At 38.0% G+C, this 72,089-nt stretch overlaps 2 protein-coding genes and 1 non-coding gene across 3 annotated transcripts; 1 reads left to right on the top strand and 2 right to left on the bottom strand.

The window, feature by feature from the left end:
• The first annotated feature begins 19,317 nt into the window (after positions 1-19,317).
• On the top strand, positions 19,318-21,249 carry LOC113328218 (probable glycerol-3-phosphate acyltransferase 3). The gene is made up of 2 exons (XM_026575322.1): positions 19,318-20,052; positions 20,317-21,249. Exons 1-2 carry the CDS (start codon positions 19,318-19,320, stop codon positions 21,247-21,249), a joined length of 1,668 nt encoding a protein of 555 aa, XP_026431107.1.
• A 5,649-nt stretch (positions 21,250-26,898) lies between these two features.
• Positions 26,899-28,086, bottom strand: LOC113295104 (pentatricopeptide repeat-containing protein At2g04860-like). Its single transcript, XM_026543473.1, has 2 exons — positions 27,603-28,086; positions 26,899-27,497 (listed from the first exon to the last, which is right to left on the bottom strand). The coding sequence occupies exons 1-2, from the start codon at positions 28,084-28,086 to the stop codon at positions 26,899-26,901; spliced, it is 1,083 nt and encodes a 360-aa protein (XP_026399258.1).
• Positions 28,087-35,067: 6,981 nt separating this feature from the next.
• LOC113341385 lies at positions 35,068-35,158 on the bottom strand. Its single transcript, XR_003355910.1, has one exon. It is a non-coding gene; the product is annotated as a small nucleolar RNA SNORD96 family (small nucleolar RNA).
• Between the last annotated feature and the right edge of the window lie 36,931 nt (positions 35,159-72,089).

The following is a 72,089-nucleotide window of genomic DNA, read 5'->3' as shown; positions in this document are numbered from 1 at the left end:
CCCATTCTTGCAATGCAGACGTTCTAGTGGAGCTGTTCTTCAAGAATGTAGTGAAGTATTGGGGAATTCCTCAAGATATTGTGAGTGATAGAGACTCACGGTTTACAGGCAGATTTTGGACTGCCTTGTTTGGAATGCTTGGTTCCGAGCTGAAGTTTTCTACTAGAAATCACCCACAAACCGATGGTCAGACGGAGAGGATAAATGCATTGTTAGAAGAGTACTTGCTTCATTATGTGATAGCAGATCAGGAAAATTGGGTGGGGTTGATGGATGCGGCCCAATTTGGTTACAATTTGCACAAGAGTTCAGCTACGGAGCTGAGTCCTTTTGAGTTAGCTACAGGCCATGATAAACACGTATATGCTACATTTTAGACCCATATTTATATTAGTTAAGACTCGATATTTTGGCTAACAATACCATTTTAGTGCTTTTGTAGAAAGTACAAGTGAATTTTGTTCATTTGGAAAATAATGGCTAAATAGAAGCTAAATGGTGCGTGCGACGAAAAGCTCCAGAACTACTCACGGCGCCAGAAGAGAGCTGAATTAATTATGACTGCCCATGTATACTCGCCTGGCACCACTTAGCCATGACATTGCCAGAACAAGAAATAGGAGAACAAACAGTTCCCAATTTCAATCACGTGAGCTGCACCCAGGGCCAATGATAGTGGATGACGTGGTGTCATTTCCACCACATTTCATTTTCAATATTTCAGTAGAAAAGTATACTTCAGTGCACTTTCATTTTGGTTTCGTTTCATCATCTTGGTGAGTACCGAAAGTCAGTGGTTGGTGTGTTCTCATTCATAGCAGTGGAGCATTGCGCGGCCATTCAACAGCAAGAAACAGAAGATGGAGCTGTGCGAGGGGAATGGAGATTTGTATTGCGTCTGTTGAATGCAGACTCTGAGTTACGGTGGCTGTAGCAGCGCTGCTGTGATTCATTTTAACGAGCAAAGATGGAAGAAGCCGGTGCTGGTTTGTTGTGGGGTGAGCGATCGATGAGAAGACAAGAAGCAATGGGGTTTGGAAACAGTACAAGAAGGAGCTTCTCATTATTGCAACAACTACAGACGAAAGGGAATGATGGGATATTGCAGTAGAGAAGGAGTTGGTGCTGCAGCTGGGTCGAGTTGTTTGCCCAAGCTGCACAAAATCTGGTGTTGTAGTCGGAGAGTTGGCCATGGAGATTGTTACAGTTCTTGAGGTGCAGGCATGAAAGAAGAATGGTTTTGTCGTTGATCCAGTGAGACGGCAAAGTGATGTTTTGGTTCGAATGTACAAGATGAGATGGGAGCAACCTGAAGCTAACAGATGCAGGTTCTGTTTTGAAATGATTAGTGGCAGCAGCAAAGCACGATACAAGTCGATGGGGTGTCAGTCGAAAGAAGACTTCAAGCTAATGCTCTATAGAGGTGAACGGAAGATGAGAATTTCTGGTGGTTGTTGACGAGATCGAGTGACTGTTTTCGTGTGACTCAAGAGATGTTGATGCTGACTCGGTATGTTTCTGCCATGGCCGTTGACTAGGGTGGAACATGAACAGATAGAGTTCAGTGATGAGACAAGGAGCTGGGGAGACGAGAATTTCCGGTGATGAAGGATCTGTGTGTTGAGAACCATTGCAGGTGGTGCTCGGAAGTTGGTGCTTGGATGCAAAGCAAGGTCGTTATGTGTACTGTAAATCGGGAAGGAATAGAAATTGATGGTGGTTTATTGTCCGGAAAACCAGCTTACTTGCTGCTGCCGTTAATTTTTTGGATGAACAGAGAGGATTATGAGCTTGTTTTGAGTTGGAATTGAACAAGGAAGAAAGCGCACAAACTGCCTGGAATTCATCTCTGGTTTACTAGTTCTCAAGCTGTGTACAGCAGTGAACATGGGGTTATTTGTATGAGCTGTAGCTTTCGGTGAAGGAAGGTGTTCAAGAAGTTGAGGTCCGTGAGCTGAGTTGGATCTTCTATTGCTAATATATTTGTTTACGTATTTGATATCCCATGCTTGGGTTAAATCCTTTGATGGGCTATGCTTAGAATAGCCAGACGTTATTGGTGAACCTAAATTTAGTTTCGTATGATTTTCTTGCTAATGCAATTTGATGGTGCATGCTTGAGTTTAGTCTTTTGATGTGCCATGCTTAGGGTGTCCCAGTGATATTTGCGACTCTAATACGTATAATAGGTGATGTCAATAGAACAAACAATAAATAATTCATGAATTATGTTTCATTTCAGAAATTAAATAGAGATAGTAGTGGATACCATAGAACCCTGGTTACCGACGCTTCCATTGAATTCGTTTTGTTAGTTTAATTTATTTTTCTGTTATTATTCTTTCAAAAATCCAAAAATATTATTGCTGGTTCATTTTATCACAGATATTGGTTACAGTATTTCCACCGTCCTTGTGGGAACGACTCGTACTTGCCTCTGTCTACTAGTTAGACACCGTGCGATTGCGGTTTATTATATAGGGTTATTCCAGAATCCCATCAATTTTTGGCGCCGCTTCCGGGGAGCGGTTGTGGAATATTGTAATTGGTATTTTGTACATATTTCTTATTTTCTATATATAGCTTTTTTTTTTCTTTTAGTTCCTTTTACGCAGTATTTGATTTTTTCTCAGGTACCTTAGTCTGAAGAGCGGCGATTGGAGTCAACAACAGGCCTAAAGTAAGTACTTGATATTCTCACAAAGCTTTTGCAAGGTGAGTTATTTGGAAAATTTTACTTTGTATAATGGTTTCCAGTGAGTTGACTTCTTTTATAGCTTTTTGGAATCTTACCAAAAGAGTTGAGACAGGGGAGTCATTTGATATTTCACCTGAGGAGTATGCATATGCACCTTCTCATTATCAAGAACCTGCCGAGTGTGTAAATAATGATTGGAATTATTCTCATAGGTATGATCATTCCGGACCTTGTGAAGGTTATGATCATTACCAACCTTACAATGGTTATGAGCCACAATTTGTTGATTCCAATTATTATTCACACATTTCGCCGTCACAGTATGAGAGAGATGATCAATCTTATCGTGACCCATCTACATCACAACTATCTTTGTTAGAACGCCTCAATATTCAAATTGCTGAACAGACCAAAGCTAATGAGTTGTTTTTTGCTGAACAGAGTAAAACCCAAGCTTATATTGCTCAACTTTCTGAACAAACTGATTTATCGATTGCTAAACTAATGCAGTCGGTAAAGGATCGTGGTCTTACTGAGGATACAAGTTCTAATTTTTCTAATACTCTTGATATTTATGATGAAACCGCTTTAACTAATGAATCGATGTGTATGGAGAATGATAATGAACTTGATAGTTGTGATCATAGGAATAGAGACATTGTCATACCAAGTGAAGGTGGGGTATTTAATCCAACTCCTGATCGTGTTAATGATCACTTGCCTATTCAAAAGGATGAGTTTAGGATTGAGGACACCATTCTTTTAGACGGTGTGCCATATCAGTGTTATAACAATGATGCTTATGAAGAATGTTTTAATTCTGAGGAAATTGTAGTTAAGTCTAACGACTTAGAGACATTACACTCTATCTATAAGGTTACTTCTAATCATCTATATTGTAATATTCCTATTGATTCCCAGGTTGATGATGTTTATGATGATGATTTAGTACAAGTTTGCAAACCTAGTGGAGAAGTTAATATACCTAGAATTGTTAGCACAACTATTCGGAAGATTCCTAATTTTGGATTAGAATTACGTGTTTCTCCGGTTTTACTAGATTATTTTGCATCTCGTAACTTCTCTTTTTCTGTGCATGTCTCCCAAATGGTTTCAGTTCCCACCCACAGTGAACCACTTGAGTCGGTAATTCTTGTTACTGACGATTTATCCTTTGCAAAAACAAGGTATGTGGGAAGCTCTTTCCTTTTGATAATCTCTATATCTTTATGTTGCTACAACGAAGATCTGAGATTATTACTGGTTGTATATATTGTTTTTTGGGTTGATCCGCAACTATTTAGGTTGTTGATATATAGGAAAATCCTTTATGTATATTCCAGTAGGTAATTCTATTTTCTTATTTTATTTTTATTTGGTTATTTTCGCATATTATGAATTTCCCATCTTAAATTTATGTTGGATGACTCAATTACATTGAGGACAATGTAATGTTTAAGTGTGGGGGAGTAGTTAACTTTTTACTTTTCTTTTTCAGGAATTTCCTTGCAATTTATGACCAGCTGTTGAGCGGGTCTATTATAGGTTTGCAGGTATATTTTGACCAGCTGTGTAGCGGGTCTTTTTTTTTTTTGCATGTTATGACCAGCTGTGTAGCGGGTCAAAAAAAATAGATGATCAGCTGTGTAGCGGGTCTAAAAAAAAATAATCATTGTTAGGGTTATGACCAGCTGTGTAGCGGGTCTCTTTCTCTTTATCTTATTGTATGACCAGCTGTGTAGCGGGCCTAAAAAAAATTATGGCCAGTTGTGGAGCAGGTCTATTGTTTGTTTTGTTCGAGGACTAGCAAAATATAAGTGTGGGGGTGTTGATAAACACGTATGTGCTACATTTTATACCCATATTTATATTAATTAAGACTCGATATTTTGGCTAACAATACCATTTTAATGCTTTTGTAGAAAGTACAACAAAATTTGGTTCATTTGGAAAATAATGGCTAAATAGAAGCTGAATGGTGCTTGCGACCAAAAGCTCCAGAACTACTCACGGCACCAGAAGAGCTGAATTAATTATGACTGCCCATGTATACTCGCCTGGCACCACTTAGCCATGACATTGCCAGAACAAGAAATAGGAGAACAAACAGTTCCCAATTTCAATCACGTGAGCTGCACCAAGGGCCAAGGATAGTGGATGACGTGGTGTCATTTCCACCACATTTCAATTTCAATATTTCAGTAGAAAAGTATACTTCAGTGCACTTTCATTTTGGTTTCGTTTCATCATCTTGGTGAGTACCGAAAGTCAGTGGTTGGTGTGTTCTCATTCATAGCAGTGGAGCATTGCGCAGCCATTCAACAGCAAGAAACAGAAGATGGAGCTGTGCGAGGGGAATGGAGATTTGTATTGCGTCTGTTGAATGCAGACTCTGAGTTACGGTGGCTGTAGCAGCGCTGCTGTGATTCATTTTAACGAGCAAAGATGGAAGAATCCGGTGCTGGTTTGTTGTGGGGTGAGCGATCTATGAGAAGACAAGAAGCAATGGGGTTTTGCAACAGTACAAGAAGGAGCTTCTCATTATTGCAACAACTACAGACAAAAGGGAATGATGGGATATTGCAGTAGAGAAGGAGTTGGTGCTGCAGCTGGGTCGAGTTGTTTGCCCAAGCTGCACAAAATCTGGTGTTGTAGTCGGAGAGTTGGTCATGGAGATTGTTACAGTTCTTGAGGTGCAGGCATGAAAGAAGAATGGTTTTGTCGTTGATCCAGTGAGACGGCAAAGTGCTGTTTTGGTTCGAATATACAAGAGGAGATGGGAGCAACCTGAAGCTAACAGATGCAGGTTCTGTTTTGAAATGATTAGTGGCAGCAGCAAAGCACGATACAAGTCGATGGGGTGTCAGTCGAAAGAAGACTTCAAGCTAATGCTCTATAGAGGTGAACGGAAGATGAGAATTTCTGGTGGTTGTTGACGAGATCGAGTGACTGTTTTCGTGTGACTCAAGAGATGTTGATGCTGACTCGGTATGTTTCTGCCATGGCCGTTGACTAGGGTGGAACATGAACAGATAGAGTTCAGTGATGAGACAAGGAGCTGGGGAGACGAGAATTTCCGGTGATGAAGGAACTGTGTGTTGAGAACCATTGCAGGTGGTGCTCAGAAGTTGGTGCTTGGATGCAAAGCAAGGTCGTTATGTGTACTGTAAATCGGGAAGGAATAGAAATTGCTGGTGGTTTATTGTCCGGAAAACCAGCTTACTTGCTGCTGCCGTTAATTGTTTGGATGGACAGAGAGGATTATGAGCTTGTTTTGAGTTGGAATTGAACAAGGAAGAAAGCGCACAAACTGCCTGGAATTCATCTTTGGTTTACTAGTTCTCGAGCTGTGTACAGCAGCGAACATGGGGTGATTTGTATGGGCTGTAGCTTTCGGTGTAGGAAGGTGTTCAAGAAGTTGTGGTCCGTGAGCTGAGTTGGATCTTCTATGGGAGTAGCCGGTGACTGAAGGTGGTGACTGAACTTAGAATATCACGGAAGAGAGTTACGGAAAGTGGTGCTGGATATTAGCAGTGATTGGACTGGGCGTGGCGCTTTGCTAGGTCTTAGTCGGGCTTCTTCGCAGCAGCTTTATAAGCGAAGAGAGACGGAAGGAAAAGGAGGGACGTCGGCCGCTGTAGCCGAATACAGAGAATAAGGTTTTCATTTCTGGTTTTGGTGGCGGTCGATTGGAAGGATTGAGCAAGACGGCAGAGCATAGCAAAGAGAAGAGAAGACGAGGACGATCCTTTGGGTTTAATCTCTATTTTGTCTTATTTGTTTTAATGGATTTTGAGAAATTCATTTCCATGTATTGCTAGATTTCATAACTAGGATTTTTATGATTTGAAACTAAATGGGTATTAGGCTACTTTAAATTGAATAATAAAGCAAAAGACCATTATGATTTGAATAGATTACTTCCATGATTTTATTTATTGATTTAACGATGATATGAGTTGTTGCTTCACCGATTAGAATAACCTATGTGCTTCATTTATAGGATTACTAATATATTTGTCTACGTATTTGATATCCCATGCTTGGGTTAAATCCTTTGATGGGTTATGCTTAGAATAGCCAGGCGTTATTGGTGAACCTAAATTTAGTTTCGTATGATTTTCTCGCTAACGCAATTTGATGGTGCATACTTGGGTTTAGTCATTTGATGTGCCATGCTTAGGGTGTCCCAGTGATATTTGCGACTCTAATACGTATAATAGGTGATGTCAATAGAACGAACAATAAATAATTCATGAATTATGTTTCATTTCAGGAATTAAATAGAGATAGTAGTGGATACCATAGAACCCTGGTTACCGACGCTTCCATTGAATTCGTTTTGTTAGTTTAATTTATTTTTCTGTTATTATTCTTTCAAAAATCCAAAAATATTATTGCTGGTTCATTTTATCACAGATATTGGTTAGAGTATTTCCACCGCTCCTTGTGGGAACGACTCGTACTTGCCTCTGTCTACTAGTTAGACACCGTACGATTGCGGTTTATTATATAGGGTTCTTCCAGAATCCCATCAGGCCAGCAGCCATTAACCCCTCATGAGGTGCCAAAGGCTAAGAAGCAAGGTTCCTGCCCAGCAGCTTATCGTTATGCAAGGTCAAAAACGGAGATGACTGAGCAAGCGCGCGATAGTTTGGCTAAAGTGCAAAGACGAATGAAGAAGTATGCTGATTTGCATCGCAGAGATGTAGAGTTTGAGGTGGGAGATATGGTGTTGTTAAAGCTAACGCCCCAAATTTGGAAGAAGATTTCTAGCAAGACAGTGCATAGAGGCCTAATTCCAAGATATGATGGTCCCTTTGAAGTGGTGAAAAGAATTGGTAAGGTGGCTTACAGACTGAAGTTGCCAGAAAGGTTGAAAGTGCACCCCTCTTTTCATGTCAGCTTTTTAAAGAAGTATCATCCTGATTTGCTGGAAACTTCAGACGACAAGCGAAGCCTGCACCGCCAGTGATCAGATCACAATTCGAGAAGCAAGTTGAGGCTATACTTTCTGATCAAGTGATGGGGCAAAGCAAGAAGAATAGGACGACTTACTATCTAGTTAAGTGGCAAGGGTTGCCATACTTCGAAGCTTCTTGGGAGAAGGATACTACATTGTGGCAATTTGAAGAACAAATTCAGGCCTACCTGCAGCATAAGGAATCGACGATGGCGTCGAGTTCAGCTGGTGTGGGAGGTCTATAACGGTGTTGTCAAGTGGGCATAATGATGGTGCATCACCAGTGGCTTGACCAAAGTGTCATAGATGCAAGTACTCCGCCGTAATGGTGCAATGTGAAGCTATAATATCACAACGAAGCCATAATAACGGTGTTCAGTACAAGAGCATGTCTGAGTTGCAGCAAGAGAAAGGCATGTGCCAAACAGGGTTTGGACATGGCCAAGGATGCGAGATTATCATCAAGAGATTCCAAATGAGTTTGGCATGTTACCTGTATGCAAGGGCGTACATGCATGCAGGAAAGACTTGCATTAGCAGACTTGCATCATTGGCAGAATGGTGCACAACCGTGATGGCGCAATATTTGGCTGGCAGATGTGTTATCATGCAACGAGGCAAGATGACATGTGCAGGGCACATGGCCTCGACGGTTTAGAGTTGGTTACACGAGAGTGGGTTTACTTTATGCTTTCTAACTGACAGGAAGGTCCCGTTTGGTTAGTAAAACGGTTTGACAAAGGTTGGCATAGTTAGCTAACTGCCACATGTAAAGTAAATCTGTAATTTCTTGCAGTTGGTTGTAAATAGCTTTTGTAAGGCTATAAAATCCTGATCTTGTGAAGGGATTGGGTAATCCGGAGCAATAAGAGTTTGTAACCCTAAGTGTGCAATAAATAAAAGGCTAAGGCATGATTTAGAGAAAAGTTATGTTGGTGCATATTTCCCTTTGGTTTTGGCTTATTGTTTGTGCATCAAGCAGAGTGTGTGCATTGGATTGAAGGCTTCAAAGGTTTTTGAGCAGAACCTCTGTTTAGTATGGGATAAATAGAGATTTAGTCAAGAAGTTGAAGTATTGGCTAAGTGCGAGTTGGCTGAAAATTGTGCTCTGGAGAACGGTTTTCCATTGTCGAATTGGATGTTGCATTTGAGTGTTGCAGACCTGTGACAATTCGGGTATCAGAGCCCTGGTTAAGGGTCTCTCTTCTTACGTTGAGATTAAAGTCTGATTGAGTTCGCTGATTTCCTAAAGTTTGCTGAGAATTTCATTTGAAGTGAAGGTTCCACACTTAGAGTGTAAGGCATGGGGAACCCAAGTAGAAGATCACAACAGAAGTTTACATCAAGGCTATGTGAACAATATATTCAACCACCTTCGAGTAATAATCATGCACGAAGGAAGTCCTCAGAACAACTTGATGAGGGTGAAACAAGTTGTTTTACATATCAGAACTGCACTAAGGGTACCGGAGACGCTGCAAGTGTTGATGAGAAACAGCATGATGCTGGGAAGGCTCAGCATGATGTTGGCAGGGGCCAACATTGCAACATCAGTTGTTTTCCAGAGAGCAAAGCACACACAGAGAAGAAGATGTCTTCTGGACTGATGTGCGTTGATGTGAAGATCAACAAAAATTGGGTATTAGCGATGGCTGATACCGGTGCTACGAAGTCCTTTATTCATCCAGACGTTTTCATGGCATTGAACTTAACAGTTACTAGCGCGGCTAGAACCATCAAAACTGTTAATGCGGAACCACAAGCCAGTCGAGGGAGAGTTCACAATGCAGATGTGCAAGTTGGAGAATGGAAAGGAAAACTAGGTTTTCTAGTAATGGTCATGGATGATTTTGACCTGGTTTTGGGCATGGATTTCTTTTGCGCGGCGAAGACGTCGCCATTACCTCATAGAAATAGGATATTGATACAGCACCCTCAATACCCATGTTTTGTCTCTATGGTGAGACAAAGTGAACCAGACAAGACACTTAAGCCATGTTTGTATGCGGTTCAGGTGAACGATGGTATGCGCCAAGGCTTGGATACTTTCTTATGCGTGTTTGTTGAGATCAAACCAGGAAAGGTAGTGGAAGTAGAGGATGGAATAGCTGAGGTCTTAGAAGAGTTTGCAGACACAATGCCTGCAGAACTGCCTAAGACGCTACCACCGAAGAGTAGGATCGATCATATGATAGAGTTGGTGCCAGGGGCAAGGCCGCCTGCACAAGCACCATATCGTATGTCATTGTTAGAACTTGAGGAGATGCGTAAGCAGATTTCTGAACTGCTTGAGGCAGGATACATACAACCGTCTAAAGCTCCATTTGGTGCTCCGGTTATGTTCCAAAAGAAGCAAGATGGCTCGCTTCGTATGTGTGTTGATTATAGGGCTTTAAACAAGTTAACTGTGAAGAACAAGTACCCAATTCCTCTAGTGGCAGACTTGTTTGATCGGTTGGCCAAAGCTAAATTCTTCACCAAATTGGATTTGCGCTCAGGTTATTACCAAGTGCGCATAGCAGAAGGTGATGAACCAAAGACTGCAATGGTAACAAAGTATGGCTCATTTGAATACCGGGTTATGCCATTCGGCTTGACGAATGCTCCAACAACATTTTGCAACCTGATGAATGATGTGTTTGCCGAGTACACTGATCGTTTTGTGGTAGTATACTTGGATGATATAGTCATATACAGTGAGACTTTGGAAGAGCATGTCATGCATCTTCGCAAAGTGTTTGCAAATCTTAGAGAAGCAAGTTTGTATGTGAAGAAGGAAAAGTGTGAGATTTCCCAGACCACAATTACTTTCCTTGGCCATATGATATCGCAAGGGTGCGTGCATATGGACCAGAAAAAGGTAGGGGCCATTTTGGATTGGTCATAACCTAAGAAGCTTGGAGATCTTCGTTATTTCTTGGGTTTAGCTAACTATTACCGCCGATTCATATTTGGCTATTCAAAGAAAGTGGCCCCTTTGACAGATTTGTTGAGGAAGGACAAATCATGGGCATGGACTGACGAGTGTCAGCGGTCATTCGATGTATTGAAGGAAGCGGTCTCGACAGAACCTGTTCTTCGCTTGCCTAGCTTCGATTTACCATTTGAAGTGCACACTGATGCTTTAGACAGGGCTCTAGGGGGATTCTTGGTGCAAGAAGGCCATCCAGTGGCTTACCAGAGTCGTAAGCTTAATGATGCTGAAGGGAGATACACTGTGCACGAGAAAGAGATGTTGGCGGTGATACATTGCCTAAGAACATGGCGCCATTATTTGTTGGGAACTTATTTCATCATAAGGACGGATAATGTGGCCATTACTTTCTTTTCCAGCCAGAAGAAACTTTCGCCAAAACAAGCAAGGTTCCTTGACTTTTTGAGCGAGTTCGAATACCAGTTCGAGCATAAGCCAGGAAGGCTTAATTCTGTGCCAGATGCGTTAAGCAGAAAGGTGGTGGCAGAATACGTGACGACACTGACCACGATTGAGACAGAGTTGTTGTCTCGAATCAAAGAAGAGACGAAGAATGATCAGGCATGTGTGCGCTTGACTAAACAGATCTATGATGGGATCGTTCATCGATATTGGCTAGATGATGGGGTCATTTATGCCAAGGGAGGAAGAATTTATGTACCTAATTCAGGTGGACTGAGAAGGGAACTCTTGCGAGAGACGCATGATTCCATTTGGGCTGGTCATCCAGGCATGGATCGCACACATGCTTTGATAGCTTGTTCCTATTACTGGCCTAAGATGGAAGAAGATGTTGAATTGTATGTGAAGACATGCTTAGTGTGTCAATTGGATAATACAGAAAGGAGAAGTGTGGCAGGATTGCTACAACCTTTGTCGATTCCAGACAAGCCATGGAAATGCTTTCGATGGACTTTATTAACGGGCTTCCAAAGGTGCAAGCCATTAGCTCGATAATGGTCGTCGTTGATCGCTTTTCGAAGTATGCTACATTCATTCCCTGTCCCCATTCTTGCAATGCAGATGTTGCAGCAGAGCTGTTCTTCCAGAATGTAGTGATTATTGGGGAATTCCTCAAGATATTGTGAGTGATAGAAACTCACGGTTTACAGGCAGATTTTGGACTGCCTTTTGTTTGGAATGTTTGGTTCCGAACTAAAGTTTTCTACTGGCAATCACCCCCAAACCGATGGTCAGACGGAGAGGATAAATGCATTGTTAGAAGAGTACTTGCGTCATTATGTGACAGCAGGTCAGGAAAATTGGGTGGCGTTGATGGATACAGCCCAATTTTGTTACAATTTGCACAAGAGTTCAGCTACAGAGCTGAGTCTTTTCGAGTTAGCTACAGGCCAGCAGCCATTAACCCCTCATGAGCTGCCAAAGGCTAAGAAGCAAGGTTCCTGCCCAGCAGCTTATCGTTATGCAAGGTCAAAAACGGAGATGACTAAGAAAGAGCGTGATAGTTTGGCTAAAGCGCAAAGACGAATGAAGAAGTATGATGATTTGCATCACAGAGATGTAGAGTTTGAGGTGGGAGATATGGTGTTGTTAAAGCTAACTCCCCAAATTTGGAAGAAGATTTCTAGCAAGACAGTGCATAGAGGACTAATTCCAAGATATGATGGTCCCTTTGAAGTGATGAAAAGAATTGGTAAGGTGGCTTACAGACTGAAGTTGTCGGAAAGGTTGAAAGTGCACCCCTATTTTCATGTCAGCTTTCTAAAGAAGTATCATCCTGATTTGCTGGACACTTCGAGACGACAAGCGAAGCGTGCACCACCAGTGATCAGATCACAATTCGAGAAGCAAGTTGAGGTTATACTTGCTAATCAAGTGATGGGGCAAATCAAGAAGAATAGGAGGACTTACTATCTAGTTAAGTGGCAAGGGTTGCCAGACTTCAAAGCTTCTTGGGAGAAGGATACTACATTGTGGAAATTTGAAGAACAAATTCAGGCCTACCTGCAGCATAAGGAATCGACGAGGGCGTCGAGTTCAGCTGTTGTGGGAGGTCTATAACGGTGCTGTCAAGTGGCCAAGTAATGATGCATAATAATGGTAAATCACCAGTGGCTTGGACAAAGTGTCAGAGATGCAAGTATTCCGTCGTAATGGTGCAATGTGAAGCTATAATAGAGCAACGAGGCCATAATAGCGGTACTCAGTACAAGTGCATGTCTGAGTTGCAGCAAGAGAAATGCATGTGCCAAATAGGGTTTGGACATGTCCAAGGATGCGAGATTAGCATCAAGAGATGCCAAATGAGTTTGGCATGTTACCTGTATGTAGGGGCGTATAGGCATGCAATCAAGACTTTCATTAGCACACTTGCATCATTGTCATAATGGTGCACAGCCGTGATGGCGCAATATTTGGCTGGAAGATGCGTCATCATGCAACGAGGCAAGATGACATGTGCAGGGCACATGGCCTCGACGGTTTAGAGTTGGTTACACGAGAGTGGGTTTATTTTATGCTTTCTAACTGATAGGAAGGTATCGTTTGTCTAGTAAAACGGTTTGGCAAAGGTTGGCATAGTTAGCTAACTGTCACATGTAAAGTAAATCTGTAACTGCTTGCAGTTGGTTGTAAATAGCTTTTGTAAGGCTATAAAATCCTGATCTTGTGAAGGGATTGGGTAATCCGGAACAAGAAGAGTTTGTAACCCTAAGTGTGCAATAAATAAAAGGCTAAGGCCTGATTTAGAGAAAAGTTTTGTTGGTGCATATTCCCCTTTGGTTTTGGCTTATTGTTTGTGCATCAAGAGGAGTGTGTGCATTGGATTGAAGGCTTGAAAGGTTTGTGAGCAGAACCTCTGTTTAGTATGGGATAAATGGAGGTTTAGTCAAGAAGTTGAAGTATTGGCTAAGTGCGAGTTGGCTGAAAATTGTGCTGTGGAGAATGGTTTGCCATTGTCGAATTGGCTGTTGCATTTGAGTGCTGCAGACCTGTGACAGGTCACACCTCCAAATGCCAGGTCGCGCACCATGACATTGTCGCAGAAAATTGCTGAGGCATTTGGAGGTGTGACAGTGCGGGTATCAGAGCTGTGTTTGGTACACAATTCAAGTGTATTTGTTGGATAATACACTAGCAATTCTTTCTCTCTTAAGCAAATTTCCGTAAGCAAGTAAGTGGCGTGTTATTTTCAGAGTATTGCATTAGAAATGAGTTCTAATGGCATGATGATCGAAGAAGAACTACCGGGTACGTTCGATCATCTTGAGGAATATGGTGATCTTGGTGATATGACCATTGATTTCGGTGCAGATGGCATTAATATCCCTCTTATTTATGAAGATAAAGGAAGGCTAGATATACTTGAAGGAAGAACATCAGATTGGTTTAAAGAAATTGACGGAAGGGTAGGTGCAGTCGAGGACAAGGTGTCTGATGCAACCTTGTTGAATTGCGAAGCCAATGCTGAAGTGACTGAATTGAAGGTGCAATTCAGTGACATAAAGACCATACTAACAAGCCATGCGAAGCAAATGTCAGAGGAAGTGGCAGGCATTCGTGGGTTAATCAATAACGTCATGATTGCAGGGGAAAACGTGCATGGAGAAAGCTCAAGTCGAGACTCCGAGCCAAGAATTTACGCAGGTTCCAGAAATGCTAGAGAAATTGAGAATTTCTTGTATGACGTTGAGGCATACTTTGAGGCGAATGGAACTAGGAAAGAGCAAAAAGTAACTCTCGCAGGCAATTACCTTGGTGGTGATGCAAAGGTTTGGTGGAGAACTATGCTGCAAGAAGATGAAGTTGCTGGTTATGCCAATCCTATGTCATGGAATGACATGAAAGATGGACTGAGATGTCAGTTCTGGCCGAGCAATGGTGCTTGGCATGCAAGAGAAAGTTTACGTAGGCTACAAATGACGGGTACACCACAGGCCTATGCTGAAACTTCTTTGCATTGGTGCAAGAGACGCGTGGTATGAGTGAAGAAGATCAGATGTTCCAATTTCTGGCTGGCGCAAGTTCAAGTGTGATTGCTGAACTTAAGAAGCGCAAAGTGCAGAGTATCCAGATGGCTATGCAGAAGGTAAGAGAGCTTGCCAATAGCACAACGACTGAAGATGTGCAAAGCTGCGAAGGAAAAGCCAAAGGGAAGGAAAAATATGTTGGAAATAAGCGTAAGCATGAACCTAAGAAAGAGGAACTACTCCCTTCAGCCCGGAAGTATAGGGGATGTTTCATTTGCAAAGGTTTGCATTTCGCTAGAAGCTGTCCACTCAAGGCGCAACTCAAGGCATCAGTTGGGGATGATTATGGGGATCATTCCAGCAAGACTCGTGAAGGACGGAGTGAAGGTTCAAGGAAGATACCTCGTAGCGAGATTGTCGCTCACTTCGACAAAAGAAACTAAGCTAAAAATAAGTAAGTGTTGTTGTCTCCAATTGCAGCACTTTGATGCCAAAACAGGAGTGTTTTTGGCCTTGTTTTACGTAGATTGAGTTGTTAGTTGTTGCAAACTTTGTGTGTAAGAGTTTGGTTGTACAAACTTTTATTTGAGTCCTCAAGTTTGTATATACTTTGCTTTGGTGTAAGCAAATTGCTTTGTTAATGAATTTTTAGCTTTCCAAAAGTGATCAAGTGGATCAATCATGTAATGGTACATGGTATTGTCATGTAAGAGCAGTAATGAATGAAGGTGTTTTCGTTTATAAAGTTTTACCTCTTTATTTACGATGTAAAGATAGTTCATTGGGGAGATACTGCAAGTAGCATACTAAGCCTAACCTATGCAATGACAAGACAAGTTGAAAGCTAATGAGAAAAGCATAGGACAGGGGTCCTAGTTGATGTAGAAATGATGTTGCTGTTTGGGAGATTGCAAAATAGCACGACAGCAGATGGGCGGCGACAGTGCAAGCAATACAACAAGTTAGAAATCATTTTTTCAACAAGCATGAGTTGAGTTGAACTCATGGCCTTAGAGAAAGATACACACTTTCCAGGCGAGTAGCAATGCAGTTCAAAGAAGTATTTGAAGACATATTGGCTTTGAAGGAATGGCATATGGACAGCTAAAGGGTTAGCTAATGATATGTCCAAGAGATAGTTAGTCACAATTTTAAATGGGCTGTGCGACTCAATAATTTTGCCGCATGAAAGTTGAGCAAAAAAAACTTGTCATTCGAGTACGAGTGTGCAACATGACATAAGTATAAAGAGTTTATACTTGATGACCACATTCAGAGAAATGAGTTCTTGAATGAAGTTTGCATAATCAGAGTTTGGCAAGGCATGAAGTATGGAATATGGGTGTCTTATGAAATGACAACCCATATTTACTTTGTGACGTGCTTGATCAGGATCGCGGAGAACAACAGTTCAAGGGAGGGTTGTCAGCAAAATTGATTGAAAACGAAGCCAAGTCGTTTATAAGTCCTTATCATGTTGAGTATGATAAAAGGCGAAGTCGGAAGACGATGGCAATGATCATATTGATCAAGGTGGGAAAGAATCATCCGGTACGTACACTTAGGCGCAAATGATTCAAGGAGAAATTCAAGCTAAAGCATGGAAGTCTAAAGAAGAATTTCATGTTTGCATTTGGGTATTGATGCATGATTTGAGTAGCAGCATAAGCGTAGTGCACGACGCCGAGTAGTGGCTCAAATATATGAGATCACTGGCAAAGCAGTAAAGCTAAGTGATGGCATGTGGTACTAGGCATAAAAGTTTAGGCAAGAAGAAAGGCAAAATAAGTTTGCTGAAATTCTGAGAGTGGCTCAAAAGTGTACAAGGCCGAAGAACAAGTATATCGGGTATACTTGGTTGCGTTCAACGAGGACGTTGAACGGATTAGGTGGGGGAGTTCTATGAAGGTATTGCAAGTGATGCATAATGATTGTGCGTTACAGGGTTGCGGTATTGCAAGTGATGCATAATGATTGTGCGTTACAGAGTTGCAGGCCAAGTCAGTACTCCACCGTAATGGCGCAATGAGAAGATATAATAGCGCAACGCAAGCCATAATAGCGGTATTACGGTATAGATTGGCAAGTGTCGAGAATGGCATAAACCCACAGGGCCAATGTAGTGCAAGTGCAACACTACATTGTAAATATATTTGGCTAATGAATGAAGCTTATTGGCCGATACAATGAAGCTTCATTGAGGAAAGGCAAGACGAGGCCAAAGTAACAGATGGAACATGCAATGTTGGCATAGATGCATATCCATGGAATTGAGTTGTCCCAAACTCAAGGATGATGCAAGAAGAGTGGAATAGACTAAGAGTTAGTCTATGCATTAGTTCAAGGCAGGGCCAAAGTCTGAACAATGCAGACAAGTTGGCAATGCAAGAGTTGCATTGTTGTTGTCAAGCTAATTGGCATAGTGAAGCATAAATGGCGCATGAGTAACTAGAGTGAGCTTAAGGAGTTGGCCCCGATGTTTGAAGCTTAAGAATTGTTCGTGCATGAGTTTAGAATGATAAGCATGCAGGGCCAAGAGGGCTGGACGTTGGCGCGAGGCAGAATTCAGTATGCCAAAATAAGTGGTGCAATATGGCTCAAGTGACGGTTGCAAGTCAGTTACGAGTTTCACAAGCATGCCAATGATGCGTGATGAAGAGGAGCGGTTATAAAGAAGTTTATAAGCGTGGGAGAAGAGTTCTAACTGCTGGAGAACAGGTGTTGGACGATTGGAAAGAGTTAAAGGAGAACTGGTCAGTTGGCACAGTTCTTGGCGGTTACAGAACTGCTTTATGGGACAGATGGCTGTCCCATGCGTGTGCAAACGGTTGTGCACGGTTTGGCCAAGTAAAACTGCTGTATAAATAGTCCTAAGGTTGGGAAAATTCGGCAGGCTTGCATAGAGACCATATGTGAGAGTGAGGTTGCATATGTGAGTGAATAGGAGAGTTTTTGTAAGACTAAGGCTTAGTTCAAAGGTGAACAGGTCTGTGTAAGTCCCCAAGTGGGCAAGTTTTTTATTTCTTCCCTTTGATGCAATAAAATGAAGTGATTGTGTCATGTTCTAAGTGTTCTTGGTTGGTTGATTGTTGTTGGTAAAGTATGGCAAAGATTGAATGTATTATGGGGTGCATTTGATGAGTTTAAGTGAAGAGAAAGAAGGCTAAAGACTTCCGCTGATAAACCTGAAGAGTTAGCTGTTTATATTGGTGCAAACTTATAAGGCTGAAGTGCAATTGGATGAAGCTATTCACAGAACCATTTGTACGGCCGGGTTACACTATCGCAGAAAATTGTTGAGGCATTTGGAGGTGTGACAATGACACAAACTTGGCCTACATCGTCAGAGTCATCATCCACTTGGTCACAAACTTGGCCTACATCGTCCCATCATTATAAAATATTATTTCTATAAACTCAAAGGGTAGGAACAGAATTTATGCCAAACTGATTGTACATCCTAAGAAATTCATGTCAAAAATTTATGCTCAACTGATTGCTACAATCCCATACAAATTTATAAAGCTAATGTTAATCTATATTAATTTACTATTCCCTAACATGTATACAAGTTAATAGGAGCCTGTTTGAAAAGACTGTCATATCCATACATTTCTGTTTCCATTTGTTTGTTGAGGTTTCAGGAAACAAGATTCATTTTTGTAAGCAAACCAGAAACTTGGTCCGAAATCCCGGTCAATCAATTTATAATGCAACAAGTCCCCGCAGCAAAAACAGTTGAGATGGGAGTTAATACAATGCGGGCCGAAGTCACCCTCCATGGCAACTATCAAAGCCAATCCCTAATTGGTCGTTCAATCCCAACCCCAGCCAGCCTCCAGAACGACTAGCATATTGGCCAACTATCATCCAACTTTTCTCTGACTGTCATTTAAAGTGACACTTAAATACCCTTACATTTATTCATTAAATACTCAAACACCACTCTCATTGTGATCAACACTGCAAAGTTGGAATGAATTTCCAACAATTTAGAATTCATGAAAAGCTTTAAGTTTGGGCGTGGGAGAGAGAAGAGATGAGAGGTAGGCATCCTCTTCAAAGAAACCGAACATTTATTTGTTTTTTCTATAAAGTCAAAAGCCCAACTATCTTGAAAGTCAACCACCTTACACGCGTTGTTTATTGACAACAAGTTCCCACAATCAAACTCCCCAGTCCCCATGCTACCAAATGAAAGAAAAAACTCCCCACCATAAACGTGTGGATAAAGAAACCTCATCTTACAGGTCAAGTGATTTGAAACAGGATAATTATGTGCCAGTGCCACGCCAAAATTTGAAATGCGGTTCCAAAGCAAGCAAAAATAAGGAATATAGGTCTGCCCTCCAAATAAGGGAATTGAAGAAGAAGAAGATCCCAACCACTAGGACCACTACACTCCTTAACTAGTAAAGATTTTCTTATGCCAGAACTAGGCCATGCTCTCATTTTTCATTCATCAAGTAAAAGGAGTGGAGCAAAAGAATACTAGTATTACAAGTAGTAAATGCCACAAAACATTTAGTGAGATGATGATGGGACAAGTAAGGCAATTTCCAAGTAGAGTGCAACACATACTGCATAGTGGCATTTTTATAAATTTACCAAGCTTTATAGGCATTTGTTTGTCCCAACTTCTATAAAGCCCCCTTGATCCTTTCTCACATTCACTGCAACAACTACACCAGGCTTCCTTACTTCAAGTATTAACAACACAAAAAGAAGAAGAAGAAGAAGAAGAAGAAACAAAATGGCTGGTAAATCTTTGCCTTTCGAATCCCTTTTATCATTTTTTTCAAGAATACTTCTAAGAAGGTTAAGAAAATCACCACATCTTCATAGAAAGGTGAGTATTAACACTACACAAGCAAAGTTAAGGAAATATCCTTCACTAAGTCAAAGATCTGTTGATCAAGTTGTATCCAAGAACCAAACTTTGATCTTTGATATGGAAGGATCACTATTGAAATCTTCATCAATGTTTCCTTACTTCATGTTAGTAGCATTTGAAGCTAGTGGTATATTCAGGGCACTGCTTTTGTTACTAATGTACCCTATCATGTGTTTAGTTGATGAAGAAATGAGTCTATCAATCATGGTTATGGTTTGTTTCTTTGGTATTAAAGAAAAAAGCTTCAGAGCTGGTAGAGCTGTTTTACCCAAGTTTTTCTTAGAAGATGTTGGACTTGAAGGGTTTGGTGTTTTAATGAGAGGAGGTAAAAAAGTGGGTGTTAGTGATTTCCCAAGAGTAATGGTGGAAAGTTTTCTTAAAGAGTATTTGGAGATCGATGTTGTTGTTGGCAGAGAGTTGAAAACTTTCTATGGGTATTATCTTGGTTTAATGCAAGATAAGAAGAAATCCAGTGGTCTTGTTTTTGATGAAATCTTTGGTACTCATGAAGATAGATTGATGATGGGCAACAATGTTATTGGCATTGGAAGTTTCAATAAACCTATGGATCATCACTTGTTCTCTCATTGCAAGGTATACATTCATAATCATCCCCTAGCTAGCACTCTGCATTTTCTTTCTTTTCAATTCTAACTACAAAGTCTAAAAAGTTATTTTTCAACATGTGGGTATGTTCTTCTTAGTGTTTATAGGGTTCAATTTCAGGTCACTCTCTGGATTGATACTATCTTTACTATTTTTAAGTGATTGGTACTTAAATGTTAGTATTAGGTGCTGATTTCTCTCCCATTTTAAATGCTCTTACCTACAATGTGAATTGTTGTTGGTTTGAATCAGGATATCTACTATGTGAGTGAAGCAGACAAGAGGAGCTGGCAATATCTGACAAGGGATAAATACCCAAAGCCTCTTATTTTCCATGATGGTAGATTGGTTCTCAAACCTACCCCACTTAATTCCTTAGCTGTATTCATGTGGGATCCATTTGGTTTCTTCCTTGCTATAATCAGAGGCATCATTGGTGTTGCATTACCCTATAGGGTTGGAGGTCCTCTTTTAGCCCTTCTTGGTTTGAGACTTAACTTATCAAGACCAAATTCAATGCCATCTTCAACCACCAACAACAATCAAAATGGTCAACAGCAGAAGAAGAAAAAAGGTGTTCTTTATGTGTGCAACCATAGAACTTTACTAGACCCACTTTACTTATCAGCAGCATTATGTACACCCATAACTGCTATTACATACAGCTTAAGTAGACTATCTGAAATTTTGTCACCCATCAAGACAGTGAGATTTACGAGAGACAGGGTTAAAGATGCAAATATGATGGAAAAATTATTAAGTCAAGGTGATCTCATTGTTTGCCCTGAAGGTACTACATGCAGAGAGCCATATCTACTTAGATTCAGTCCTCTATTTGCTGAAATGAGTGATCAAATTGTACCTGTTGCTATGGATGCTCATGTTAGTATGTTCTATGGAACTACTGCTGGTGGTCTGAAATGTTTAGACCCACTTTTCTTCTTGATGAACCCGCATCCATATTACACTGTCCGGTTACTCGACACAGTTGCCGGTGCATCATCGCCGTTATCACTGTCGACCTGCAAGAATCAAAATGCTGAACATGAAGCATCAAAATTTAAAATAGCTAACCATGTTCAGGAGGAACTTGGTAAAGCATTAGGGTTCGAATGTACTAAACTTACTAGAAAAGATAAGTACTTGATATTGGCAGGGAATGAAGGAATAGTCAAACATCAATGACATTGGATTCTGGATGGTGGTGATAATTTTCAGTACATATAAACAATCAACATGATCATCTTCTTGACTGGAAGGACCCATCGTTTTTAGCCGCCGGATTCGTTTCCTAATTTGGGGCTTCCAATTTTACAGTCACTGACTATTATGTGTTCCCCATGTTGATATACAGAGTCTCAACTCTCAACATATAAATGTAATAGGAGTATTATCTTTTTTGGCTCCATGCATACGATCACTTGCTATTACTGGATTCAATTGCTTGTGTACTCTATCCATATTACTGTTGATTTATCTAATGGCTTGTTGTCCATTTTGTGAACGAACCTACATTGTATGCCTAACCAAGTTTGCGCAGTTGCATCTTTCTTATAGACACAGAAAAGAAAACTGAGAGTAGCCTAGTTAACAGACAATTAGCGGGAAAACTGAGAGTAACACAATTTTAACAATCTACGTACGTTGTTAAAAATTTGCTTTGACACACTTCAATCAACTAAAGGGAAACTAACTGAAAAAAATTGAAGGCCTTAATCCTTAATTAATAGTGAACGCCTTAAACCCCACATACCTGTATGGAGGCATCATGAAGAGGCTGAATTACCGGCAAAACCACCACCTATGTCACTAACTGAACACGTTCATTGTTTTCCTTCATGTGAACAGCAAGCACCTACAAAACGATAGGATTCAAGTCATATTAACTAGCTTAGATTTCACTGTACTATTCAGCTTCGGTCACCCAGTAGTTTTCAGTTCTTGATCTGCTTTATTAACTTCCTTTGGGAAGAGAAAAATAACACCTTTTGCTAAACCTTATTGGTTTAGACCTTTTACCACCACATCTAGTTCATAATCAAATCAATACCCAAAACGATGCTACCAATCTAAACGAATTCCACTTATCCCATTGAACAAAATGGTCAAGTTTAGAGATTTATGATTGTAGTTTATCAGTGGGTAGATCTTACTTTGATGTATACAGAGTTAAAGACGTGAACTATTTCTTCTATAATGTGGCTGCAAATAGAGTCACCTGAGATCCTGAACTTCTTAATGTCTTCTATGATCTGAATCAGTATTTTTTTCACCGAACTGTCTGCTGCTGTTAGTTGTGTAATTTGTAAACAATAAGAATCTCGAGAAAAACGCAAATAAATGCAACATATGATAAAAGCAAATGTACCTCCCAAAGAGTATCCTTGCCATTCTCCACATTTCCAAATACAAAATCTGTCAGTTTTTAAACAAATAGAAAAGGGGTTGCAAAAGCAATTGCTGATCCTGTTGAAATATATTCCCCATATATAAGATATCAAGGTAACCGTACATGAAGAGAAGATACCGAGGTATCCGTGCAATGTCCATGAAGAGAAGATATTAGAAGATAATTACAGATTACAAGATCAAAATTATTAAATGTAATCTTTATATTTTCCTAAATATTTACCTAGTCAAGATATTTTAGTTAAGGTATTATCTTCTTAGGTTTAGTCATATTACACTATAAATAAGAGCGTGAATGTAAATGTAAAGTTATCCCAGAATTATCAAACTCTGGAGATCAATCAAATTCGCCCTTCGGGGTTCTATCAGTGGACGTAGGCGTTAGTGCCGAACCACTTTAAACATTGTCTTCTTTGATTTCTGTTTTCTGATCTATGAACCCTCGATACCCATAATTTATTATGGTATCAGAGCGGGGAGATCCGCTCGAATCGATTCCGCTACAAAATTAAAATCTTCGTTTTTCACATCTAAGCATCTCTTTTGTTTTGAGTTTGATGTTTACATGGTGCTTGATATTCTTTCTATTTGTGGTGTTACAAACTATTCAACCACACATTAATATTGGCTCTCATCTATAACCGTGACTAATGGGAATCCGTTAAGTCAAATGAGTTATTTTTGGTATTTTTGGTTGTTACTGGTTGTCAAACCATTTTTTTTTTAATCTTTTGTTACTGGTTGTTATCAACCACGACTCCATCAATCTATCATGCTCTTGTCCCATATTTTTTTTGGGGATATATTAAGGGTTGATTCATTAACTCACGATCCATTTATCATGGGTTTCTTTAAAATCTTTCGAAATCAGTTTTCAGTCACGAAAACTCATCTAATGTATCTACATTTTGATCATTATCCAAGATCCTCAAGATATTACAATTCGCTGCTTGCTCTGATTTTATGAGCCAATATTCCTTAAATAAAAGATGTATGTATCACGTCTCAACTCTTTCCATATTTTCTGAGAAATATTCATCCGATTCCGAAATATCATTCCATTTTCGAGAATATCTCATTTCTTGTAAAAATATTCACCAATATCGTTTGGGATATATTTATCACAATTTAGAATCCATTAATCACTATATGGATCTAACACCAAGATCGAAATCGCTATCGTCTGGTCGATGATATAATATATCTCTTTTAGATCTTTATCCAAGATCTTATTTTAACATCAACAAAATATCTATCAACATTTCTTGCCATTATTCACCGCAAGATTTTCTTTTTATCTCTCAAAAGTAAAAACTCAAAACTAAACTCTCTGCTATTATTTAACATCTGCAGTTATCACTATTAATACTGCTATAATTGGTATTCTCCTACCAAGTGATCAAATATATGTGTTTGCATTGACATTGATCGTCTATACCATCTGAAAGGTCGAGTTTGCTCACGTAAATCGACTTTCCATTCATTACATCTCTATAAATCATCTGATCATCAAAGATGATTTATTATTAATCGCCTATCTAAAGTCTATCATTTGAGAACATCTTGAGTTTCTCAAATGTCCGACTACCTAAAGTCTGTTAAGGTGAAAGCAAAACTCATATCGCTTTCTTCAACATACTCCTTAGTGGTCCTTCACCTTGCTGCATCTTTGGTTTAAGAAAATCTGTCACAAGATTTTTTATGCGTCTCCAATCAAGATCGGTTCATCTTAGCTTCCGAATCTTTCCAAATGGGTTGTTTTACCATTTTGTGTTCACTTTATAGGAGTCTCTTCGAAGTCCATTAATGTTTCTCAACATGGACTCAACATGAATTTCTCGTATGGTTAGTAATTAACAATCAAGTCCATTGGCCAATCAAGTCCATTGGCCAATCAAGCCAATTCTCCGTAAAAGACCTACATATATACTCTGCAGTTATCATTTTGCTTCTTCTGCTATCGCGGCTTTCCTTTATTCAACTATCGTGGTCTGTCATCGAAGATCAAATACCGTGGTCAACAATCAAAGTTCAAGCTACAAGACATTTTATTGAGATGGTTCAAGTAAAACACTTCGAAACATTTCCGTGTTTAACTTGAGGGGGGGTGTTGAAATATATTCCCCATATACAAGATATCAAGGTAATCGTACGTGAAGAGAAGATACCGAGGTATCCGTGCAATGTCCATGAAGAGAAGATATTAGAAGATAATTACAGATTACAAGATCAAAATTATTAAATGTAATCTTTATATTTTCCTAAATATTTACCTAGTCAAGATATTTTAGTTAAGGTATTATCTTCTTAGGTTTAGTCATATTACACTATAAATAAGAGTGTGAATGTAAATGTAAAGTTATCCCAGAATTATCGAGCTCTGGAGATCAATCAAATTCGCCCTTCGGGGTTCTATCAGTGGACGTAGACGTTAGTGCCGAACCACTTTAAACATTGTCTTCTTTGATTTCTGTTTTCCGATCTATGAACCCTCGATACCCATAATTTATTAGATCCCAAAAGCAAAGCAGGGCAATTCTAAACAATGCTCCATGAGGAAAAAGAAAAACACGAAATAAGACCAAACCCATGGGCATAACTCTGGTATCAGTCATCAAAACCAGGTTGCCACGCATAGCCATCACCAATCATTTGCTTGTGAAACAGCCAAAACATATACAGAAACTTACGCAGCATACAGAGAGCTCCTCCAGAAAAAGAAGAGAATAAAATAAGTATCAGATTGACCAAACTGCTCTTTCATGCTGTTCCAGACCCCACAGCCCATACCCTGCTAATGAGTTTTCAAACTTGCATAGTTGTTCTTATGTGAACCTATTAGTTCTCATGGTAATTGAACTTCTCCTGCTTAAAAGCTGCAGAACTGTACATGTAACTAGGATCAGTTGAAGTAGTTGAATTATGATGAAATGGGTGGTCTGACACTCATCATCATCCACTTAAGCCTCTCCGGATGGCAATCGTTTGGTACCAGTTAACAGGTTAGAAAGCTTATAACTGCATGATTATAAGAAAACAGTTATCAAGACCTTAACTTTTTTCACTAGACTAAACTAAATAAGTTTCACGAGACCATGGAATAAAGAACTAACCTGTTGCAATTCAGGTACTGGAAGATATTTGTCAGCTTATTGTCTGAATAAAAAATCAACATCCATGCCTTCAATGAAGGAAGGGAGGCCTCTCAAGTCATATTAACATGCCTTCCAAGTCATATTAACATTCATTTCTCAAGATTATTGATGTATAACTCAAGCAAGTTAAGATTTCCCAACTCTTCAATGCTACTGAACAAGCCTAAGAAAACCAGGGAATTCTTCTCAATTTTCGTTCTCCCAACCTCTGAAGGCATTGTTCAGCTGTGTAGATAGTCAAGAGCACCATGTAAAGAGTGAAACATTTCATAGAAGGTTTAAGTGGAACGACGAAAGTGTCTTACCTAGTTTGTAAGCTTCTTCATCCAAGAAACCTGTAACCCGTTCGACCAAGAAGATCAACCATGCATGCATGATGCTCCGCTTTGGGGTAAATTTAGTGTACTTCCAACATTGAGTTGAAGAGATCTTGGACATGATGAACTGAACCTGAAGGACTGCAAGCAGATAGTATGCTAGTAAATCAAAGCCACGTCGTCAGGGTTAAAATCCAGAACAATTCATCTGTAGAGAGCAATAGCAGCTTCAGTGCTTCCCAATCAACATGAATACCGTATCCAGTAAGCATCACACTTCAAGAGACAACTAACCTATCGAATTGCTCCCTCCAGTGAGAAGCCCATCTCTGGCATACAAGTCTATGGGAGGAGCTCCATGCTTTTCAGTTGAGCACATGTTGATATTGAGGTCAATGTAACATGGTTAAGTTGAGTGTATTCCTGAAATTTTACTCATTCTTAATTTGAGAGACATATTCTTGAGAGAGTTCAAAGACAGTCTAGTCGATTAAGCTAGTTCCTGAAAAACCATCTTCTCCAGCATCTCTTATTATTTTTCTCATCCTGGCTACATCATGCCATCTGTCTGTGGATGCATAAAGATTCGACATCAAAACGTAGAAACCACCACAATTATGATGGTCCAAAAACAAAATCTGCTTAGCGACGCATTCCGCAAGCTTAACATTGCGGTAGATGCAACAACCGCTGAGCAGCGCTAGCCAGACAACAGAATCAGGTTCAACTTCCATGTTTTTGATAAACGTAAGAGCTTCATACACAGCACCTGAACGGCTGAGGAGATCAACCATGGATGCGCAGTGTTGCACTCCTGGAGTTATACCAAATTCCTCCCTCATGATCCTGAAGTATCTTCTCCCTTCGTCAATAAGACATCCACGGCTACAAGAAGATAAGACTCCTAAGAAAGTGATCTCATCAGGTTCTTGGCCTTGTTTTACCATCTCTGATTAATACTCAATAGCTTCAAACTGATAACCACACGTACCATAGACCATGATCATCATACTCCAAGTTGCCAAACATGGATTTCTGATGCACTGAAATAACCTTTCTGCATACCCGATGCTTCCACATTTTGTATACATGTCTATAAGAGCAGTAAGAAAAAAATCTTCCATTTCTAGATGGTGTCGAAGTATGTAGCTATGGATTCCTCTTCCACGGTGCAATGACCCAATTTGCGTACATCCTGACAGTAAGCTTACAATAGTGGTTGGGTCCGGGTTGCATCCATCAATTTTCATCTGGCAAAACAGTTTCATGGCATTATTCCACTTATCAGTGTCCTTTCTTGCAAATCTTGAAACAAAGAGAAAGCAGCTTCTATGTTGTCGAGATCGATGTACATCTAATGAGCCCGTTAACCACCAAAGTATCAGAAGTGAATCCACTTTTAATACCATACCCATGAAAAGTGATTGCAGGGCCAACACATTTAGGGCTCTTAAAGACATGAGTTCACTGACTGTAACTACTGCATCTGGTTTTAAATCTACTAATCGCATTTCATTAAAGCACTGAGCTGCAGAAGCCATATCTCTTTTGTCTGCATAACTAGAGATGATTGGTGTTAGTGAATACCAAGTTTTTCTGAGACATCAACATATAAAGCACTCCTGCCAATCTGTTCTTCCACACCTAGGATACAAACAAATAAGGGAAGTAATTACAGAGGAATCCATATCAAGACCAGTTTTAATGACATGAGAATGAGTAGAATCGATAGGAGAATTATTAGCTGATAAAAGGCACACAATTGTGACTGAATTGACGCTAACGCTTTCCTTGAGCATTTGCTTGAATACAAGCATTGCCTCGTCGAAGTAACCATTTTGACCGTATGCACTGATCATGGTATTCCACGAAACTATACATTTGTCAGACATCTTCTTGAACAAAAATCTCGCGGAAACTAAATCATTGCATTTCCCATACATGTCTGTGAGGGAATTCTGAACCCAGGAATCAACATCAAGACCAACCTTAACCCCTAAACCATGAATAGATCTCCCACAGAAAAGTAATCGTAATCGTGCACACGATGATAAGACAGTAACTAACGTCACTCGACAAGGTTCAAAACCTTGTTTTGGCATTTCACAAAATAGTTCCAAAGCATCTAAATCACCTCGCATTTTTAGGGGCCACCCGAAAGGATTTAGGGGCCATCAATTTATATCCAGCCAAAGACTCTAGTTAAGGGGTACCCTATATGATATTGAAGTTACATAAATGCCCTTCTGGTAAAACTGTATAAAAACCAAATCAAAAAAAATTCTACTCATTTCAACTCTTCTTCTTCCAGTTTCATATTATCTTCCGATTGTGGAAGAAAAAAAACTTTCCCTCGTTCTTGTGTTCAACCGAAACATCGCTGCGAATCGTAAAATCAAAACATCGTCGATTCGTTTATAAAACAATGGATAAGGGAAATGAAACCCACAGACCTAGAACCAAAAACGTTGCTCGGGGTATCGATCCAAAGATTGGGATTTTAGCAAGAAATAAAGAAATTCTTGTTGCAAATGAAGAAGAACGCGAAGAACGAGAAGAAGTACTACCCGTCAATGTAGTCGGTGGTGGCGATTCCGATAGTCAAACACTTCGTCAACTTCAAATGGCCCCAATTAGGTAAGAATCTATCATTTTTGGGGTTTATTTCGCTTTAATTCGACGAATCGAGAAAAAAAATTCTAGGGTTTTCGGTTATTTATCCAGATTCGGGCGATATTCATTCTTATTTACTTCCGAATGTAGTCGTGTTCTTCATTTCTCAAGAACATCGACAGTATTCGGGAGAAATATTTGATGGTTATCGGCCGAATACTGTTGGCCATATCTTCCTGGATACGAACTGGTAATAATCGGTAGTTTAAAGAATTTTTTGGCTCCCGAATATATTTAAGTAGACACACAATATTCGGAAGTACACTCACTACCGAATATATATATATATATATATATATTTATATATATTGAAAAAATCTCAAAATTTCTGATATAGGAAAAATCCCATTTTGGGGCCAGTATTTATTCGGAAGACAATATAATGTTTTATACCTCCGATTGTGTAGTATAAAATTTTAGAGTTTCTGAACTCCAGTTGATGAATATTCGTTTGTAAACATGTTTAGTTATATTCCGATTGTTTTTCATTCGGGAAAAATATGTGTCTTCTTACTTCCGAATTTGTTTATTCGGGTTATAGTTTTGTACTTTTTCTTCCGATTGTGTAGGATGAAAAATTTAGAGTTTCTGAACTCCAATTGATGCATATTCGGTTGTAAATTTGTTTAGTTAGCTTTCGATTGTTTTGTATTCGGGAACAGTATGTGTTTTCTTACGTCCGAATGTGTACATTCGGGTTATATTTCCATACTTTGTCTTCCGATTGTATAGTTTGTAAATATTGTTCCTTTCTTTGTTGTTTAGACAAAGTCGAGAAAGGAGGAAGAAAGTGACAGCTAGTGCTAGGAGGGAAAGGAGTGCCAAAGATAATTCAAGTGCTCAACAAAGCTTACAAGAACAAAGCAGTCAACAAGGAGTGCAACCAAGTGCTGAACAAAGTGTAGAACAACAAGGCAGTGAACAAGGGGTGCAACCAAGTGTTGAACAAGCCGCTCAAAAAAGTGCAGAACCAACTGCTCCACAAGTTACACCCCACCATGAAATTGAACCAGTTGATCCAGTGCCAAGAGTAGAAGAAGAAGGACAACCAAGTGGTACCCAAAAAGCCAAAAAATGAAAAGATGGTGTAAAGAAGGATATTGCTAAGAAAGCATCACATCTTGTCCCTCAGCACTTGAAGAAGAAGGGTATTCCAGCAGGCACAATCCTTGGGCTACCGGCGGATGGAGGAAAATTGTTATTTGGATACAAAGACTCATGGGCCAGAGAAATATACAAAACCGAGGTAATAAAATTACTATTTTTTATTAATGTATTGTCTATGTGTTATATCGTAATATTTGTGTTAAGGATTTTTTTATGTACTTTAATAGGATCATCAAGATGCGGTCCGTCTACTCAAACCTACCGCCGCACCAACAAAAATGCTTGCGTGGCCTTTATCCGGTGAACGTGAAAGGTTCAAGTCAATTTTTGCCAACTCGGGGTTAGCTAATGCCGCCGAGAATTCATTGTTGGAACATGATCATGTGGCCATATAGGCGTTCGTGGAGAGAATGTATCCTGAGACCGATACTTTCCATATGCCGTTTGGTGAGATGACGATTACTCCGGATGATGTTGTGCAGATTCTTAACCTTCCCGACCAAGGCACAGCTGTGAAGTTTAACTACACAAAGCAGTTAAGTTGGGCACAACTTTATGCTCTAAGTAAAAAGTTCTTAGGTTGGGATGAAGAGACAACAACAACAGAGTTTAGGATGCATGCAAGTTACAGAACAAGACAGATCAACATTACAGCTTTGATGAATATGTTCTGAGGCACCTTGGAGAAAGAAAAGAATGGAACGTTAACTGATGAGCAAGTGAACCACGCTGCCACCGCATATCTCCTTTGTGTATTGGTATGTATCATATTCCCAAATACTTCTGGCAACCGGATCGACGCCAACCTTATACAACTTTTGGATCCTCTCCATGAAGTCGGTGACTATTCTTGGGGCACGGCATGCCTAGCATTCTTGATGGAAGAGTTGAGAAAGGCTTCGAGGCTAGGAACCTGCCAAGTTGCCGGGAACGTGGCTCTATTGAAGGTTTTTTATTTAACTCTATAACTCACTCTATATTTATTCGGTAGACAATACATATGATGCATATTCATAACTCCAAATGACGCATATTCGGTAGGAAATGATCCATCTCTTTTTCCGAATGTTGGTTATTCGGTGGCTAGGTACTTAATTTGTTTTCCGATTATATATAATCGGAAATATTCTTTTGATATTAGAACTGAATATACAGGCCAGAAAAACTATAGGTCACTGAACTCCAAATGACGCATATTCGGTAGGAAATGATCCATCTCTTTTTCCGAATGTTGGTTATTCGGTGGCTAGGTACTTAGTTTTATTTCCGATTATATATAATCGGAAATATTCTTTTGATATTACTACCGAATATACAGGCCAGAAAAACTATAGGTTATTGAACTCCAAATGACGCATATTCGTTAGGAAATGATCCATATCTATTTCCGAATGTTTGGTATTCGGTGGATAGGTACTCAGTTGTATAATCGGAAATAATGTTTGGAAATTACTACCGAATATACACAGTCTATTTACTAAAACTTGGTTTCTTATGTATATAGGCATGGATCTATGACCACTTCCCTATCCTGAAGTTGTCCGGAGAGAACCCGGGGTGGTGCAAAGGTACTCCTAGAGGAACAAAGTATATATTTGAAGACAACCGTTCTAGGACAAAAGAGCAGCAGTTGATTCGCATGAGGGAGATTTTGGACCAATTGAAGGCCTCAGACGTATGTTTTGATCCATACAAGGAAGATCGAGCCAGTGGGCATATAAATGTTCGGTCGGACTTGTCCCTTTATTTTGGACCATTGTGGCACCCCACAGGATATGTGATGTATAACCCCTCTAGGGTGATGCGACAACACGGGTATATACAACATCAACCTGAGGAGAAAATGGGGGATTACTAAAAATTGGAGTTGGAGTTGTGCTCTTTTAGTGGTGATAATCTCACGATTGTTCACACAGGCCCACCTACTGTTCTTGATAACTGGGATAAGAGGAATGACTTCATTATCGACACTGGTAGACGAACCACCCGAGGTGATGAAAATTCTCCAGACTATATGAGTTGGTATAACAAGGTATCACATCCTTTGGTTATCCGTGAAATCAAATCCAACACTACTGCGGCGGGTTCAAGTTATAATTGTATCATCAAAGACAAACCAGCTGGTTATGATAGACTGGTGCGTGTTCTTATATCTTTGTTCATTTTATATTATTCTTATAAATCTTAGGTAATTACCATTTGATGTTATGTAAGTACGTATAAAAAACAGGTGAATAGGTTCAAGCGTGTTTCCAAAATGTTAACTGCATGCCTGAAGAGCGGAGATCCCATGCCAGCTGAGAAGATCAAAGAGGCTAGAGATCTAGTTGATAATATGGATAACGAAGATTATGCTGCCCAGTTTGGGGAGAAAGTCACGAAGAGGCATCCGCCCAAGGTGGAAGTATCAAAGACGGGTAAAAGAACTCGAGCTTCATCGAGCGGGAGATAACTTTAATCGAATAAACATCTGATTTTCAAGTTTTCGGAAATTTTATTTTGAGGCCACTGTTATATTCGGCAGTCAAATAATGTTAAACTATTACCGACTGTAAAGGATAAGAATACTGAGTTTTGAAATTTTTGAGGAATTCGTTTTTGGGGCCATTCGGGGGTAAATAACTCTACATAACTACCGAATGTAGATTTTTTTGGAAAACCAGTTTGGGGTTTTTTCTCATATTCGGCAGTAAACTACTATCTTGGAACTACCGAATATACATATTTGGTACTCAGTGTGTTATATTCGTAAGTTTATTCGAGAAATTATCTATCGAATCTAGATAGTTCATGGCATTCAATGCATGCAATAATCGGTTTTTCTTGTTTACAAAAGCACACAAACGCATGCAAATCGAGTATTTGAGTTTCTTAACACAATACCTGTGTTTTACATGCATCGTTAGCTTCAATATCAGGCGATTCTCCATTTTCTTCCATGAAAGGGTCGTTTAGGTTTTCCTCTCCACAAAAGTTTGGATCATTCAACATATACCCCAAATCGTCTTCTCTAAACGGTCGTGAACCCTCAACATTTTTTTCTTCACCATGATTCTCACCTTCTTCTTCATATCCATCCATTTTTGTAGTGATAAAATGGGTTTTCCCTTTTTTCCTTCACCTTCTTCTCTATAACTCTATCAACTCAAAAATGAAAAAGAAATGGAAAAAAAATGAAACAGAAATCATTCTAATACTGCACCGACTACAATCGGAAGTCTGGGTAATATTTTGGCTTCCGATTGTAATCGGAGGATAAAAATGTTATCATATCCTCCGAATATATAAGAGTAATTTTGCCATTACGAATTACGCGAGATAAGGGCTGGCTACATTTTCCCTTTGGGTGACCTTTTTTGTTTTATTGTTGGCCCCTAAATCCTTTTGAGTGGCCCCTAAAAACGCGAGGCTAAATCATACCCGTTGTATAAATATCCACATATTAAAGCATTCCATGACACAACATATCTGTTATGCATATCTTCAAACACGTGATCAGCGGAAAAAATACCCATAAAGCAGAGCTGTTCCAACAACAACAAATTGATGAAACCCGCGTTTCAAAAGATGGGTATGAATCTGTTGTGCTTCAGAATAGGAAGATGAAGTGTTGGTGAGGAGTAAAGAGAAGGTGAGGTCGTTTGGTTTTAGGCTAGACTGCAAGATTTGTTTGAATACAGTGAGAGGAGGAGGAGGAGGAGGAGGAGGAGATTCAGATTTGATAATGGAATTCCATTGATAGATGCTGGTTTGAAGCTGGTGAGACAAAAAATGTTTTCCAGTGGAAGAAATGCATCTTTTAAGGGATATTATATGTGGTAGTGATCGAAGAAGAATAGACGACGAGGAGGAGGAACTGTCTCTACAAATGAACTTCATAATTTTGGCGGTAGTGGTTGTAACGGCCACATTATAGTAGAAATAGTTCATGTTTTTTAACTCAAAATGTTACAGTACTTCTTTACTTTGGCACAAAAAAATTATCCGGCAGTAACTGTACAATTACATGATTACCACAGTAAAAAAACATTTATCCGTTCATTAACATTGCAGCAACGTCTCTGGTACGCTTCAAATACTCTGAAAAGTTGATTTCAGATAGTGCATTTTTCAAGTGCTGAAACAATTCATGGTATGGTGCAGTCAAATCTTCAGGGGAGTTTCTGGATTTCATCCTTGCTTTGGGGTAGAAACAGTGTTGGGAAACGAGTTTTGTGTCACTTGCCTATGAAGCTTAAGGTCTCAGTTTTTGGGATACAATTTTGTTAATTCAGCACCAACATGGACATTGTCGCGGCGTGGCCAGCAACTCTTATGTCTCAAAGAAAATAAAGAAAAAAAATTTGAACCTCATACGGACAACTTCACACCCTATTGCTGATAAAAAAAAATGCACCATCCGGGAAGAAAAGAGGGCACTATTCCTGAATCATGATCCTAATCTCTTGGCTAGTTTGTAATTCTTTTAAGTTGGTTCAAGTAATGATAAAGGATGGACATTCGCATACATCTGCAAAACTACAATTAGAGAAGGCCAAAAACATAATGTAAACGAGTTCTCTATGTTGGTTTTCGGAAGAAAGTGTACACCTTTGTTCTACACAAAACAACCTCAACCTACATTTTTCATTTGCAAACTTGGGCAATTCAGAATTGCACAACTCTGCCAAATTCAGTTTTTCATTTCAAGTGTTACACATTTCCATTGCTATTATGGTCCTTTCAGCACAATCTCAACACAAAGAAGTGGGGTTTCAGCCACAAGAATTGAGCACATTCATCAAAAATTACAAGTCCCACCTAAACAGCCAAAATCAATTTCACATTCTACTAAAAAATCTTAAAAGAAACAGATTCTCCAAAGGACATTAAGTTAAAAACAAATATCTCCACCCCATGGCATGAGCTAGTAGAATTACATGACCTTACACTTAACTTAATTTTGTGGGCAAGAACTACATGATTTGAGCTAGAAGTGATGACCACCATCTTTCTTGTCTACTAAAAAGGATGGGCTAGCACAAGGACTTTTGCTTAACCTAATCAATTACATGATTAAGTGCACAGAGTTGCATGATTTAAGTTAGGAAAGACTCAAGTGGCAGAAGTATGCCTAAATATGCTACTTCGATATTTTATAATGCCCAATTACCACACTATACAATCTATACTGCAGGCATACAGCACAGGGAATATACCCAGATCCATGGGGGTTGCAAATCCAGATTCCAGTTTCTATGGATTTGATAACCCTCATGCAACTGATTACCTCCCTTGTAGCAGTAACTAAACGTACAAGCTCAACAATTTGTATAGAGTATGGACAATGAAATCTAAGTTATAAGCATCAGAATTGAAGACTATGTCACCAAAGCGTTGAGCCATTCAGTCCCAAAAGATGGTGTTTCTTATATCCGATATCCTCATGGGCATCTAAACTACTGTTTTCTAAAAAGAACATGACAAAATGTACGTCTCATGGCCAGTCCCAAGAGGCAATGGCCACAGCGCAGCTCCGCTCCCCAAGGTAAATGGGATATGGCACCACTTAAAAATGGAGATTTTCAACTGTCAACATCTCAAGTTTTTCCTACGATGTTTACAAATGCATATATAACAGGTTTGCTCTGGTCTACGGCGAGAGTTTTTGCCAAAATTTCCCCCGCTTAGAACGTTTACCAACTATACAGATCACTAACAATCAGATAAACTATAGACTTACCAGTAAGATGCTAGGAGTATCATTATGCATAGTGAATGCAAACATCAAATTTTGATAACTTGAAACCCTAATCTATGCTGCTGCTGCTGAGTTTGTTCATACTCACAGAGCACAATAGTATCTCCTCTCGCCTAATTTCGTACTCATTTCCAGAGATATCATCATATTATATACAAACTTAAACAATCATCAACAGCCAAACTCCTAAACAGGAATAACTAAGATTTTACAGAAAAAAAAAATACATACATATATGATATACCTAGAGGGGAAGAAAACATCAAATTATTGTACTAACATCAACACGAATAAAAATTGTATAAACAAAAGCCAACTGATACTAGAAAACCCAGTTTTATATACTACCTCCGTCCCTAATTAGATGACGTAGTTAACATTTACTAGTAAATTTAAAAATGATTTATCTCTCAAACTATACAACGGATTTTTGTAAATTTTGTATCATCGGAAAACATTTTAAAACACTTATCTAATGAATATAAATATGTCTATCAAATTTTACATATTTCTCATAATAATACTAATCTGTCACTCCACTTATTTATGGTATATCTAATTAGGGACGGAGGGAGTATAAACTACTGCAAAAGTTGATGATATATGTCCTAAGATGATTTAGGTAAGTCTAAACTTAATGGGGGATTGGGTATTAGAAACACTCATGTTACTAATAGAGCTTTCATCTGTAAACTTGGTTGGAGAATTATTAATAATCCTAATAGCTTACTCTCCCTTTTTATGAAAGACAAGTACTTCCCTGACCAGAATTTGTTTGAAATTGATAAGGCTACAAATACTTCCTCTTAGATTTGGAAGGGTATAGTGAATGGGTTAAAATTTATCAAAGCTAACTCTGTGGTGAACATAAATAATGGGGCTTCTACCAGGATTTTGCATGATAATTTGATTCCTGGGTATTCGATTCCTCCGGTGCCTGGTCACCCTTCTAATGTTAATTATGTGTTTGTAAATGAACTTTTTGATTCTCAGAATGGTGGTTGGAATGTCTCTTTTATCGGATTTGTTCTCGCCTGATGAAGTAACTAGGATTAGGACTATTAGACTAAATATGAACCAGAATGATTCCTTAATGTGGATGCATACTAGGAATGGTAAGTTTACAATTAAGTCTGCCTATCGTGTTTATAGGAATGATGTCTCCTCTTCTGCTGATGCTGCTTTTTGGAGGAAAGTTTGGGGTGTTGACTGTTTGCCTAAAATCAAGTTCTTTTTGTGGAAAATTTTTGCTTATATGCTGCCAGTTAATTCTTTGCTTCAGAGTTATAATCCTATTGTTGATGTCATTTTCCCTCTTTGTAGAAATCATGTAGAATTCGTTATGCGTCTGTTTATAAACTGTTCAATTGTGAAACGAATTTGGTCTGGTGTTTCCCTTCAACATATGATTTCCTTTGATTTGGATTGGATTGGATTGATGATTACTTTTTGTTTTGGCATAACTCTGCTATAGGTGTTTCTCCTTTTAATGTCTCTTGGCCTAGTGTTGGTGCCATTGTTCTTTGGTGTATCTGGAAGTTAAGATGTGATGTAATCTTCCGTAATGCTTCTATTGATTTGAGTGAGGTCATCTTGGATACTAAAAGGATGATTAATACTTATATCTCCCCGCAGCATAATAATCATGCTTCTCTTAGTAATGTAAAGATCCCTAGAGTTCAGGTGGATCACTTTATGTTTGACGATGGTTCTTTCAAAAGTTTTAATATGGGTACGGGTGTTATTTGGTGTGACATTGCAGGAAATGTAATAAGTTCTTGTTTGGACTATGGATTGATTTCTGATGCAGTATGAGCTGAAGTTGCTGCTCTAATTTTGGCCATCTCTTGGGCAGAAGAGATGAATCTCTCCAAAGTCGTTTTCGTCAGTGATTGTCTTCAGCTAGTGCAGTTTGTTAATGGTGTCAGTTCAAACGTTGCTTGGAGATCCGATGATCTCTTAGAACAATGTCGGAGTTTAGTTTCTTGTTCAGTGTCTTTTAAAGTGGTGTACATTAAGCGTCTGAATAATCTTCCAGCTGACCGGATTGCACATCGGTTAGGAAGCATAGTCTTAAGAGTCATTGGTTTTCTGTTCCTTCTTTTCTGAACTCTCTTATTAGGAAAGAAAACCTGAACAATGTTTATAATTCTCTAGTTTGTTAATGAAAGGTGTGTTTCGTAGCAAAAAAAAATAAAAAGAATTCCCTCTTTCTCTCACACACCATAAATCATTACCCTTTATTGTTTTTGAGCTATCCTTATCGATATTCAAAGTTTTCTGTTTTCCAACCGATCCGGCCAACATTTGATTCAACCCTAATAGAAGGACAAGCGAGTCTGTCCGTATCTGTTTGTTAAGTTTTGAAATGTTTTTCCAAGCTTACCCCTCCAGCAGAGTTAATAACTAACCATAGTATTTGGGTTAGGAGAGATGGTGGATTTGAGAAACCGATTGGAATTTGATATACTCTTCACTCTTTTTCATTCTTCTTCTGCTCTTCTCTTCTTTTTATTCTCCGTAGTCTTCTCGTTTTTTTTTATTTTTCCATTGGCTCTTAGTATTTTTGTTTCTCCGATCTCCTAGTCATGCTTTCATTTCTGTAACTGCTCATTATCAGGGATTTTCCGTTCTCAGGGTTGGTAGTTTATAGAGTTTGTTGTTTCTGACGTAGTGCACTCTTGTAAGGGTTCTAGACAAATCGACTCAAAGTTGGTTTTCTTTATATGATTTCAGATAGTGTGCCTTCTACTTGGTTATTTTCCTGTTTATGTCAATGCCATCAATAATCAAAAGGAAACTGGATTTAGCAGAAAAACTTCAATATGGAGAATCTGCACTTTACCATGGCAACTTAAGATGGCAGTTTAAGATGAATTTGTCAGTTCACTCTATCCAAGTACTTAGATTAATCTAGTTGAAGCTATAAATTATAGTACTTGCGGGTATTGCTTCGGTTGTAGTCGTTGTCATTCCATAGAACTCTTTTATTCATGGAAATCTAATGTCAAAACTAGCTCAGTTTTGATCTTTATAGCTTGCACAAGTATGTAAATGGCAGTCCTTCGCGATACTTGTTTCTTATACTTTCTATCTATACTTGTTTCTCTTGCTAATCTGTGTAAATGATTTTTCATAAATCTTTGGCAGACTCAACTAAACAAGAAAGCTGCAGAAAAATAGAACACCATACCACATGGTACTATCGGCGAACTCAACCAAATTTGAAGTCTAACTCCAAATGCCGCATTTAACTTTCTCTCCAGCTGTAACAGTCAAACTTCTTGATACAGGACAAGTAAGTGTAATGCTTTACCTTCTCTATTAGTTCTTTTATTGTCAACAGGACTACATTTACGATTTCATAATTTGTTGTTTCTCTTGAAATATGCATCAAATCTATATTCTACAGATGCCAGACAATCTAATATATCCGCCCACCATGCGAATATCAACTTTAGGATCAGGAGAAAAGTTGCCTTCTCATTTGCAAATGGCGTCACCAAGCTCTTGTTGAGACTGGCCATGAGGTTTATAAGAGCTATGGGTTCCTCTAATCAGTGGTTTCTCTGTACCCAACTTTTTTTATACGATCGTTTGAAACAGTTACCCATTCAATTTGTACGACCATAGAACAACATACCCAACTTATTTTATACGACATTTGAAGAATAATGTATATTTATTTTGTGTGTCATTTGTTGTTTGGACAGTACATTTTTATGAAGAAATGTTACGATCGGTTCAATACTTAGACCAACTTAGCTATGTTTCAGTTCCATAATTGCAAAAGACAGAGGGTTGAATCATAAATGATTCTTTCCGTATTGAGCAAAGTAGGAGTAGAAGAAAAGGTTAGAAGACTGCTGAAATTGGGTATTGGGTTCAGATTAACGGGTTCGGGTATTTTACTCCACCCATCAGTGGTTAAGTTAAGGGGAAATTAGGCTCAGGCCCAACCCATGGATAACCCATAATATGAGGCCCTTAATTAAAAAAAGTTTAAATCTAGGCCCCGAGTTTTTAAAAGACCTTGATACCCTTATGCATATTGTCAAGCCCATAATTAAATAAAATTTAAATCTAGGCCCAAAATTATTAAATCTAAGCCCGAAATTATTAAAATACAGTGCGAAGGTGTAAACAGAAGTTACACATGCATATGGCATGTGTAACCAGAAGTTACACATCCTTATGATATGTGTAATGCAAAGTTACACTTGTATATATATGCAAATAAATAGACATCAAAAAAAAAACACAAAAAAAAAAAAGTTCTTACTTTAATATTCATTTACAATAATTTCTTAGCATGTGTAACTAGAAGTTACACACGCATCTGTTTAGTGTAATTGAGAGTTACATATGTGTCTATCTAGTGTAACTGAGAGTTACACATGCATCTGACTTGTGTATTCAGCGTCAACTCCAGTTCCAGCGAGACCATTACCACGTTTAAGCAATTAGCTTTTATGAAGTTATCTAAAACCTGAAATATAACAACAAGCAATCAGTATTTATACGATTAAAATGAACAGTACATAAAACAATGTATATTTCAGTTTCACAAGCATCTGACTAGTGTAGCTAGCGGTTACACATGCATCTGAATTGTGTAACTGAGAGTTACACATGCATATAACATGTGTAACTAGGAGATACACATTCACCTGGCTAGTGTAGATAGCAGTTACACATGCATATGACTAGTGTAACTAGGAGTTACACATACATATTGATATGTGTACCCAAAATCAGTATGTGTAAGTAAAAGTTACATATGCATATCCCATCAAATTAGCATGTGTAACTATAAGTTACATATGCATATCCCATCAAATTAGCATGTGTAACTATAAGTTACACATCTAATTTGCATGTGTAACTAGTAGATACACATTTATGTGGCTTGTGTACCTAGAAGTTACATATTTAATTAGCATGTGTAACTACTAGTTACACATCCATAGTCTGCCAATGCTAGTTAAACGTGCAAATTGTCATGCATATGGCTTGTGTGATGTGCAGTTAAACAGATGTATGAGTTAAGTGAAACCATTCCAAACCTATATCCATATACTACCTTTCAAGAAAAAGAAGTAGCTAGTCGTAAGTAATCAAGAAGCTAGAACACTTCTCAGGTACGTATAAATACAACTTCCGTATAAATACAACAATGTATATTCAGTTTCACAAACATCTGACTAGTGTAGCTAGCAGTTACACATGCATATAACATGTGTAATTAGGAGTTACACATTCATATTAGTATCTGTACCCAAAATCAGTATGTGTAAGTAAAAGTTACACATCTAATTAGCATGTGTAGCTCGAAATCCCACATCTAATTAGCATGTGTAACTAGAAATTACACATCTATTTAGCTTGGGTAACTAGAAGTTACACATCCACTTAGTTTGTGTACCTAGAAGGTAAGCAACAATTATCCTATCTATGTAGCTTGTGTAACTAGAAGTTACACATCCACTTAGTTTCTTATGATATCCCTTTTCATAAGAACCTTCAATATATAGAACATAAACTTTATATCCCAGGATGTGTAACTGCTAGTTACACATCCTGCTAGTTACTGTTAGATCATCTCCAAACTGAATGATGGCCCTTTACTGAGAACAAGCTGGCCATAAAGAAACTTCCAACCAATGTTATCTAGTAATTCCAATATGATTGATATACCTTTTCATAAGAACCTGCAAATATAGAACATAAACTTTATATCCTAGGATGTGTAACTACAAATTACACATCTATTTAGCTTGTGTAACTAGAATTTATGCATCCACTTAGTTTGTGTACCTAGAAGGTAAGCAACAATTATCTTATCTATATAGCTTGTGTAACTAGAAGTTACGCATCCACTTAGTTTCTTATGATATCCCTTTTCATAAGAACCTTCAATATATAGAACATAAACTTTATATCCCAGGATGTGTAACTGCTAGTTACACATCCTGCTAGTTACTGCTAGATCATCATCCAAACTGAATGATGGCCCTTTACTAAGAACAAGATGGCCATAAAGCAACTTACAACCAATGTTATCTAGTCATTCCAATATTCATGATATACCTTTTCATAAGAACCTGCAAATATAGAACATAAACTTTATATCCTAGGATGTGTAACTAGCAGTTACACATCCTGCTAGTTACAGGTTTCAGATAACTAGCAGTTAGACATCCATATGCCAACATATATGGATACCTAGAAATGTGAAAATCACAATCAAATTTTATGAGTCATGTTTACCTGAAGCTCACTCGACAACACCATCCTCATCTGCTTAACCACTTTTGTGGTATCAATATCAACTCCACCACTCCCTGCAATCCATACATACACGTAAAAAATGTATAGAGTCATTAAGAACCTTATTTTTCTGAAACTTCATTTGGTCAAACAAAAAATTCACAACAATTCACAAAAAACAAAAAACAACAGAAAAATACAAATTCCATGCTAAAAATACAACATGATACATATGTTCCACATACTGTATAACAAAAAACAGCATGTCTACATCATCAATTTGAAGTTGTTCTTCTGCAACAACATTGTTTCTTCATCCTCTTCTCAGTATCAAACAAAAACTCACAAGAAATTCACAAAAAACAAAAACAACAAAAAGAAATATATACAAATTCCATGCTAAATATACAACATGATATACATGTGTAACCTTATGTTACACATACTGTATAAAAAAACAGCATGTCTACATCATCAATTTGAAGTTGTTCTTCTGAAACAACATTGTTTCTTCATCCTCTTCTCAGTATCAAATAAAAAACTCACAACAAATTCACAAAAAACAACAGAAAAATACAAATTTCATGCTAAAAATACAACAAGATACATATGTGTAACCTCAAGTTACACATACTGTAACAAAAAACAGCATGTCTACATCAATTTGAAGTTGTCCTTCTGAAACAAAATTGTTTCTTCATCCTCCTCTCAGTATCAACAAAATATAAACAACAAATTCACAAAAAATTCTCGGATCGGACATGCAAGAACAACAAATAATCGAAAAAAAAATGAAAAAAGTTTTGAAATCAAGCCAAATAAAATTCGTACCAAGATTTGTTGTTTTCCTTCTTCTGAAACAATATTATTTCTCTTCTTGTTCTCAGTATCAACCAAATCAAAAAATATAAAAACAAAATAAGAAAGATCCAAATCATAAAAATCGAAATCAATGGAATTCAAGACTAGATCGAAAACACACTATGTTGATTTCTCTATTCCAACCTGTTTTCTTCCTCTTCTCAGACTCAGCAAAATCCAAGCAAAAAAAACGATAATCAGTAGAAAATCGAAATTAAAAAATAGATCAGAAAAAACTAGTGAATCAAACCTATTTTATACAAACAGAAAATAAAAATTGATACAAACCTATTTGTTGTTCTTCAATGCAGCGTCTTCCTCTCGTCAGATCTGAAAACAACTGAATCAATTCAACGATTTTCTGGGAAATATGTGTTGTTCTTCCTCTCGTCTTCAATACAGCGAATCAAAAATCAACGCACTTGTTTGTTGTTCTTCAATGCAACGATTTTGTGAAGAAACAATTCGAATTCGGAAGATTTAATATCATGAAGAGAAAATCTAGTGAAAGGAAGATGCAGATACAATTTTGCCGAGAGATTTTTTGCCGAGAGAGAGAAAGTGAAACAGGAAATGAATCTGGAAATGAAACTCATAGCCTATTTTATTAGGTATATATAGTCAAGGGTATTTTTGGTATTACTAATTTCTTCCAAACCCTAAACTTTATTACCAAGCCCTGAAATCTAAAGTTCTGGGCCTAGAAATATCAAAAAGTTTAATTATGAAGTTTATAGTAATGAATCCATTTGGTGGGGCTTGAAAATATAGAACCCATTTAGTTGGGTGATTCTAGTATTTTTCACTTAAGTTAACTGGTTAAGGGATAAAAATGTAATTTAGCATGGATCGCTCCGAAATTGAACGGACCTATTTAACTCAGTCCGTCAAAATAGGTTTGACTGAAACCTTGTCCTGATGTAAGGCTTGACCCAAACTTTCCACGACGATTGGCCATTATTTTTAATATATCCCCATTCAACCCATTATCCAAAAAAAGAAAAAAGTATCCTTCCTAAATCCCACTAAAAAACCATTTTTACAAAAAAAAAAAAAAAATAAACCTCTCTCATGGAACCATCCATCAAACAATTTTAAATACATCACATGCATCCCTTTACTCATTTGTCTCTTCCAACCCACCCGTACACATATCAAAAAAAAAATTACTTTACACCCAAAAAAAAAAAAAAAAAAGTAAATCAATCCCAATATCCTTTGCCTCTCATTATTCTCTTTCATCATTTCCTCCATACCTCTTTTACACCTGTTGCATACCTTTCAACAACTATATAAGGCATGCCTTACTCCATTTGGAAACCAACCAACATTGTTTGTATCATGAGTAAAACTACCACATATTGAGCCAGAATATTGTTTTGGGCTACTATTCAGCTGCCACCAGCCTACCCACTGAAGTAGCTACCAGCAAGTCCAGGGCTCCATGAAGTCAATGCCAGGTCAATGGTCAAAGTCAACCGTCAGTCAACTGTCGAAGTCAAGTTGCCAGTCGCGCTTCTAACCAATTTACAGTTAAGTACTATGCCATACTGTCGGCCAGTCTCTACCCATGTTGTCAGCTGTGCTGCCAGCCAACATCCATCCATATTGTCGGCCCGTTATGCCAGTCAAGCAAGTCTGCCAACAGGGCAAATCAATACAGGGAGACATGCAGGGAAGTTTCATGCAGAATTAATACAGAGGGCATGCAGGGAAAGTTAAGGCCATTTAAGTTTATCTTGAAATTTGGTGTTCAATTGTATAAATAGGGACGCCCTGATAGAGGAAGGGGAGGCCAGTGAATAGAGAAAAATCCATTGTAATTCTGATATGAATAAAACATCACTCCCCAAGGGGATTCTTCCGTGGATGTAGGAAAAACTTGTCGAACCACGTAAAATTCGTGTCTCTCATCTTTATGCTTATTTCCTATTATTAAGCCTGTTTTAATCATCATTACAAAAATCATCGTGTTTAGTGTCTGGAAATATTTCTGGGTACAAACATTGGCGCCGACTAAGGGGATTGGGAGAAAAAGAATCGTGTTTTCCCGTTGATAAAAGTAGTACAAAAAGCTTCTAAATCCTGTCCGTGAAAAAGCAGTTTGAACGTCGTCAAAAAACGTTGTTGTAGTCCAGTTGATCGTAACTGCTGCAGTACAATTTGATTTAAATTGTTGGAGTCCAGCTGATCGCAGTTATTGCTGTCTAGTTAATCGCAAATACTATAGTCTAGTTGATCGCAACTGCTGCAGTCCAGATTCGCGGTTCGAGTTTTGCTGAAACTATTACCTTCGGAAACCACCCAAACTGTACCACTACAAGGGTTGTTCAAACTATTATCAGGATGTTCGGTTCGTGACAAAAGATGGAGAGAAAATCACCAAGATTGTTGCCGGGATGTTTGATCCACAGCATATTCAAGTCCAAAGTTCGAAAAAAAATTGCTTCTCAAATAACGCGGTGTCCATGTTGTAATATTTCGATTGTGGTAAATAAGGATTCATTGCTCGGACTTGAAAAGATTTTTAAAACAAAAATATATACAAAATTTGTCACAGGATCAAGAGATACTGGGACTCAGGATTTCACCAATTCTTATACTCATGCGATTCAATTATTAATTCTAGTCAATTAAAGCTTATATTGATAACAAATTCGACTCTTACTTTTCCAAAAATAGATTTTGTAAGTATTATATGTAAATCATAAGCATGATGCATCAAGAATCTCATGGATTAAGCATACATCATCAGACAAAATCACAAATAATCAACAAAAATCATAATTCCATTCATAATAGTGCAAATAGTCATAAAAGAATTAAATAAAAATTACTCATACATAGAGAATGGTTTATTCCATCATCCCAGTATTGGGGTTTAGCTATTCATATTAATCATACACTAAAAATTTAAATTCAAAGATCAAAGTATGATTAAAAGAGTCAAAAGTTATAAAACAGTGGTTCTGAGACTCACAAAACACGTCCAAAAAGAAACGATACCACAAAACTGCAGCTAAACTGCGACATTTGTCCACTGTGCTGGAACTGTTGAAGAACGACGCTTCTCTGCTGCTGACGCTGCTGAAAATAAGACTGTCCTAGAGAGTCTGTTCTTCGTGTTCTTGAAGCTCTTTAATGGCAGCAGCAGGTGAACATTGCTGCTACTCCTTCTTCTTCGCTCCCCCTGGCTCTGGCTCGACCCCAAACTCTTGATAAAACTCTCTAACACTTCTCAACAGCCTTTATATACACAACAGGGTCCAAATAACTCGATTAAATCCGAGTTTATCTCCCTTTTTCTTCACGTGCAGTTGAGAGAGAAATCTCTTTTCTGTTGCTTTGTACGCGTCTGTTAGCTATAAAATAGCCACCAAACTCTTCCTATGACTTGAACAGGACCAAATACATGATTATCCAGCGTAAAAGTCTCCCAAAATCTCCACAAAATCTTCGACAGTGAACAGCAGGACACGTCTCTCTTCCTGGACTTTGATCTCTTCTTCCGGCTTATCCAGCCCAATTGGTTGGGTCTAGTTGCTTGCAACAGGCCTGTTATGTCTTCTAGAGTCCATACGTACCAAATACATCCATTGAATCTCCTCAAAACTCGCTCAAATTCCACTTTCAAAACTGTTCTTCGCTGCTGCCATTTTTCCGCCAGTTTCTGTTTTGAATTTTGAGAAGGAAACTGACCTCCTCCTAATCCAGTTATGGTGTCCCTTTAGCACATGCCCTGAAATGGGGTGCCCCTTATCCAACTTAGGAGTGCCTTTAGCAATTCTTCTGGGATGTTTACCTCACTTTTTCGTGGTTCCTTCGAGCTATTTTTGGGGTACTTCAGGTACACTTCTGGAGAGCTTCCGGTATGCTATCACAGAGGTCCAAATGCCATATTTTTAGCCAATTTTGCCGCAAAACCTTATTTTTCCAAAAACACCTACAAATAAATAAAATAACCAAATAAGTATAAATTCGAGCACTAACAATATATACAATTAAGATATATTAGACACATAAATGCGTCTATCAAATACCCCCAAACTTATTATTTGCTAGTCCCGAGCAAATCAAATAGAAAATAAAATCCTAACTCACTGTCGCAGGCATCGTCGATTGCATTTAACGTATGCAATAAGCCTTTAAACCCCTAGGTGGCCCTAGTAGCCGAGTTATAGTCTCGGGAGGGCTTACCAGAGGTGTACCCACAAAACCTGTACTCCAGACCTTAGCTATCTACGCAGAACCTTGGAAGGCACTAAAGAATCTCCTTGGTTGGCATACTTATTGACTACAGGAATAAGTACCCTGATGCGAAATTTCAATTGATGTACACGAGTTTGCACTCAAGCATACTAAAATTCATATAAAGTGACAGAGCTCTACTCAGATAGTTGCACTATGGACATCATATTCGGAGTCAAAACTAATCACATGGACGGATCAAGAAGATGGATATAGAAAAACATAGATGGTTTTGATGTTAACTAGGTGAACGGTGTTTCTCATATCTGTCTGAAGGCCTCCGCCAAAATGAACCTATCCTAATGTATTGAGATATTAGTCTGACTAATATCAACACACTAGCATATACAAGGGTACCAGTGGTCGATAACCTAACTCTAGGTCAACACAACTGGCATATACAAGGGTACCAGTGGTCGACTTTATTGAATTTATTCCTTTTGGTCAAATGGTCTGGTCTCAATTTCTCTTCTTCTTTTTTTTCATTTTTTTTTTCATTTCATGTTTTTTTTTTTTTGGTATCTCAATCACTCTATCTCACCCTAGCAGTGGTAACAACTTGAATCGTGAGCCCCACCTAATCACTTAGAGAAACATAGTTTAAAATGAAAAAATAAAAACAGAAGTGAAAAGGACTCAACGAGATATGGTGAAACTATCATGTTATTTCTAACACCTGAGCTCTGTGCTTTTATGAATAGACTCTTCTAGATGTTGCCATCTAATCAGATTGGTTCCTCAAATCCTACAACCAAAATGCTTCCATCCACTTAGATTAGTTAGTGCCTACCTCAATACGCATAAATTTCTAGGTTCTGGAGTTTATTTATTCATACTGCAACTAAAAAGTTTCTCACATACCCCCAAACTTAAATCTAACATTTTCCTCAATGTTCTAAAGATAAAATTAAAAGCACGAACAAGGAGAAACTGTTACCATTTGAATCAAAAGAGTTAAGGAAAGATATTACCGTGTTGCATGAGATTGGGTTACCTCCCAAGAAATGATAAGTTTAATGTCTTCAGCCAGACTTAGGAAAGATTAGTCACCTCGAATCATATAGTAACAGTCGAAATAACTGTGGGTCTTCAAAACCAAAAAGAGCTGACCAAAGGAAACTGCAGTGAACCAAGAAAATGGACAAGAAAAGCATGCCCTTACCTATTTTCCTGAAAACTATCGCTAATTGCGGTTCAGGTTCTATGAAAGGGTCTAAATAGAATATTTTCATTGGCTGCGTTTCTTCATATATGGGATCCGAATAACTAGGTCTTAGAGTCTGTAAAAACTCAAATACGAACTTAGAATCACAAAATAATAATAACTTAAATAACTGAGGATCCTCTAAGTCAATCAGGTTTAACTTACATAATTGACCACAGTGAGAGTAGTGGTCACTCTTAACAAAATGTGTCGATTCTAATTTCCTAAAGCATTTAGGTCTAGTCTCAGAACTTAATATTCGACACATTTGGAATATAAACGTTCCCACAGTTGGAAGAAAACTATTTGGTGGGAAAACAAAGTCAATCTGGGGATCATAGCCTGGGCAAACCACATCAACCAGAGGATGGGTTTCTAACGACTGAACTCCTTCATGGACATCATTAGTCTCGGGAAAACGAGTATGAAGGTAATCTTGTAAAATGGTCGAGGCACAGATATCAAGTACTAAGTGTAGGGACTTTCTGAGAGTTAAAGGTAAGGCACTAGGGAAGTGATAATCACCTTCAAACTTAGAGTTTTCAGTGTCTCTAGATAGACCTCTAATTATTTCTTGAATTTCCGTATCTTCAGAGTCCTTAAAATATTCAAGAGATTCTTCTAAGTTATTATCAGGTAGTGCATCTTTACTCATCTCTACGTGTCTATCTTCTTCTTCCAAGACTATTGTTTCTAAGTCGCTAGACTCTAAAACAGTATTTTCGAAATGAACCCGTTCCTCTAAACCACTATCGGCTTCGTAATCAAAAGGAAAAACTACATCGTCTAAAACGGTGGTATCCCTAATCAAATCCTCGTCCTTTTGAATAGGTGAATAATCATAAAAATTATTTGGATTTGAACTAGAAATAATATAATCACTATACAGCTCAATTGGATTACTAGACTCCTGATCACTATGCCTACATATTTCGGATTCTTCATTACTGCTATCCTCATCATCATAGTACGAAAATGATTGAACCTTATCTAAATAAGTAGTGTCTTTTATTCTAACCTCGTCCTCTAAATTAGGAAAATATTCACTATTTACATCAAGAGTAAAATTGGAAACACTATTTTGGAAATTAAGATTATTTCGAGCAAGTCTTTCGTTCGTCTCAGCCATCAGCTTGAGGAATTCCTCTATAGAAAGTTCACTCATTATTGTAGTTCTTTCGTCTATAATTACACTATTCAATATTCATCTCAGCTAACTTACTTGTCGACTCAGTGAACTCCCTGAGGGACACTTCTAAAGGAGGAATAGGAACAAAGGGATCATAAAAAGGACTACTTTTCAATAGTTTGATTGTATCCTCTAGAGACGAAGAACTAGTACTATAATCTTCTTGCTCGTAAGATTGATGCATGTGTGGATAGTAATTGGTCTCACCAGGGTATGACCCATATCCTTCCAAAGGATAGCGTTCCCAACCACTATTCCCAACATGGTCATAAAAAGGATGATGTCCATATTCAAATTCAGGTCGATAATCATTGTATTGGCTTCTATCATACCAGTTCGACATTCTTAATTGCAAGGGAATTCTACACAATCACAAACAAGGCTGACTCGACCAAATCAAACCTATAAAATCTAGCAAACAACAAGCATGATGGCTCCACTTAGATTGTTTCTAGACTTGCTTCTATCTCTCGAAGGGGAATTCGTTACAATTTAAGCAAACCCCTCTGGAATCAATCCGAGTCAACGTAAGTTGAATTGAGGCAAGGGAAGCTCAGTGGAGCTTTGATACCCAAGGCCTCACCGCTATCACAAGGCGGCGCAGTCACGCATTCAACTCACAGAAACCGTCATGAACTTCGAAGTATGCTAAAAGAATAACCAATATCCTTCGAAAATTTTTCCTAACAAGCTCGATACCCTATAGGTCTTTTTCTAATCAGATTTTAAATCTTGGGTTCGCGTTAGGTTTTGTTCTCCTAAAGCGGGCAAGAAGGGAGCGGTGATGAAATCCGAACCCTTATCTTGTTTAGGCCAGGCCTTGCCCTTTACTAGGAAAATAAAGACAGTCCAAATTCGTCCTCAATCAATGATCACCTTAAGGAATACAGTAACTCGCTTACAAGAGATTCGCGAGTGTTTCGATGGACTTACCTCCCGTACCAGACAGGGGATGAACCGTTGAAGTCGACTCGGGCCACGACTCCTATGTCATGTACGAACCCGAGGGGCCGAGACGATATAGTAATCGTCGTCCTTCCCTACACACAGTTTATAAAAAAAAAAATTTGTTTAATAATACCCTTCCGTAGGGTTGAAAAAAAAAATTCCAATTGTTTAAAGTCCAAAGTCCAAAATAAATAAAAAAAAAATTTACAGTTTTCCTCACACACTCTAAAAAAATTAAAAATTAAAAATTAAATCCTAAAATTGTCCTTTTTTCTTCGCTTTTCGCTTTAAGCTTTTTCCTCTCCAAGTCCTTAGTGCTCCACTTCGAACCTGTAAATCAAAGAAAAAAAAGACAAAGTAAAAAGGAACAAATAAAAAAAAAAAAAAAAAAAAAAAAAATAATTAAATATACAAGTCCGCGTCGGTGGCGCCATTTTGATTATAGTTTTGAAAGTGGTAGTAAAAGTTCGTTGCTCGGATTTGTAAAGATTTAAAAATAAAAATATATACAAAAAATATTAACAATATGGGCAAGAGTACTGGGACTAAAGATTCGGCCGTTTTTTTTCTTCAAATGGTTCAGAAATTAATTCTAGCAATTATAGTTCAAAAAAAAAACAAATATTAACTCTAGTTTATTGCCAAGATAGATCTTAAAAAATATTACTTGTATTTCTTAAGCATGGCATATCAAAAATCCCTAGGACTAAGCATACTCCATCAAATGAAATCACAAGTAATTAATTTAAAATCTTAATTCAATTAAAATTTGTGCAAAAAGTAAATAAAAGAACTAATGAAATTACCGCATGGATGAAATTCGACCTCCTCCGTCGTCCCAGTGTTGGGTTTAACTCATCATGATAAAAACACGCTCAAAATATTTATTTATTGCTCAAAGGGTGTTTACAAGGATGAAAATGGAGATGAAATAATAAAACAGTGAATGTGCGACCCACAGAAAGCGTCCAAAATGAACGACACAGAAGAAATGCTATTGTTATTGTAGCTCTAAGACCCACACCTACGACCCACGATAAACGACTGCTGGTGCAGGTCCGTTCTTCGTGTTCTTGGTGTTCTTCATCAGCAGCAGCAGCAGAAAAATGGCAGCTCTGCAACTCGTGAGTTCTTCATTCTGTAGCCTCCAAAACTTCCCCAAACTCTCGACACCCCCTCTGCTCAACCCCAGCAACCTATTTATAGCCAACAGACCCATCGAATCTCTCTCATTCACTCCATATAATTCTCCATTACTCGGCAAATTTTTTTTTTCCATTTTCTTCACTGTCAGCCGAGATATGATCTTCTCCATCCCCTCTGCCTGCGCATATGAGCTGTAATACTTCCATAGTTGCATAAACACTTAAGAAGATCAGATATCTTCCCCATTTAGTCCACAAAACTTCCCAAAAATTCCTCTCACAGAGAACTCTAGCGTATCTTCCCTGTTTAACTCTTGATTGAAAGTTAGCGGATTATAGCCAAATTTAACTCATTCCAACGCTCAGAATAATCTTGTTATAATCAATAGATATGACCCAATTAATTCCAGCCATTTAGTCTCTCCACAAATCCATCGAAAATCAATTTGAAAATCTGCCAGGGAGAGAATATATTTTCCCGCCAAAAATGAAATTTGAATTATGAGAGGAAAAGTGTCCTCCCCTAATCCTGTACGGGTGTCCCTTTAGCAATTGGGGTGGAAATAGTAATTTTGGGATGGAAATAGTAATTTTTCTGGGTTCCTCCGGCACATTTCTGGGACGCTTCCGGTGCATTTCTGAGGTGCCTCCGGTACATTATCCTGGGGTGTAAAACACTACTTTTCGAGCTCATTTCGCCGCAAAGGCTTATTTCTCTAAAAACATCTATAAAAACACAAAATAACACAATAAGTACTTAATCGAGTCTAACAATACAGAACATTGAGAACAAAATAGACACAATAACCCAAAATCGCAGACTTGATAATAAACAAATTTGTCTCACACAGAAAAGTCTATCAAATGATAAATCTGTCTCCCACAGAAAACCCTAGGTTTTTATTCTTTCTTGAGATATAAAATCAAGGTGAACAAGAACTAATTGATAATCCGGTCTTATATTCCCGAAGAACATCCTAGATTAATCAATCACCTCTCAATAATCCTTCTTGACTACACAAGCGATTTGACGAGGAATCACAAACAGTGAGACGAAGATGTTTGTGACTTCTTTATCTTGCCTATCGGAGAACTCTCACGATCTCAAGACAATCAATAAATTGTACTCGTACGATAGAAGATGCAAGATCAGATCACACAACTACGATAAAAGTAGTATCCCTCTGGCTTCACAATCCCAATGAAATCTTTAAGTCGTTAACCTGGTTTTAGAGAAGAAAACCAAAGGTTAAAGGAGAATCGACTCTAGCGAACGCACTAGTATCACACAGACGTGTGGGGATTAGTTTTTCACAATGCTAGATGTCTCCTTTATATAGCCTTCAAATCAGGGTTTTGCCTTAGTTACAAAGCAATCCATATTCACCGTTAGATGAAAACTTGATTTAGATTCAAGCTAATATTTCTCAACCGTTAGATCGACAACTTAACTTGTCACACACACTTGGGTAGACTTTTACTGGGTTTGTGAAAACCATGCCCAAACATGTACGTGTATGTTGGTTCAACATAGTAACCCGAAAAGGTTAACCATATTAGCAATTCATATTAACCTAGTTCTTCTTCACCATAACTAGTTCAATTGACTCAAATGAACTAGTTAGAGATATGTTCAATTGCTATGAGATCTTATGTAACTACACAAGACACAATTGAAACAAAGATGATTCGATTCAATTGAATCGGCTCATGAACTTTATAGCCACGGTTTGCATAAAGCATTCCTTAGTAATTTAAGTTTCATGTCTAGAGCACATCTTTAGATCATAACCACTTAAGCTCACAAACAAGTTCGTGGACTTAAGGAAACCGAGAGAGTTTCCCAAACTCAACAAAAAATCTCGCCAAAGAGACTTCTGCCAGTTCGCGGACTAGGTTCGCAGACTGAGTTCGCGGACTAAACACGCAAACGAGTTTTTTGGAAAATCCCAGCAGAAATTCTCGGCAAGAGAACTTCCGTCAGTTCGCGGACTGAGTTCGCAAACTGGGTTCGCGGACTTGGCAAAGCCAATTCCTCCAGTTTCTCTCAATCAAAAAAGTTCGAAAACTTCCGATTAAGGAATACATGTTTATGTAATCTAAACTCTCATTCCAATCATTGAGACATTCTCAGAGGATCTTATATAGCCGTTATTCAAAGACCGTTTCACGTCAGAGCAATTCTCAAAGTAATTTAAACTTTTCATGACTTTCGTTACTAGGTGAAGATAAACTTGATCAAAGTGAAACGCTTTACCAACAAACGATTTCGAGAAAAAGATAAGTAGTGAATACTCAGCTCGAAATGTCAAATGTGTATGATCCAGTCTATATAGCATACTAATTTTTGTCTCATAAGAAGTAGGAGATAGAATAGATAGACTTTTGAGTGATAGATAATTTCAAGTCTCCACATACCTTTTTGTCGATGAAGTTCCAAGGTTCCTTGAGTAGATCTTCTTCGTTGTATGATGAATCGCCATGAAGTCCTTGAGCTCAACAACACTTTTCTATCCTAGTCCGAGACTTAGCTATAATAGATTAGAAATCAAGACTCATAGTTTTGATCACTAACATTGACAAACATGCTTGATATAGCAACGCATGCGAGGTCGACCAAGCTATGCTCTAACAATCTCCCCCTTTGTCAATTTTAGTGACAAAACTATTAATACATATGGAATACAAAAAAGATAAACTTTAGTGGCTCCTATTCCATCTTCAACGTTCCTTGAAATCTTCGTCCTTCCAAGTACTCCAATGATCCCAAAGGTTGTAAGTTTAGCACCACCGTTGTTGAAGATCCGTAGATATAACAATAAGAGAAATCGAGATTCTCGATCATTATTATACAGTGTCATAATATCATTATGTATCATCAAAGTCCAATTGCATCATGAATTTTTTAATTGGACACCAAAAACCATAGAAAATGATTTTCTATATCCAAAACTCAATCAAATTAATCACAAGTAAACCCATGATTAATTTAATTAGAATACGCAACTAAATCAAACCACAAAAGTGATCAATTTAATTGATTGTGCTCAACATAAGTAAACTTACGGATCTACGACTAAGATAACCACACGGAGATGATTACCTTAATCGTTCAAATACTCAACATAAGGAAAACCTTACGGAATATACGACTACATCAACCAATAGAACATGATTAGTATAGCCGTTCATATACTCAACAAAATAACTTGTGGAATATATGAAAAACTCAACTAGATTAATTACAAGAGAACCTATAATTAATCTAATTGGAATACACAACCAAACTAATCACTGAAGCAATCAATTTAATTTGTCAAAAGATTTTGCTCGACAAAAGAATACTTTCGGAGCAAATAACTAAATAACCAATCAAGATGATTAATTTATTTCAAGAATGCTCAACATATACAACCAACAAGGCCAATAGTAATCGCCATAGTTGTAAGGTGCTCAACATAAGATACACAATGGAGCCTTCACGGTAAAACATAACAAAAAGGATCAATGAAGATCAATACCGTGGATAACATACAAGGATCTATTCTATTTTCCATCACTTATTTGCATAACGACATAATAGACTTTATCCTTTTCAAACAAAAGATTTCATCCTATTTTCCATCAAATAAATGACTGCATAGGAATAACTTTTTTAATTGTTAAAAGTCCATTCGTCCTTTCATCAATACGAATATCAATTTATGAACGACTTTACTTTTAACACAATATGGGACCTTCAAGTTCACGGACGCAAACAATACATATTCCATAAAAATATTGCAATACTTCAAAACAGATTAATATTGCAATAATAGCATCCTCCAAATATTTTTAGAATTTAAAAACCTAAAAAATAACATAAGAAGATGAAAACAAAAATAGCTATGTGTAGTCAAAATCTTCGCTATTCAAAGCACTAGTTATTCTTCCAGCTAATCCAAAAAGAAGACTTACTAGGTATCTATACCTCTTAACAATCATTTCACTCACCTTGAATAATCTTCTCGTATTCTCTATATTCTTCAAGCTCGTCTTCGATTAGGTCAATCCTGGATTCAAGACTATCCATTTTCTCCTCAAGTCTTTTGGAAGAAACTTCAAGTTCATTTTTCAGAGCACGAACTTGTTCCAAGACGAGATTCATGGTTAAAGAGAGCTTATCAAACTGAGAGACAGTAGGGTCCTCATCAGAAGAAGAGACATGTTTGTCGTAGCACGTCTCATTGTCAGAAGAATCGAAACGAATCCTTTTTGAAGGAAAAATAACTATCCGTACATCACTTTCTTTACTTGAAAGACTAGAGGAGGACATGATAGAGAAGATGAAATGAGAGTGCTGAAGAGGTAGAGCTTTTAAAAGGAATACAGGTATAGAATTCCCAGAAACACCCTTTTTACCAAACCCTAACAGAAGTTGGTTATCCAAAAAGCTGAAGCCGTTCACGAACAAGACATGGTAAAAGCACAAACAGAAAATAACAAGATTATATTACAGTCCTCTTGTATATCACGTTTCTTGTATAAGAGGAAGAAAATACAAGAATCATTTTTCAACAAGATTACTGAGCATAACGCCTCAAATCCAAGGTTGGACTGGGATAATCTTTGCAAAGAGAGAAGCCACCCATTCCACTAGGTTTCTGCTTATCTATTTGAAAAGGAGAGTTATGAAGAACTTTCCTATCTATTGTAATCACAGCTTTAAAAAACTTGACTGCAGATCTTTGCAAATCCTGCACCATTTTTGAAAACACCTTTTGATGAAAGGTAGACTTCTTTTTCTTTTTCAGCATATAATGGTTAGTCGGGCAGGACTATTTTTTATTTATCGTGCTAATATGATCCTGAGATGAACTCAAATGAACAAAGAGATTTGGTAGATCCTTCTCCAAGAACCTTCTGGAGTTCAACACAAAATCAGGAGAGGTTTGCTGACCCCACTCATGAGACACATACGGAAATGTCATGAAGGAATTATGAGAATGATTTTCAGCAAAAAGACTATGAGAGAAATCATAGATTTTCTCAGGACAATAATTAAGAGTATTCATCCATGCTTTAGTTATCTCTCCTACCTCGAGGAAAAATTCCCTCTATATATATTCTTTCTCACTCTCTTTTTATTTCTTTTTATTTTCTCTGCAACTTCATCGTTCTTCTTCAAATCCGTTATTGCAATTTTTCTTCTTTCTTCTTCAATCTTTTTAAGTTCTTCTTCATCTTCATACTATTTCTTCTATAGATCTTCATCGATCGTAATTTTCTTCAAAATAATCTTCCTGCTACTGTTTTCCATGGATTCATCAAGGTTAGTTTTTTTTTTATGGGTTTTGCTGAAATTGATCTTGTTTATTTCCTTATTTGATGTTGTTTATGTGATTCCCATACTCTTGTTATTTCAGAAAAAGCGCCTCTAATACTAAATTTACAGCTCAGAACCCTAATATTCCCAAATCGCAGCATAAGGTTGTTGCGCATAAAAGAAAGTCTGTGAATCAGAAGGTAGTAAGAAACACTATCCTTTTCTAATAAAAATATTGTTTCCTCTGTTTCTTAACTGGATTGTAATTCGCAGGGTGATAAGGATGTCAATAAACCTCTCAAGAAATCTGGCCACCTTAAAACTGTTCCGACTTCCGTTCCATTCCACTTACTCATCTCTTCTAAATATCCTGCGACATCTTCGCAAGATAAACCTTTATCTCACATTCGCGAAAAAGCTGCCTCAGACTTCATTTCTTCAGCTGACCTTTCAATGATTGAGACCCCCCTTGTTGATCCTTCTATGAATGAAACTTCTTATCTTCCTATTGAGAATGTTTCTCAACCTTCTATCACTGCCAGTTCTCTACCTGAGTCTCTTCCTCTTTCAAAAAAAACCGTGGAAGGAATAGATATTGTTTTCAAAGTTTTATCTGAAGTCCGGGATGATGGAAATAAGTTTTCTACTGATCCTATCAAGTCTAATGTTTGCGAAATTCTGAGTAAGCATTTAGGTTCTGACAGAGATTCTTCGCAGTTAGCTTTGGAAAAAGAGTGTAATGCTCTTCGTCTCGAAAATCAAAAGCTTCAGAATGTTTTGTTGGATCGTGAAAATCTTCGCAAGAAGAATTATGAATTGAGAGGTATGATTTTCTTACCCATGTCTTCAATTTGCCTTTTTAATGGTTTTATCCTTCCCATATTTGATTATCCTTGAAATCCCTCTTTCGCATGTTAAGCCTTAAATCATAAACGAATAATGGAGAGATATCAATTTGAATCTGTTGTTGAAGAATCCCGTGTTGATAAAGAAATCTTGATGGATCAATATAACCAATTAGATAACCTCTATTCATATTCTCTTGATCATATAAATAATCTTACCAATGAAAATACCCAATTAGTTCAGAGACAAGATTTATTAAGTAATGAAGTATCTCGCCTTTCTTATTCTTTAACTAAAGCTAATTTAGGGATGGAAACTTTATCAGATGAGAATAAAACCTTATCTCAAGAGAAGCAAACTTGTTTAAACAAGATAGCGATATCTGCGCAACAACTTAGCATTCTTCAGAAAGTATGTGATGACCAAGAGCAATCTCTTCGCTCTTTGAGAAATGAAATTAAAGAAGTAACAGAGTCATCTATCGCTGAAAGAGATACACTTATTCAAGGTAGAATAGCTTTAAGTTTAAAGGCGAATCAACTTAAAGAACAATATTCCAAATTAGAAGAATCTTATTCTTCTCTTGCGAAGAAAAATGCCTTTCTTATTTCTAAAGAGAAAAACCTTCAGTCTCAACTTAAAGGTTTAGTTGGAGATAAATTTGATGACGCAATGGACCGTTGGGCGAATAGTTGTCTGTCCTTGATTCAACACCTTATTTCGCAAAAGGAAGGTAGTCATAATATTTTGACTTCCTTAACTATCTTTTCTTTGTCATATTTTTCTGAGTTCTTCATCTTATTGAAATTTTGTATTCTATCTTTCGCAGAGTCTGAGAAGAATCTTCATTCCTCCATTTCTGTTTTGGAGGCTAAATATGCCAAAATTCGCAAAGAAAATGCATTGCTCGTCTCTGCCCTTACTGGTTCTCGCGACCGAGCAGAAAGAAGACTTGATTATCATGCTTATTTTAAGGATATTCAAGATAGGAATCATCAGAGAGAACTTCTTCGTCAAGTTCATCTCCGGGCTGAAGTCCTTGTAAATGATATTTTATTGTCCAAATCTCTTCCTCCTACATCAATTGAGCCTTTGGAAGTAAATGATGATGAAGTTCCTCGTTCTGCTGATAGTGATTATGATTATGAAAGTGGGGCAGAGGATGATCTCTTAGAATGTGAAGAATAAATTCCTTCCAAGGAAGCATATGCTGGTGTTAATCAAAATGAGAAAGAAATCTCTCCTGAAGAAGTAATTACTGGCGATAATCAAGGTGCTAGTCAAGGCGAAGATCAGAACCGAAATGAAGGAGAGGCTTGCGATATTGAGAACATTGGCGAATTATCTTCTTGAATTGTCTTACTTTTATCACTTTTGCGAATAATATTCTTCAACCAACTTTGGAATCAATTTTTCCTTTTAGTATTTTGCTGACGAGAAAGATAATGCTTCTTGTTTATTGATTCCCATACTTGCCTCTCATTATCTTTCTTGCAAAAAATATTTTGTTTTATCATGTGGTCTTATTTTGCCTTCCTAATTAAAGGTCTTATTATTCCACCTCTTGTCATTGCGACAAAATCGCAGGACGTCCTTGCACTTTCATGCAAAAACCCATTGATATTTCCTTAACTTTTTCTTTTGTATTATGGCCTCTTTAGGAATGTTGCGACAATATGACAGGCCTAAATATTCTTGCAAAAATAAAGCCCCATGACATTGTCGTCTTGCGACGAAATCGCAGGACATCTTCGCACTTTCATGCGAAAACCCATTGACCTCGTCTTATCTTTTTCTTTTGTATTATTGCCTCTTCAGGATTGTTGCACAAATATGAAAAGCCTTAATACTCTTGCGAATAGAAATCCTCATGACATTTGCGTCTTAAGACACTTATCAGCTCCCTAATGGAGGGTGCCGCCCTTATCTTCCCCCTGGTTCCTTCAAGGAGGCGTACTTCTACCATACAAGGTTTATCCTCCCATCCAGTCTTAACAACAACCAGTTGTTTTCGCAGCCTCTTATCCCTTTTACCTATAGGGCTTATGGTTACGAGACTGCACCCTAAGTGGGGTTTTCTTCGGGCCGAGTGCAGTATAAGCCAAGACTTGTCAAGAATGGCAAGGTACGCTTCAAACGTCCCTGGCACTCTTGACTCAACCGTGTACCTCGGCGCCTTGATCAGATCTGCACTCCTTGGGAGAGTCCTTATTACCTTAGTCGCCCAACCCAAGTCATATGCTTAAGCTGAGAATCCAAGGTGCCTCTCCCGGATGGGCTTTATTGACCCCAAATCTCCATGACTCAGGTTCCGGTGGCGGTGTAGCCTTTCCCTGAGCCATGCAACAGGTACCCCCTAATATGACGTACTTTAGGTCTTACATTTGCCTCTTGCGAAATTTTATTCGCGAACTAGGGTGTACGCCATAAAGGTTCGCCCCTTTCTTTTATGTCATTGTTCTGTGATTATCTCTGCGAAAATTTCGCACATCATGATCTTGTTTTGATATGAATAATCTTGCAATTATTTTTCAGAATCCATAACTTCTCAAAGCTTCTTACGGATAATATCTTTTTAATACAACCTGTTCCATGGTCTGTCAAGTCTATGACCAACATCTCTTCCTTCTGGATCCATTAATCTATAAGCTCCTGTTCCAACTATCTCCTTAATGATGTAAGGTCCATCCCATTTTTTCGCTAATTTTCCACCATTTTCTCGCTGATATATTGGTGTCTCTCGCAGAACTAAATCTCCTGGTTGGAATTCGCGTACTTTGACACGTTTATTATATTCTCGGGCTAATCTTCGCTGATAATTCTCCATATGTTGTAAAGCTTTTTCTCTTCTTTCTTCTAATTCATCAAGTTTATTTAAGATCAAACCCGCACTAAGATTTTTCTCCCAAGCTTCTTTTTTGTTGTCGGAATAACAACTTCTGTTGGTAACACCGCTTCAACTCCGTATGTTAAACAAAAAGGTGACATTCCAGTAGCTTCTCTTCTAGTTGTATTATAAGCCCATACTGCATTATGTACTTGTTCGCACCATGCTCTGTGATGTCCTTCCAATTTCTTCTTTAATATATCTGCAATTTTTTGTTTGTTGCTTCTACCTGCCCATTAGCTTGTGGATACAAAGGAGTAGACTTTCCACATTTTATCTTGAATGCATTAAGTAGCATTTCTATATTCTGTCCTTCAAATTGTTTCCCATTATCAGATACCAACTGCAGGAATTCCGAATCTGCAAATGATATTTTCGAATATGAATGTAAAGATATCTTTGTCGCGAATATGCTGTACTGCCTTCACTTCTGTCCATTTTGTGAAATAATCTGTTGCGACTATTAAATATCTTCTTTGTCCAGAACCTGGTAAAAATGGCCCCACAATATCTAACCCCACTTTCCAAAAGGCCACACACTGGTTGAAGATGAATGGTGCTCCAGGTGCATGTATTTTCTTTCCATGCCGCTGACAATCTTCGCAACGTCTTGATATTTGTTTGCATCTTCGTGCATGTATGGCCAGTAATAGCCTTGCATTTTTGCTCTATGTGCCAAAGATCTTCCCCCGCTATGATTGCCAGCATCCCCACTATGTAACATTTTTAGCACTTTTTCTCCTTCCTCTCGTGTCAAACATCTGAGTGATGGTCCATTAAAGGATTTTCGGTATAGCAACCCATCTCTTAATTCATAATTCGTTGCAGGCTTTTTAACTTGTGTGTTTCCAATCTATTTCTTGGTTTTCTCTTTCGCCAAATATGCATGAAGTTCCATTCTCCAGTCTGCGATATTTCGTTTGTTCTTCTTCTTCATTGTCTATTATCATCACGTCCACTTCTTCTTCTTCTTTATTGATTGATGGTGACAGAAGTGTTTGTATTTTTATGCATCTCGCAGTTGGATCTGTCATCATGCTTGAGATGAAAGAAAAAGCGTCTGCGAGTCTGTTATCCTTTCTTGAAATGTGCCTCCATTTTATTTTTGGGATTTTCGCTGACAATTCTTCAACGAGCTTCTTGTATTTCTTCAAGGATGGTTCATTTGTAGTATACTCTCCCTTTATTTGGCGAATAACTAGCTGAATCACTAGTGATCCTGGCATTTTCTAGTTTCATTTCTATTGCGAATTTTAAGGCATGTATCACAGCTTCATATTCCGTTTCATTATTAGTGGATGCGAATTCCAATCTGAATGAAAAAGCCATCTTTATTCCTTCTGGCGAAATTAAAACAATTCCAACTCCATTTCCTTCTCCATTTGATGATCCATCTACCAATATCTCCCATCTATTTGGTTCTGTTAATAAATCTTTTGGATCTCCGTGTTCTTCTTCTATATCCATCATTTCTTCTACTGCTTCATCTTCTTCTAAAGGAAATTCTGCCAAGAAATCTGCAACAACTTGTGATTTTGGTGAAGAAAAATTTCATATTTAATATCAAAGTGGCCTACTTGTGCATTCCCTCTCCACTCTTCCTGATCTTTTAGAATTCTTCATCACTGATTCAATTGGTACTTTTGTTAATACCTTTATCTTATGCGCTTGAAAATATATGCGGAGCTTAAATGATGCATAAACTAATGCTAAGATTAACTTCTCAATCTTTGAGTAATTCTTCTCGGCAGTATTAAAAGTTTTGCTAATGTAATAAATGGGTTTCTCCACTCCTGTCTACTCGCAATAACACAACACTTAATGCATGCGACGTCGTCGCAAGATAGATCAATAATTCTTCTCCTGATTCTGCTTTTTGTAAAATAGTTGTATTCATAAGATGTTCTTTGATCCCTTGAAAAGCTTTTTCACATTCATCAGTCCATTTAAATTTCGCACCCTTCTTGAGTATATCGAAAAAATATTTGCATTTGTCTGATGATCGCGAAATGAATCTCCCCAGCGAAGCTAGAAGCCCATTCAACTTCTGTACATCTTTTATTGTTGCTGGTGTTGGCATGTCACGAACTGCTTGCACTTTTTCTGGATCAACCTGTATTCCTTCTTTTGATACAATGTAGCCTAAAATTTTTCCCGATGCAACTCCAATAGTACACTTCTCAGGATTCAATTTAATGTTATACTGCCTCATTTGTTCAAAAATCTCCCTCAGGTCTTGTACATGGTCTTTACCTTCTTTACTCTTTACAAACATGTCATCCACGTATACTTCTAATGTTTTGTGTATCCATTTTGCGAACGCCTTCTCTACCATTCTTTGGTATGTCGCTCCTGCATTTCGCAAACCAAATGGCATTTTCGTGTAACAATATAAACCTCTAGGGGCGAAGAAAGCAGTATGTTTTTGACCTTCTTCAGCGAGAGGAATTTGGTTATACCCTTTGTACCCATCTAAAGACGATACTCTATCGTTTCCCGCTGCGGATTCCACCATTTGAGGAATATCTGGTAACAGAAAACTATCTTTGGGGCAAGCTTTGTTTAAATCAGTGAAATCTATGCAAATCCTGATTCCTTTGTTTTTCTTTGGGACAATAACCATATTCGTTATCCATTATGGGTATTTAGCTTGTCTTATGATTCCCGCATCAAGCATTTTCTGTAGTTCTTCTTCTATTTGGGAATGGTAAGTTGTTGTAATTTTTCTTATTCCCTGTTTAAATGGTCTCACATTTTTGTTAATCTCCAACTTGTGGCATGCAATTGATGGATCTATTCCCGGTATCTCATCCATGCTTCCTGCGAAAACATCTTTATATTCTCGCAACAGGTTAACATTTCTTTCTTCTTCTTCCACATCCATTTTGGTTCCAATTCTCAATATTAGAGGTTCTTCTATAGTCCCAACGTTTATTTCTTTTGTTGGTTCTGCGGCAGTGTAACTGGGTTTAGGTTCTCCCATTGGTGTTGGTTCTTTTATTGTTTTCACAGGTCCTTCTCCTTCTCCGAAATTTCGCTGGGTATTCCTTTGCCTTCTTTTCCCTTATCATATATACTCTAAATTCTTCTTCTTTCTTTGCTTCCTTTGCCAACTTTCTGCGAAATTGTTTCTTTTTTGCTTGTCCTTCATAATGCTTTACTTCAATTTGATGACATAATTTCGCATTGTCAACATCTCCTCTGATTTCACCTATTCCATTTGGTTTGGGGAATTTAATACATTGATGCAACGTTGATACTACAACTTTTATCGCATGTATCCATGGTCTTTCTAATAACATATTATATGTCGATTCCATATCCACCACGCACAGCGTTACGTGTGTTTCGATCTTTCCAAGTGGAATTCGTACCACTATTTCTCCTTTAGGTTTTGTTGTGGATTTTCCAAAGCTATGAAAAAAATATGTTGAACTGGACATTTCTTCATCTTTAAATCCCATTCCCCGGAATGCATGATAAAATATTATATCCACTGAACTTCCTGTATCGATTAAAGTTCTGTTCAATATCCATTCTCCCATGGATTTTGTTGTTGTCTCCTTCTCTTTTCGCGCAATAGGCACTGTAATAACCAACGGAGATGTGTGGTTCAAATTTTCTTTTGGTATTTCTGCCGCCATGAATGTAATTTTTTGATTTTCCCAATCTTTCAAGTGTGATGTCTTTTCTACCTCCATAACCTTCCTTCCTTCAAAATTTCGTTTATGTATTCTTCTTTTGATGTTTTCATGGAATTCATTAACCATCGTTTTTGTTATCATATTACACTCCAGTCTTTTGTCATCTTCATTAATTCTAATCATCTTTCTTTTAACTGGTTCACTGATTTATTTAATCACTTTCTTGATTTGAACATTCTCAACAACAATCTTCAACTTTTGATCTTGAAGTCCCTGTTTCTAGCGCCATTATGTAGTTGCAGGAAATCCTACACTACACCCATCATATGATTTCATTATTATTCAACTCATTTTTAGGTTTACACTCTTAATTTTATTGATCAATCTTTGAATGTTCTTACAAGAAAAGATAAGGAATCAAGAATGACCTCTGCTCTAGACTTTCTCTCTCCTATTTACTTGTTTCTTACTCAAAAAGATCTCTCTCCTTCCCTTTACAACTGAACGACTATTTATAGGGAAGTACATAGTGGATGACAGCTAATCTGTCCTTTATTTTCGAATATGGCTTGCGACATTCTCGCAACCTTACAAATGTTAATTTCGCAAACTCTCTAATTTTCGCAGGACCATCACATATTTCTCATGATTTTAGCTGACGTCGTTTATTATATCATTTCTGAAATTGTTCTGCGACACTGTTGTGTTGTGTTGTTGATAATTTCGCTAAGATATCACTGTTGCGAGATTCTGATCCTACATTAGACATAATTCAAGAGATATGTCTTTTCTCTCTTATCATTGAACTCTATCTGAAATTGAGAAAAGATGGTTGCGCAGAGAGACGGGAAGAAAAGAAATGAGAGTTTGAATCAATTTGAGTGGGAACAATTAATTCTTTCTGCTAATGCTTGATATCGATTGATTACCAGGGTTTGAAGAATTTGCATTGAAAGAGGACCTGTTTATGTTAAGATTAAGTTTGAGATGTTGGTGTTTCAAATGAAGGAGAAGATGATTTGAATCGAAGAAGAGACAAAGATGAAATGAATCTGGGTTGGCTTTGAACTCGAATATGGTGGAGTTTTGAGTCTGTTGATGTGCATCTGAGATGAATTAGGGTTTCATTGAAGGGGAATTTGATATCGAAATGGAGAAGCAGAGAAGAACATGGGGTATCCAGTGATTTGAAGATCTGAGATGACCTGGTGGAGTTAACTGAAGCTGATGGGATTTTAGAGATGGGTTTCAAGCAGATGATAAGAAGAAGATGTTAAAGATGTTTCCGTGGTTGTGGCTATGGTGAGAGGAAGGAAGAGAAGATGGTGATGGTGATGCTCTTGCTTTTGGTTCAATGGAGCTGAGAAATTGCAGCCAAGAAGAACAACAAGTTCTGTTGATGTTGCAGTACAATTACAACCATTGCAGTGGTGATTAAGAAGCTGCAGGTGATAATGAATCTGTGGTGGAGCTGTATCAGATGGTTGTGTTGTTAGTTATGGCTTGGATGAGTGGAAGCTCAAAGGGAAGAGCATTGCAAGATTTTGCAGTATCGGTTGGTGAATTGAGAAGTTTCTAGTGAGCTTGTAATGGTGCAGTTGGAATTGGTGTTATCTATATTAGCATCTGAACTAGTGGAATTACAAGCTTTTCCTTTGACATGATATTATGCTGAGATTATAAATGAGCTGCAGCTAGTTTTGAATCTATTGCAGGGACCTATGGACTTAAACTGAAGATGTGGGTGTTGTGTATTGTTTGAGTGTGTCTTTGCGGCGACAGATGGTTCATGCGATTGCAGTTTGTGATGTTATTGGTTTGAGATGTGGTGCTAGTTCAGATGATGGTTCTGGTGGATGCCTAGATGAATGCTAGGACATGTGAAATGGGTAAGATCAAGTGATTTTGGAGTGTCATGTTGAAGGAAGAGAATGCGTGGAACTGGTGGTTTGCAGTGGGTGTTTGTGAAATATAGCTGATATAGGTGGAATCCAGAGATGTTGCAGGTTATATGGCTTGAGATGGAACCGATTTAATGTGGATTTCAGTGATGGAGGCCTGAGAAGATGGGTACTTAGAAGAGATTGTTGCAGGATGGTGATGATTTCAGTCAAGAGTCGCAGCTGCAGCTGGAAATATTGATTTTGCTAAGAAGAAATACAATGGATGTGATACAGGGTTGTAGCTGTTACAGAAGCTACAAGCAGAGTAGAAGATGGTGTTGATGCTGTCGCAGGTGAAGTTGAGTTGCAGGTTGTGATATGCTGTTGGAAATGAGATTACAAGAAGGAGATTGAGTTGGAACTGGTAGATGTATGTGCAGTGCAGCTGGAACAGAGAACATCCATCATGGCTGGAATTTGACTGGTGAAGCGCAATGATTTCGAGACACAAGCTCTGGCCTGTGCAAGACTGCAACAGCTCAAGCTTTGGCCTGACAGTCAGATTATTACTCAGCTCCTACTCAGACCCTGACTCAGACGTCGTTAGTGACCGTTAGTCATCTGTCAGTTTTAACGGTTGACTGTTAGTTTGACCCCGGATACCTGAGTTGTTTTCCGTCACCTGAACATTTTCCCGACCAACTTCCGGATGTTTTTTGGGACTCCTGGCGACTACTTTTTGGGAGAATTTTCTAGATGGGTGTTTCTCTTATACGGGTGACCTTTGAAGACTAGATCTAATTTTGGAACAAGAGGAGCTACAAAAGGAAAAGTCTTTCACAACTTTATATCACATATTCTACTTGGAGCTTTGGAGAGAGAGTCGGATATATTAGGGTTTGCTTTGGTTATTTTCATCTTCTTTTGATTATTATTATTGTAATTATGATGAACTCCATAGCTATGAGTAGCTAAAATTATTTTTGATTAAGGGTGATTTCAAACACGAAATATGAACTCATTGATATGAAATAACTCGTTTTCCTGTCATTATTTCCGTTATTGTTTGATTTCTACCATGATAATAATGCTTAAAAGTTATGTATTAATTGTTTAAGTTCGAAATTGAATGATTGATTCATATTTATATTGCTAGTTTAGATTTTCTTCGACCCGTAATTGTCTACAGAAGATAAACACAAGTACCAATATATTGGTATTGATGATGGGACTTTGTTAAGTACCCATATGTAGAAATTGACACTAGTAGGTGATTCATGCTTTTGAATTCATCACTAGGAACAATCTTATCTCACAAAACTTAGAGCACTTGTGTAAAAACCCGTGTTTTTAGCATGGCGCATGCTCAAAGATGCGCCATGGTTTGAGATGAAGCCTCATCCAAAGCTTCTGTTGAGTAGGAAAAGGAACCTTGGACCTTGGCCAATGCGTTGACAATGTTCATCCAACATGGATGCACATCGGGTTGACAGCGGACAGCCGACATGGCTGCACATCGGGTCGGCAGCGGACAGCCAACATGGATGGACGTGTTGGCAGCGGACATCCAACATGGCTGAACATCGCAGTTGGATAGAATGGTAAGGTGTAGCCATCATGGCCTGGGGAATTGATGAATGATTTTTGCTCCACCAAATTGAGTTGTAAAAATGTCAAATTAGCATATATAGGGAGGGGTACTTGGTTGAAGGTGCAAATACGGACCATGCACCAAGTGAGATAGCCTTAGAGATATGCAGCCATCACGGCTGGACATTGGAGTGGCCTATGGGGCAAGACGGAAATACAGCGATCACGACCCTTCACGAGACATGGCTCAGTAAATGTTCATCCGTCATGGCCGGACATTAGAACTGGCATGTGATCTAGAATTGAATGTGCATCCATCACGACAATACATCGTAGTTGGCTAGGGTGGTAAGGTGCAACCATCACGTCATGGGAAGTTGATGAATGATTTTTCCTCCCCCAATTAAACTTGTAAAAATGTCAAGTTAACATATATATAGGGAGGGGTAGTTTGTTGAAGGTACATATGCGGACCATGTACCAAGTAAGCTTCATATAGCTTAGCCGGAAGAGTATAAATGATGGTCAGGCCTCATTTATAGATATGTAGCCTTACCAATGCAGCGTGTTAAGCATGGGCATCACTATGCCATGCCGCAGACCAAGTATTAAACACTTGGATGCATTTTGACCGAACGACCTACACGAACTAGGCCATTACCATTATTGCTTGGTCACGACCATGCAAACGAGTTGGCTTAAGCTTATGTCCCTTCGTGATGAACTACGATCTGTGCTTGATCCCTTTAGAGTAGGGAAGGGTACGTAGGCAGCCGCAATGAGTTGAAACATTGCCGGTCCAGCACTTTGTCGCTCATATCATCTAATTGGGAGATGATCGCGACATTCTGGCCTCTCATATCATATGGCTCGGTAACTCGATGGAAGAGATGATTGTGGCCAAACTTGATGAGGCTAGTTGCATTCTATTCCTCGGATGCTCATACTTCCTATCAAGGTGTTCGACACAGGATAAAAAGCCGAGTGTCGTAATTTAGCTCCATTTTGATGGGAAACGTCCCAAAGATCAAGACATGTCGATCTATAGATCCACATGGTCACCAGAATTTAGCCAAATTCCACCGTTTAGGGCCTCAAAAGGTCGTTTTTGCCGTTTTAAGAAGGTTTTTGTTTTCTTAATAAACCCTTCGCGGAACAAGGGTAAGTCGGAACGGTGTGGAAGCTAAGTTAGCTGCATCATGCTCCACGAGCATGCTTGCAAGAGCAAATGGACGTGCATTTTCATAGCTTTGAGGCCCAGATCATAGCTTCATCATGGCGTATCGGGGAAGTTACGGCCTGCGCGGCAACGCGCCAAAGGCGTAATTTTTCGGTCTGTCACAGTTGGTATCAGAGCAAGTTCCGAGAAAACTCTAGGGACTGTGCGGAGTGGACTTGTCCACGAGTGTTTTCCTTAATGGAATCTTAAAGTTGGACAGTAGGCAAACTTTTGCGCGGAAAAGAGTTTGTAACTGCTATGTCAATTACTTTGCGAATCAAGTTGAGCTTGTTTAAGTATTGTGAGTCTGCCTGGCCTAAATGGCACCCCACTTACGAGTGGATATCCGGAAGACCGTGTGGGACGGTGGGTAGACAATGAGACTCATCATCCCCACACGTTGGAACTGGCCAAAGGTGTGCGTTGTCAGGCCCGACTAGCATCCCACTTACGAGTGGTAACCTGGATGACCGTTAGGGACGGTGGGCAACTGGAAACTGTTCCGCACAGTACTGTGCTAAAATCTTTTCATTTCGATGACACCTTTCAACTTGTGAACCTTGGGGGAAAACTAACTCTACCTTCCATGTTAATTTCTGCAATATTATCCCATTAGGGGCTCGAACCTGGGACCTCTTAGAACTCATGAAACTTTAGGGAACGGGGATGACCAGCTGACCTAGGTACCCGTTTATTGTACATCATCTAGTTGTAAACAAAATGCCTGCTTTTATTAAAAGAAAACAAAAAGAACCTGGATTGATTAGGGAATACCTAATAAGACAAAACTTGGGCCATTTTGAAGTAAAACAACACACCCCTTAACCATATATTTTCTAAATGGCTAATATGCCCTTGTTTAATTAACACTAAAAATCTGATTAGGTTAATTAATTAAGTTGATTAAAACTTCTCAAATTATGAATTTGAGTAATGAAATTTTGTTTTTGATTGAACTTTGGGAAGTTTTTTGATGAAAAAAATTTGTTTTGAAAAAAATCTGTTGGAACGGAAATGAAAGCACACTGCCCAAACACTTCTAAAGAGGGGATTCCAAAGTTGTTGTATGAAATAATACTCAAAATTAGATCAAAAATCAACACTTTCAGTTCTGAAAGTATGAAAAGTCGGCAAGGTCGACGAATGAAGATCATGCCGACTTTATTTTTTTGACACACAGGAGACGACAAAAAAAATTTATTAGTCGGCAAGGTCATCAAAAAATACCTTGTCGGCTGTTGAAAATACCCTGCCGGCTGTTGAGAAAAATATATTAGTCGGTAAGGTCTTCAAAAAATACCATGCCGGCTGTTAAAAAAATTTAGTAGTCTGCAAGGTCTTCAAAAAATACCTTGCCGGCTGTTGAAAAAATTTGTTAGTCGGCAAGATATTCAAAATATACCCTGCCGGCTATTGAAAAAATTTACAGTCCCATGGCTGTTATGAAAAGTCGGCAAGATATGCATGTTACGACCTTGCCGACTAAAAACACAAAAATCACAATTTTCGATTTTTAACCTAATATAACAATCAAATCACACAATACAATGATGGGTTTGAGTTTAAACATCACTTATAGTCTTCTTTTCGCCGGTAGAGTCAACAATTTTTTTTGGAAAATCAAAGTTGAAGATTTTTATACGGATTTGATTGATGGAAGATGCAGATGAAGAAGAAAAGATTAAGAGTTGTTTAGTTTTTTAATTTTAGGGTTAATGAAACAACATAAAGACAGAAATTGGGATATTTTTACAAATTGTGGAATATTTTATATTCAAGTCAGTATAATTTTTCAATGTCGGCTACAACAATCGGTAATTTATACTGACTACATCATAAAGTATCCCCAGAGGATATCCCCAAATATAAGTTCTTAAAAAAATCTACCTACTAATTTACAGTGTTTCTTGTGGATAATTTTCGTAAAATTTGATAATGCGTCTGTAATAACCATGAACTCTAGCTTACATTTTTACCTTTATGGAAAAATCACATCTAGATGAACGTAATGTCTTAGAGTTTCTCCAATGGCATGTGTGTGGAGATAAATGTCAAAATTCATCTAGGATACACATCCATTTTTTCTAAAATCATTTTCCAACTCGGATGTCATAAATCAATGTATGCATGACTTTAGGTAGAAAATGTTGAGGGGAATGACTAGTTTCCCACATTTCCATTGACATTGTATACCATCCTAGTCAGCTTTTTAAAATTAAAAATATATTTTATTTACTAAAATTAATTCTAATACAATAAATAATCATTTTTAGATGTAATAAAATATTAAAATTACTAAACATAAAATTTACATTTAATAAGAAAATCACAAACAACACCATTGGAGATGGATAACTTTTTTCACCTAAACTTAAGGAAAATTTGGAATAAAGATGTCTTGTTTGTGTTGCCACATAGGAAATACATACAACAATCATTGGAGAAGCTCTCCAATGGTGAATGTGAATATTTCATATGTGGCATCATTTTTAAGACATCCTTTGAATATAAAATCCTAAATATTAGGAAAAATAAAGTTTTTATCTCCAACCCATAAATTTTATGTTTTTTGTTTACTTATTTGTAGGCATATAATTGGTTAAAATCTTTTCCATTTTTATTTTTCAATGACTTTTATTAATAAAAGTATGATTAGGATGGGAAGACATCCTCTAAGGCTAACCTCTATGGCTAGATTGAGCTGCTAGATTGGCCAAAAGGTGTTGCAAATCAAAAAATAAGTGTGGGAAAAAAGTTAACACCTGTACCTGCTACTTCTCTCTCCTAGCATTTGCTCGCAGTTCAAATAACAGCTAGTTTCAAAAGCTGAACCGTTCAGCGCTCAAAAAATAACCAAAATGCTGAACCGTTCAGCGCTGGGAGAAAATTTTCTAATCTAACGGCTGAGATTTAAAGCGCTGAACCAAACAGCGCTCAGCGCTAGATGGTGGTCCCGCTTACGTGGTCTTCTAATTTAGCTGCTAGATTAGCCATCTCATGGACTTAGGAGGTTGCCCTAGCTGACGTGGATGACCAATCTAGCTGCTAGATTAGAAGATCATAGGGGTTAGCCTAAGTGAATGTCTAAAATTAGAGGTTCACCTAGAGGATGTCTAATTATTTTTTTGCCACGTCATCTCCACATCAATGGGTTAGAGATGATTTTTTATAAATATTGTTGTGGATCCTACGCGGATTATGACTTTTTCTTCACACATATTCCATTGGAGAGGCTCTTAGCTCTGTTGAACTCTTGAATCATAACTTTCACCTAAACTCACATTCATCCACACGGACGCTAGTTTAACACCAGTGTACCAAAAAAAAAAGAAAAGAGTTTATAACCCTGGCGTTTTTAGGGGCCACTCGAAAGGATTTAGGGGCC

This window comes from Papaver somniferum, chromosome 1 (assembly GCF_003573695.1).
Source record: "Papaver somniferum cultivar HN1 chromosome 1, ASM357369v1, whole genome shotgun sequence".
NCBI lineage: Eukaryota > Viridiplantae > Streptophyta > Magnoliopsida > Ranunculales > Papaveraceae > Papaver > Papaver somniferum.
This window is presented reverse-complemented; position numbering and strand designations above follow the sequence as displayed.

Bases quoted from the DNA above. Each gene is read 5' to 3' on its own strand.
- LOC113295104 (XM_026543473.1), bottom strand. From the start codon at position 28,086: ATGCGAGGTGATTTAGATGCTTTGGAACTATTTTGTGAAATGCCAAAA. The intron at 27,498-27,602 runs GTTTGTATCCTA...CTAGTTATGCAG, and splicing joins TGTAATTACTTCCCTTATTT to ACAAAAGAGATATGGCTTCT.
- LOC113328218 (XM_026575322.1), top strand. From the start codon at position 19,318: ATGGCTGGTAAATCTTTGCCTTTCGAATCCCTTTTATCATTTTTTTCA. The intron at 20,053-20,316 runs GTATACATTCAT...GGTTTGAATCAG, and splicing joins ACTTGTTCTCTCATTGCAAG to GATATCTACTATGTGAGTGA.